Source organism: Carica papaya, chromosome 5 (genome assembly GCF_054855325.1).
Source record: "Carica papaya isolate Zhongbai chromosome 5, ASM5485532v1, whole genome shotgun sequence".
In the NCBI taxonomy this organism is placed as follows: domain Eukaryota; kingdom Viridiplantae; phylum Streptophyta; class Magnoliopsida; order Brassicales; family Caricaceae; genus Carica; species Carica papaya.
In genome coordinates, this window is record NC_142313.1 from 15,281,981 (window position 1) to 15,354,069 (window position 72,089).

General features: G+C 37.3%; 2 protein-coding genes and 1 long non-coding RNA gene across 9 annotated transcripts; 2 read left to right on the forward strand and 1 right to left on the reverse strand.

Annotated features, from left to right (window-relative positions):
* Positions 1-28,596: 28,596 nt before the first annotated feature.
* LOC110811098 (putative ABC transporter C family member 15) lies at positions 28,597-39,844 on the reverse strand. Of its 5 annotated transcripts, XM_088219370.1 has the most exons (11): positions 39,646-39,805; positions 34,219-34,815; positions 34,050-34,136; positions 33,090-33,740; positions 31,774-31,938; positions 31,137-31,431; positions 30,608-30,822; positions 30,026-30,331; positions 29,677-29,740; positions 29,347-29,586; positions 28,597-29,248 (listed from the first exon to the last, which is right to left on the reverse strand). In XM_088219370.1, the coding sequence occupies exons 4-11, from the start codon at positions 33,327-33,329 to the stop codon at positions 29,121-29,123; spliced, it is 1,653 nt and encodes a 550-aa protein (XP_088075496.1). In that variant the 5' UTR covers positions 33,330-33,740; positions 34,050-34,136; positions 34,219-34,815; positions 39,646-39,805; the 3' UTR covers positions 28,597-29,120. The 5 variants fall into 5 exon arrangements, with proteins under 5 accessions (XP_088075496.1, XP_088075493.1, XP_088075492.1 ...); XM_088219367.1 differs by lacking the exon at positions 39,646-39,805 and having other exon boundaries at positions 30,608-30,765; positions 34,219-35,747; XM_088219366.1 differs by lacking the exon at positions 39,646-39,805 and having other exon boundaries at positions 34,219-35,747.
* LOC148253779 (uncharacterized) lies at positions 28,629-37,337 on the forward strand. Of its 3 annotated transcripts, none has more exons than XR_015818957.1 (5): positions 28,629-28,768; positions 31,158-31,418; positions 32,293-32,344; positions 35,743-36,585; positions 36,988-37,337. It is a non-coding gene; the product is annotated as an uncharacterized LOC148253779 (long non-coding RNA). The 3 variants fall into 3 exon arrangements; XR_015818956.1 differs by having other exon boundaries at positions 32,330-32,344; XR_015818955.1 differs by lacking the exon at positions 32,293-32,344.
* A 15,778-nt stretch (positions 39,845-55,622) lies between the features above and the next one.
* On the forward strand, positions 55,623-56,823 carry EID1 (F-box family protein). Its single transcript, XM_022056186.2, has one exon. The coding sequence runs from the start codon at positions 55,755-55,757 to the stop codon at positions 56,700-56,702; it is 948 nt and encodes a 315-aa protein (XP_021911878.1). The 5' UTR covers positions 55,623-55,754; the 3' UTR covers positions 56,703-56,823.
* The last annotated feature ends 15,266 nt before the right edge of the window (positions 56,824-72,089 follow it).

Here is a 72,089-nt window from a genome sequence, read left to right on the forward strand (position 1 = left end):
AACAAGTGAGAGAATAGCAGGGCCTACTGTACAGGGTTTCACACAGTAGGCCTACCGCGCTAGGACTACTGGACACAGGCCTACCACATAGACAGTGCACGCACAGGGTGCGCCACGCACCCATCTTTGTGCGATGGGACGCACGCGCAAATCACACTCGCGCCTATACAAATCGAATATACGCACAATGCGAACATCCTATGTTGGTCGCGCATGCGCACGTATGTGTTGTGCAGAGCCTGCATGGGTAGGATCAATTCCACATGCATTCCTGCAGGATTTCTGCCGTTTTTCCTCTGTTTTTTCCCAGAAATCTTTTCATTTACTTTTAAAAATATAAATTGCATATGAGAAAAATTAAAATAAATAATTTCAATAATGTTTTAATCAAATAAAATATGAAATATAAAATTCATCTTAAAGTTCAAAATATGAATATTAAGAAGTTTAAACGGCCTTAGAGCCCGAATAAATAGGAGTTCTCATTGTATATTAAGCATGAAGTTTTTCGGGGTGTTACATTTCCCTTACCATAGAAAATTTGGTCCCCTCAATTTGTCATAAATAGATCAGGAAACTTCTTTTGTATTTCACTCTCTAACTCCCACGTCTCCTCTTCTAGAGTGTGGTGTTGCCACTGCACTTTCACCATAGGAATCCTCTTGTCGTGCAAGACTAGTCGGTCCAACCAAGGATTTCTATGGGGAGTTCCTCGTACGTCATATCAGCTTGAACTTGCATCTCTTGGTGATGAATGATGTAAGAAGAGTCAGGGTGGTACTTTTTGAGTATGGAGACATGGAAAACATTATGTACACCCACAAACTCTGGGGGTAGAGTAAAGTGGTACGCCACGGGTCTAACACGTTCCACAATTTGAAAAGATCCCACATAACGGGGGCTCAGCTTATCTTTCTTAACGAGCCACATTTTTTCCTTGTAAGAAAAGATCTTAAAGAAGACTTGATCACCAACAACAAATTTTATAGGCCTTCTATGATTGTCGACATAGCTTTTCTGGAGAATTTGGGCGATGGCTAAGTTCCTTTGAATGATAGCAACTTTTTCGATAATCTTCTAGATGTAATCAGGTCCTAAACAACGTTGGTTCCCGAATTCATTCCAACAAGTAAGAGAATAGCAAGGCCTACTGTACAAGACTTCATATGGAGCCAAGCTGATACGGGAATGATAACTGTTATTATAAACAAATTCACACTGAAAAATATACTCATATCAGTTATCGCTAAAGTTGAGGACACAAGCATGCAATATGTCTTTTAATGTCTGGATAATATATTCAGATTGGCCATCGGTCTGGGGATGAAAGGAAGTGCTAAAGTACAATCTCGAACCAAGTGCTTCTTAAAAGTTATCCTAAAAATAGAAGGTGAACCGGGGATCTTGGTCTGACACAATAGATAAAGGGATGCCATAGAGTCGAATGATCTCTTCGACATATAGACGGGCTAGTTTGCTGGTAGAATATATGGTTCTGATTGGCAGAAAATGGGCAATTTTGATTAATCAATCAATGATGACCCATATTGCATTACGATTGAAACAGGTCTTAGGCAGACTAGTGACAAAGTCCATGGTCATATGCTCCCACTTTTATTCTAGAATAAAAAGGGTCTTGAAACAAACTGCTAAGTTTCTGGTATTTTACCTTAACTCGTTGGCAAGTAAGACATCAGAATACATATTCAACAATATATTTCTTCATTTTAGGCCACCAATATTGATGCCTTATGTCCCTGTATATCTTGGTAATTCCTGGGTGGATAAACAGTTTGGAGGCATGGGCAGCCTTGAGAACATCCATCCTGATAGCGGTAGAGACCCAAATACGATATTAAAATATACACAATCCATCATCTGTGAGCTTAAAATTAAGAAATTCATCAAAACTAAACTTAAATTTTTGGTAATTTCTGGGTCGGTGGATTGAGCTTCCTAAATCTTCACGAAAAGATCAAATAAAGCTTAGATCTAGGCGAGTTAAGTGCCATTACCATAGTGGTTAAGGCAGAATGCCTGTATAACATCAACTATTTTTCAACTAGAGGCCATAGTTTCAGTCAACAAAGTGGAATCTTTCTAGCTCAGAGCTTCTACATATCTCTACCAAGGTGATAGATGATCTTGCAGTCGTAGTCCTTCACGAGGTCCATCCAACACCTTTGTTTCATGTTCAATTCTCTCTGCGAAAATATATATTTCAAACTTTTGTGGTTAATATAGATTTTAAATATTTAACCGTATAAATAATGGCATCATATCTTCAGGAAAAATACTATGGCCGCCAACTCCAAGTCGTGAGTAAGGTAGTTGCGCTCATGGGCTTTAATTGTCTAGATCCGCAAATAATTACCCAATTATACTATATCAAAATACAACCTAAACTTACATGAGATGCATCATAGTAAACCTAAAATCTTCTAATATTGTTGGGAAGGATCAGCACCAGAACAGAAGGGAGACAATACTTCAACTTAGTAAAACTTTCATCACATTCGTAATCGCACATGAAAGGTATAACATTCTTGGTGAGACAAGATAATGGAGTTGCAATCTTGGAGAACCCATAGATGAATTGCCGGTAATAACCTGCCAAACTAAGAAAACTATATACCTCAACGATATTTGTTGGCAGGTTCTAGTTTATCACTATTTTAACTTTGGATGGATCCACATAAACTTCTTCATCCGAAATCACGTGACTAAAGAAAGAGACTCGATCCAACCAAAAAGAGCATTTGCTAAACTTTGCATACAGTTGGTTTCAGTGAATGGTTTTCAGTACCTGAGATAAATGAACTGCGTGTTCCTCCAGGCTCTTAGAATACATTAGGATGTCATCAATGAACATGATGATATATTGATCCAGTGCATGCTAGAAAATCCTGTTAATAAGCTCCATAAAAGCAGCAAGGGCATTAGTTAGTCCAAAAGGCACAAATTTGAACTTGTACTGACTGTATCAGCATCAAAAAGAATTTTTAGAATATCTTCTTCTCTTACCCACAACTGATAGTACCCTGGTCTGAGATCGATCTTTGAGAAGACCGTAGCACCTTGCAACTGATCAAAGAGATAATCAATATGAGGTAAATAATACTTATTTTTTACCGTTACACGATTGAGTTCCCTATAGTCTATACACAGTCGAAGGGAGCCATCCTTCTTCTTCACAAATAACACCGGGGCACCCTAAGAGGAATGAATGGGGCAGATGAATTTTTGACCAAGAAGTTCGGAGAACTGGTTTTCCAATTATGCAAGCTCAGTGTGACTCATACAATACGCAGGTTTTGGGATAGGTTGTGTTCTAGAAAATACATCGATAAAAAACTCTATCTCATGTGGGAGAGACAGACTAGATAGGTCTTCCGGAAAGACTTTTAGAAAGTTACAAATAGTAAGAATGGTGTATACAATGAGATCAACATCTAGATTCCTGTTTATTTAGAGGTTAGATAATAAAAAAACTAATTTATAGATTTTTATTTCATTTTTTGGTGATTGCAAGGTTACAAGTTTACTTTCACAGTTAATGATTGCCCTATACTTCTCTAATCAATCCAATTTATAAGATAACATCAAATCCTGAAAAATCTAAAAGTTTAAGATCTACTAATAGTTCTACTTCTGAAGCCTTTATTTTATAATTTTTATACACACAATGAGTTTATAATAAACTTCTAGAGGGAGTTTTTACTATTACTACTTCATTTAAAGGTTCATGTCTAATATCTAATTTACAAGCAAATGAAAGAGAAATGAAAGAGTGAATGCACCTGTATCAATTAAAGCTCTGACAGAAATATCATCAATAGAAAACATACCCTAGATAAGGACAAAAGTGGTGAGGGTACTGGGTTCATCAAGGTGGTACACACAACTCTGGGCTACTAGTCTAGCCATGTCCTTTGGCCACTGGGGGTAGTTTTTTACAAAGTGTTGAGTGCTTATGCATTTATAGTAGGCATTGTTCAAATGCCGACAAGGTTAATCACCATGCAAATGACCATAATGCTGACACGATTAGGAAGGTCGAGCAACTTATCCAATAGGCAGAGGCAGAGCAAGGGGATAGGCAACTCGGGGTCGTTTATCAAGATGGCTACTAACTAAGTCAGACAGTCTTTTTTTTGGCTGTTGGGATTGGTGTTGTTGTTATTGGGTACAGACTCAGGTTATGCGTTGGTGCCGGGCCGAAATAAGGTTTTTGGCCAACTAGACATGTTCTAACACCTCAGCATATGAGCTGGGTCTCAGCATTACAACTCGGTCATAAATATCAAGACAAAGGCCCTTTAGAAACTTTCTATCTTTACGACTCTTAGGGGTGACCATTAGTGGGGCAAACCTAAACAACTAGAATAATCGGACTGCATGTTGGGCAACCGTCAAGTTTTCCTGACAAAGATCTTGAAATTCCTCATATTTCTTCTCTCAGACATAGATTGGGAAATGTTTTCAAATAATACATCCATGAAAACCTTTCTAGTGGTAGGGATAGGTAGGACTTCCTTTTTAAGTCGCCACCAATGTTATACTTCACCGGTTAATATAAAGGTTGCTAGGTGAAATTTTGTTCCTCGGTTAGGACAAAGACAGAGAAAAACTTCTCTATCTGTAGGATCTAGGTTTTGGCTACTAAGGGGTCGGGGCCTCCTTCAAAGTGAGGTGGTTAAGTTTCTTAAATTCTACTATGTTATAGGAGATAGATCTCTAAGCTAGTTGGTAATTAGGGGCAAGAGGATATTGGCAAAGGTTTACTTGGTTTTGACCTATGGCTGTGATTAAACCTTAGATAGATCGAAAGAGTTCAGTAAACTCAACCCTGATCAGATGATCCTAGACCTCAGGTCTTTTGGTACACTCTGAAAAAGGTCTTCCTCACATCATTCTCATAAAAGAAAAGGAAGACACGAGTTGGTGGTCTAGTTTTTCAAAGATGACATTTCCTAAATATCTTAGAAGAGTTTTCTAACTATAGCCTTAGTGGTAAGGGATTGTTTTGTGTAACTACTCTGATACTATTTATAACATTTCAAATGCAAATTAAGGCATAAGAGTGTCAGATATAGAAACAGATTACGAGTCCATAATAGATAAATATATGCAATAAAACAAATAATTCGAATCCCTTACAAAATAGTAGTAGAGTTTGATACATCACTGAGGCATAAACAAAAATAATTTCAAGTCTATATAAAAGATGGACTCATCAGAGTGCAAGACAATTATGCACTCGTAAAAGATCATAGATCCATAGGATCTTCAAAGGCTTCAAGCGGTAGGTCAACGATCAGTTCCTCACTATCTTCCTCATCTGGGAGAGGGTATGGAAAGAAGTGAGTTTCATATACTCAGTAAGGAAAGTAGTATTTAAGTAACATCATAAGATTTTGAAGGTAATTAAAAATATGATCATGAATTATCATTAAGAATCATGTCACGGTTCTTTATTAATTTTGAAATTGATTTAATTTAATAAAAAAATGTCAAGTCAAGTCATATCATGTCAATCAAATTAATCATGTTGAAAATAGAAAAAATTAAACAAATCATGATATGCATTATTTTTTATTTTATTATTCATGCGAAGTCATTCCGACTTCTATCTACTGAGGGCAATACGGATTTCTGACTACCCATATGAAATGACCATTCTATTTGATATTATATCAGTAATTTGTGGCTTGCCAAACCATGACACGAGCTGTGACCACAGTCGTGCCAACAACAGTGATCCTGCATCTTAACTATAGCCATGACCGTACTTCGCCAAAAGTGACCACTACAATTATATCACGTCACCACTCTTATTAGAGGGCATGTCGTCATCCACAGGGAGCGGTCTTCTCACGTCTTTTCAGAAAAGATAGGGGGAGAAATAGAAACTCCTCATAAATAAAAAGTATAATGAAACACTTTATGAATCATGCATATTAATACTGATACATATTTCTCATGTCTATTCATCACTTCATGTTTAATTACTTTACCATGGTATAATGTATCATATATCAACATTTATCTCAAGCATTTAATTATTTAAATTAAACACGTAAGAAATTAATTTATATATTTTTATAAAACATGCAATTAACAACGTAAATCATTTTATTTAAGCATATAAAATAATCATGAAAACATTTAATTTTTGTCTATAAATATGTCTTATGATGTTTAAAAGTAAATACTAAGTTCCTTACTGAAATCTTAATGTTTCCTATGCCTTTTTCTTCTTCTCCTCCTCTCATCTCTCTAGATCACTCCCTCACTCTTTAAAAATCTTTGGTGGATGGAAGAATGAAGTAGAAGTGATGAGAAAATAGTGAAGTGAGGGTCCCAATTTATAAAAAAATAGGGACTGTTAGATTTATGCTAAGTGGTGAAATCTGGTAAAGAGGGAGAAAATCAATGTGAAAAGATGAGATGTGTTGACCGGTGGATATGACTGACGAATAGACAACGCGACGTGACGGTGATGCAAAAACCATAGGCACGCCACGCAAATAACAGTGACATGATGCCCAAATGATGGCAGCATGCTGCCCAAGTCGGTGGCAACTCGCTGTCCGAAGGCGGTGCACGGTGCCCAAGGGGGCAGTGTGCACTGCCTGAGGTAGCGTATGCTACCCCAGCCTACAACGCGCCATAGGCCTAACTTGCCGCGCGCACAAGCCTACCACATGCTGCAAGCCTAACCTGCTGCACGCGTAGGCCTACCGTGCACAGGCCGACTGTACGGTGGGATGCGTGCATAGAGCGCGCCTCATGCCCCACATAGATGGGACGTGTGCATAGTGCACATGTCATATGCTAGCTACGCGCGCACACAAATGCGATACATGGAGCCCGTACTGGCGGGATCTCTTCCGCAGGCATTCCTACAGGATTTTTGCCATTTTTCCTCCTTTTTTTTCTTGAAATCTTTTTATTTACTTTTAAAAATATAAATTGCCTATGAGAAAAATTAAAATAAATAATTTTAATAATTATTTAAGCAAATAAAATACGAAATATGAAATTTATTTGAAAATTCAAGATATGAATATTAAGAAGTTTAAACAGCCTTAGGGGCCGAATAAATATGGGTTCTCATTATAAATTAAGTATGAAGGTTTTTTGAGGTGTTACAAGATCCTTCTAGATGAATGTGTTTCAGACTCTTATGGTCTGTATAGATTTCAAACATCTCTCCATACAAGTAAAAGCATCATGTCTTCAGGGCATGGATAATTATGGCAAGCTCCAAGTCATGAGTGGGATAACTCCATTCATGAGTTTTTAGTTGTTTAGACCTGTTGGCTATGACTCTCTCATGTTGCATTAGAATACAACCCAAACCCTGGTAGGAGGCGTCATTGTATACTATATATCCCCCTATTCCATTCAGTAGAGCCAACACAGGTGTAGTAATCAGTCATTTCTTGAGTACTATAAAGCTTTTTTCACATTTCTCATTCCACTCAAACTTAATATCTTTTTTCATAAGTCGTGTTAGGAGAGCTGTTATATTTTAGAATCCTTCTACAAATCAGTGGTAATACCCTACTATACCCAAGAAACTTTTAACTTCCTTGACTGTAATCAACTGCTTCTAACTCATCGCGGCCTCAATCTTGCTGGGATTTACTGGCACTCATTCTTTTAATATTTTATAGCCCAAAAAAGAAGTTTACTTGAGCCAAAAATTACATTTACTCAGCTTAGTATATATTTTATTTTCTTTGAGAATCTGCAAGACTTGGGTAAGATGCTGGGCATACTCTTCCATATTCTTGCAGTAAACCAAGATGTCGTCGATGAAAATTATGACAAATTGATCCAAAAATGGTCTAAAAATTCTATTCATTAAATCTATAAAGATTGCAGATGCATTAGTCAATCCGAACGGCATGACAAAGAATCCATAATGTCCATACCTAGTTCTGAAGGCTGTCTTAGGAATGTCTTCCGCTTTGATCTTTACCTGATAATATCTTGAACACAGGTCAATTTTAGAAAAAATCTGGGCACCCTGTAAGTGATCAAAAAGGTCGTCAATCCTGGACAATGGGTACTTGTTCTTAATTGTGACTTTATTTAATACCTTGTAGTCTATGCACAACCTCAATTTTCCCATCGCTCTTCCTTTTGAATGTGACTCCAGCACCCCAAGGAGATATACTATGTTGGATGAAACCATTATCCTAGAGCTTTTTGATTTGTTTTCTTAGTTTTTCTATTTCGGCATAACTAATCCGGTATGAGGCAACTGAGATAGGTTGGTTGCTAGGTTGGAGATCAATGACAAATTCTACCTCTTGATCTACTGGACACCTTGGTAGTTCATCAAGGAATACATCAAGGAAGTTTCAAATTATAAAAATGTCTTAAATATAAATCTCTTCCTTAGGTTTGCCTATCGCAGAAAAGAAATAATTAAGTCAATGGTATACAATTAAATTCAATAAATTACCTCAATACAACAACAATATTTGAGATTTTATTAATCAGTAAAAGACTTTTCATTAAAAATGTTGAATACAAGTCTCTTCTGATAATAGTCAATGGTAGCATGATAGACTACTAACTAATTCATCCCTATAATTACACCAAAATTCTCTCGTTCTAGTGTTATCAAATCTATGCTCAATTCTCTATCTGCTATTTCTATAATACAAGATTTGTGTACAACATTTTCCACTAATGTTCTATTCGCAAGTATAGACACTAGTAAAAGAAAATAAGATAAATGATAAACAAAACAGAATAAAATAAAATATGAATACTAAGAATAAATAAAAGAAAATTAACACAAAATATGAATAATAGAATAAAAGAAAATAAAGTAAAATATGAAAATCAACATAAAGTAAAAGAAAATAACACAGAATATGAATAACAAAATAAAATAAAAAAATAAAAAAAATATGAATAACAAAATAAAATGAAAGAAAATAATAAGAAAAATCATGAATAAAAATGAAATAAAATAAAACCAAAATGTACAAATTAATTATAAGCAAAAACCAGAATTAATTCACTCCATTGGTAACTTGGAAATTATTAACAAACACAATACAGTTTAGATTATTATTATATATTATTATCATTATTATTTTTTATTTGATTAGGGGGCTTTGATTAAACCCTCACAGGGGGAGAATTTGAGGTGTTCTTACTTAGAATCGAGGTCAAAAACACCACCTCTTGTCAGCAATCGCGGCCGAATGTGGTGCTCTCGGGTTTCATATTTCGAGTCGGTTTGGGGTTCCAGCACAGCAGCGCTGCTGAGCTCAGTTGTCTGGTTCATCTTCTCCGGCGACCCTCTTGGCTCTTCGATATGCTCCTTGTCGACTAGGGTTTTTGAGCTGACAAGGAAGAGGTTTAAATACCTTTCCTCTCTTAATTTTGGTCGTCCGATTGGGCTTATGTGGCAACGGGAGAACCATCTTATCAGGGTCCATTAATATAGGTTTAAATGCACAAATCTCAACCGTTCTTCGCTCAGTCGTTGGATCGTCATAGGGTTGATCAGGGCCGTTTGTTCAAATTTGGGTGAGATTACGATATGGCTTTTCATGCGAGTGGGAACAAGCCCAAGTCATTCGATCCCTCAGGCACACAGATCGCCAGCGTGGCTTCCCGCGTGGATGTGCCTATTGACACTGTTGTCACACTGCGTATTTTAATTCATCGTGCTGCTGATGTGGCTTTCCCACGTGGTTCGTTTCCTTTAATTTATGTAGTGGCCCCAATTTTTCAAACATTTAAATTATATACTGACCCTGATATTTGAATTTTTTTCAAAAAGGTCCAAAATGAAGTTTTTATTATTTTTACATTTTCTTAATAAATAAAATTTTTATTTATGAAATATGAAATGAAAAATAAAAAAATTTATTATTTGTCTGAATTTGAATATTCGAAGCTTGGGATATAACAAGTGACTACTCCATCGATTGTTTAACAGTTTTTTTATAACACTTTAGTTGCTATTATGGTTGCAGTCCTAGTATTCTTATTGAGCATGTAATACCCGGCCCCAAAAAACGACTCAAAGATAAATTTTTTATTCTTTAATTATTAATTTAAAATAATTGATTAATTTATTTTATTTTTATTTAAGTGAAATTTAAAAAAAAAATGAGCAAGGGATGAGATTAAAAATAATTTAGGAAAAAAAGGTGAAAATTTAGGTTCTGCTGGTGTTTTTGAAAGAAAAATTAGAAACAGGGGGTTAAAGTACAAATAGAGAAAGTTCATCCACATAAGACTACCTAGTCAACAGTCTCGACGAATCGAAGAGCGCCGCATGGCGAGGTGCGCTGATGTCGATGCCACGCGCGAGGCCACGATGGCGATTCGCGTGCCCCGAGATCGGACGGCCTGGGATTGATCTCACTCCCGCGGATGGCCTGGATCCGTTTCTCCTTAAACGCGATCGGATGGTTGAGATTAATTACAATGAACGTTCTATATTCGTTTTTTCCTTAAGCGCTATCAGATGATGAGATTGATCATGATAGATGGCCCAGATCAATATAGCATGGTTATAAATACTCTGCATCATGCGAGAACCCAAACCCTAGCCGTCAGCCCTTGTCGGAGAAAAAGAACCAGACGCCGGAGAAGGAGGTTGACTGCCGACCGCCACCACCGATAGCAAAAAACAGAGTAAAATTTTCCTCTACCTGCACGGAATTCAATTTTGAGTACCCCTGTGGTCAAAACGGAGCAATAGAGATGACGGGTGAGCCAAAAACTACGGGTAAAACCCCACGGAGTCGCCACGGCTAAAATCTCAAAATCTTTCCGATGAGCTCCTTCCCGATTTTCGTTTCACATGATTTTTCGATCATTGTGTTCATCATCCTTGTTTGTCCAGGGTAGCCGAAGAAAGAACCTCAGCTACAAAGGAGGACCGAGGAAGCTGCCGCACTCAGAGGTTCCTCTACCGATAGGTTCGATTTTTTTTGTGATTTTCCAGCCAATTGAGGCCCCTAACGTATTTTTCTGTAGGGATACAGCCAAAACTGGCCAAAACCAGCCAAGCCGAGGCAAACCACCATCGTGGGCGGCGGAGCTGGCATCGAATAACGGCGGTGCCGTCATGCCGGAACCCCAAAATTGGCCAAAACAAGATTTGGACACCGATTTTAGACTTTTTGAGTATTTTTAGGTATGTGACGAATGTTTTGGATTTTCACAAAAAAATTTCAGGAAACTTGATACCCGTTGGGAGGCGTAATAGATAGCGCTACGTCTCGAAACACTGATCCGAGTAAGGATCTCTCACCCTACTCTCTGTTACGGTAAATTGAGACTTAACGATGTATAATTTTGTATTTTTGTGAAAAATTAAAAAACTCTAAAAAAATTATAAATTATTAATGGAGCCGGAACCGGTTAGTTCATAATTGTCTTGATTTTCTGTTTATTTTCCTGTACTGTCCTATTTGCTTGGTTTTGGTGTGGTGCATGTTCTTAATTTATAGTTTCAATGGTCTTACCAACTTATATGCTTATTTTGTTTATATACCATCAGCATGAATTTAGTAATTGATATGTGAATATGATATGAGATAATGGTATGAGTTTCTTGATTTTTTGTTAATAAAAATTTGTATATGAAAGACTTGTTAGTTACCCAAGAAAAGGGCAGACGGGCCCAGTACATACGAAATCCTACCGTTAACGTTACCTGAGTCAGACAGGGTTAAGAAGTCACTTACCGAAAAGGTTTGGGAGATATAGTTCACCCTCATACCGGACGGAGTATCGAGGTGATGGAATATTTGGTGTTCATTACTAAATGGGGTATGGGAACGGTCGGTTAATTGAAAATTTTGATACTGGGTTCACGAGTAAAGGGGACACCCCTATGAACCCCCAGGGGTACCAGAAAGCAAGTAAGAAAGAAAAGTTATTATTTCTCGTTCCCTTATGTGTGGAAATGGAAAGTGATATGGATATGGGTCTTCATACATTGTCTTTGGAAAAAATATTTATGGTAAGTATTAAACAGATGTCTTCAAGTTTTAAATGTATTTAAATAAAGTAAGGGCTCCATTAGTTATTTTTCTGTTTTTTTTTTACCAATCTTTAGTTTTTTGTATATGTAATTAGTGTTTACTGCGCTAGTGTAACTCACCCTTTCATTAACTATTTCATATCAAGAGGACCAAGATCCAGATCCCGATCAGTAAGAAGGTTGTGAGTAACTCACTATCTAGACTCCCTTCAAGTGCTAGTGAAGGTTGTCGTAGGATGTTTAGTTATTCGCTTTTTGCTTTATTTTTTTAATTTTCGTTTGTCTTTTAGAATAGATATTCTCATAACCCTATTGGGCATTCAAAATTATTGTGTAAAAAATATAAACTCTAACTCTATTAATCGTTTTCGTATTTAATTTATGAATTTATTTCTATTTAAGTTTCAGGCCTATACAGTTGGTATCATAGCCTGGTTCTTCGGAACCATTCCTTGCACAAATACTTAAAAACACCAAATACAAACTATCACTTAACCTTTCTTGTGAAATACAAGTATAAAAAAAATGAGGAGAGGAAGACCCCCATTAAATTGAGTAGCTTGGGATAGCTCACTTTTAGAGAATGTTGACCGGCTCTTTGAGATGTTAGAGAGACTCATCTCTGCCCAACAGGCCCGAGAAGAAAGGAAGGAGCTGTATGACCCTCCCCCGCTACCATAATTTGAGCCACCCTTGCAGCGGAAAGATTTGGAGCCACCCTGGTATAACCTTGCTCCTCTATCGTACCATTCGGCGCTACCACATTATAATTTGGTGCCTCCACTGCATCATTCGGTACAGCTATAGTACAACCCGGTGCCTCCACCGTATCATTCGGTATCACCACAGGATCATCCGGTCCCTCTCTAACATAATCCAATTCCTCTTCCACGGGACACAATTCCACCCATGATGGACTCAGGCTACATTAAAAGGTACAAAAAACTAAACTAATCTATCTTTACAGGTATATCTTCTTTCGAAAAGGCTGAGTATTGATTGGCTGAGACAGAGAATGCTTCTGCGACGCTTAGGGTGGTGTCCAAACAGAAGGTTGTACTTGCCACCTACATGCTTGTAGGAGAGGTAGACCACTGGTGGTAGCTCAAGTAGGCCACCTTACTGAGTCCAGTCACTTGAGAACAGTTCCTAATGGCCTTCAATGCAGAGTACCTCCCATAGCACCTTTAATATTTGAAGTGAGATGGAGTTTGCACACCTAGTACAAGGTGAGATGATTGTGTCAAAGTATGACTGAAGGTTCCTAGAGTTGCGCCGATATTCTCCTGAAAGCATGATGGATGAGGGCAGGAAGGCAAGGAAGTTCGAGTAGGGCCTCTGCCCTGAGATCAAACAGCAGCTGTACGTATTTGAGCTTAGTACATACTCAACCATTCTGGCCAAGGTACAGCCAGTAGAGAGGAACCTTCACATTTTTCTCCAGCAATGGGAAATTCCAGACCCCTGGTTTCACACCAAAGACCAGCACCTACTGTACCGGTTCAGCAGAACAAGAGGCCTAAGCTAGTGACTCAAGCTCCTCCTCAGGCTCCAGTAACAAGACGTGGTAGGACTTGCCAGCACTGTGGCAAAGATCATAGAAACCGATCCTACTATCATCTCAATAATATTTGTCGCATATGTGGGAGTACCCAACATTACGCAAGAGATTGCCCCCAAAATCAGAACCAGACTAGACCTCCTATTTATGGCAGAACTTACAACCTAACTCAACAGGATATTAAAGCCAACCCAAATGTGATACAGGGTACGTACACTATCTATAATCACCTTGCACATATTTTGATTGATACTGGTATTTCACATTCGTTTGTCTCACATACTTTTACATAAAACTTAAATATATCACTATAAAGACTTGATTTTATGTTGTTTATATCTACTGCTAGAAGTAGGACACTACTAGAGAAGGTTATATACAAAGCTTGTATACATAACAGGTAGAAAATTGAGTGTGGACCTGATAGAGATTGACATGGGGGGACTTTAAAGTAATCTTGGGAATGAACTGGTTAGCGGCGTACTACGTCATCGTAGATTATTTTCACAAGAAACTTGTATTCAACCCTCCTAACGAAGAGCCATTTATAAGTTAATAAAAATTTTAAATGGTAATTTCCTCATTATATAGTACTTTAACTTTGTTGTCTTCTCTATATTGGCCAAACTTAAAAAAGAAATTTGCATTCGAGAGATTCTAGTAGTCTAAGACTTCCCAGATGTGTTTCCTGATGAACTACCCGGACTACCAGTGGACAGAGAAGTTAAATTCACCACATATCTTCAAACAAGCACCCAGCCTATCTCGGTTGCCCCTTACCGCATGAGTCATGTTGAGATGAAAGAGTTGAGAAAATATATCAATGAACTACAGGATAGTGGGTTTATCTGACATAGTATGTTCCTTTGGGGTGCTGGAGTCACATTTGCAAGGAAGAGGGATGAGATGTTAAGGTTATGTATTGACTACAAGGGACTGAACATGGTCAAGATCAAGAACAAGTACCTCATTTTCAGCATCGATGACCTTTTTGATTAGTTGTAGGGTGCGTAGGGCTTCTCTAAAATAGACTTGCATTCAGGTTATCATCAGGTAAAGATCAAGGCAAAAGACATTCCCAAAACAGCTTTCCGAACTAGGTACAAACACTATGACTTCCTGATCATACCATTTGGACTAATCAATGCACCAGCCATCTTTATGAATTTTATGAACAGGATTTTTATACAATTCTTGGATCAGTTCGTCATTGTATTTATCGATGATATCTTGATCTATTCAAAAAGTAGAGAGAAACACGTTCACCATCTGAGTCAGGTTTTACATGTTCTTAGAGAAAAAAAGTTGTATGCAAAGTTGAGTAAGTGTGGGTTCTGGCTCAAGTAGACTACCTTCCTAGGGCATATTATATCAAGGGATGAAGTGTCAATGAACTCTAAAAACATTGATGCAGTGTTTGGTTAGGAGAAATTGACCTCGATCAAGGAGATTCGTAGCTTTCTGGAAAAGACAGGTTATTATCGCAAGTTTATAGAATGATTTTCTAGCCTAGCTATTCCTTTGACCCAACTTACAAAGAAGAACATCAAGTTTGAGTGGAACAAAGACTGTGAAATGAGCTTTTCAGAACTAAAGAAGCAGTTGACTACTATATCTGTGTTGCTCTTGTGGAGTAGGACAGATGGATACACAGTTTATAGTGATGTCTCCTACTTGGGGTTGGGTTATGTTCTGATGCAGCATGGCAATGTCATAGCCTATGGGTCTAGGCAGTTGAAGAGTTATGAAAAAAACTAACCCACCCACGACTTAGAACTTGCCGCAATTATCCACGTCTTGAAGACTTAGCACCATTACTTGTATTGGGAGACTTTTCATATCTATACCGACCATAAAAGCTTGAAACACATATTCACTTAAAAGGATTTCAACATGCGTCAGAAACGATGGATATAACTCCTCAAGGACTACAATTACAATATTTTGTATCACCCGGGTAAGAGCAATGTGGTAGGTGATGCACAGCAGAAAAAGTGCAGGTATGTTAACTCACCTAATGATTTCAGAATGCAGGATAATAGGGGCCGCACAACAAATACAACTTTAGAACCTGAAGAGAGTTACATGCTTGGCCCACCTAACTATTCAACCTGAGTTGATCCAGAGAATAAAGAAAGTCCAATTCGCTGATTCCACCCTAGCAGCTCTTAGGAAAGAAGCAAAATAGGGAGTAAATTCATAATTTTGAGTCTCTACCGACGGGTTGCTTAGATGTCAGGAAAGAGTGTGTTCCATGTGACAGTAAGCTGAAAAGGGACATCATGACTGAGGTTCATAACTCAAAGTTTATCATACATCCTGGAAGCACTAAAATGCATCAAAGTATGCGATCCCGGTTTTGGTGGAACAGGATGAAAAGAGATGTAGCTGACTTTGTTTCAAGTGTCTAGTGTGTCAGCGGGTCAAGGCAAAGCATCAGCGTCCAGGCGGCCTACTTCAGCCATCACCGATTCCAGAGTGAAAGTGGAAACACATTACAATGGATTTCGTAACAGGATTGTTTAGGGTACGCTCGGAACATGATGTCATTTGGGTAATTGTTGGCCGACTCACTAAGTCTTTTCACTTCTTGGCCATTAAGATGACCGACCCCTTGCACAAGCAAGCAAGAATGTATATCCGAAAGATAGTTAGGTTATATAGAATGCTGGTGACAATAGTATCCAATAGGGACCCTAGATTCACTTTTCGGTTCTGGTCTAGTTTTCACCAAGTCATGGAAATGAAACTGTCCTTAGTACCGCATTCCACCCTCAAACTGATGAACAATTAAAAAGAACGATCCGCACACTGGAGAATATGCTTTGAGCTTTTGTTCTTGACTTCGGGGCCATTAGGATGATCATTTACTCTTTATAGAGTTTTGCTATAATAATAGTTACCAAGCAAGTATCGGTATGGCTCCGTACGAGACATTATATAGCTGCCCATATAGATCACCGATCTATTGGGAAGAGATGGGTGATAAGAAATTATTCGCCCAGATCTTATGGAGGAGACTACAGCTAAAATAGTTAAGATTAAGAAGAATATCCAGACAACTCAGAGTAGGTAGAAGAGTTATGCGGACACCCGGATAAGAGATTTGGAATTTGAGAAAGGTGATTGTAACGATCTCGAAAATATCCAAAGGAAATAAATAATAACTTAAATGCAGAAGCAAAATAAATCTTCAAGATTTATATTCCCTACACGACAACTTAAAGAACCAAACGAAGCTGCAAAATTCAGTCTAAAAAAAACAATACGAGAAATAGGGGAATAAATGAAAAATAAAGAAAATTAGCATCTATTCACAATCCTCTTGCAGTTTGGGCTCTAGAACTTGGTCTTCTTGATTTGAAATGGTTAAATAAGGAATGAGCTACACTAGCCCAGTAAGGACATCACACTATATCACTGACACAGAAATAAAGATTGGTAGAAAATCAAAAATACCAATGGAGCACTAAGTTTAGTAAATTCAGTTATCAATCATAAAACTTATTTACTGTTCACTTACCGTAGTGGGATTCATAAAAACAATCTATACAGACAATAATATTATACAAATCATGGTTCCATGTAAAATCAACAATCATAGCACATATTATAAATCTATATCCATCCTGAATGAATCAAACAATAACTGTCACTCTTTTTACCAGCTTGCTGGTATTCATGGAGGTTCATAAGGATGTCCCCGCTACATATGAACCCTTTCATTTAAAATTCTCAATTACAGGCCATCCCCATACTCCGTCCGGTATGAATAATATATGCATTCAAAGCCATAAAATCAATTACCAAGGTACTATCATGCATTTAAATTGTAAAAGAATCAACAAAGCAACAATAGAGAATTTTTAGTTCTGACTCCATTAGCAATCCGTAATTAATAATGCACATTTTTTAAATTCACACAAATATTGTATTATTATTCATTTAGACTTCAATTCTATAATAGAGGATATGGTGATGGATCCTTAATCGATTTGATACCCGAAAGATAAGCTGTTCGATTGCGCCTACAGGCGATTCCTGAATTTTTAAAATTTTTCTTCGGGAATTAAAATGCGCTAATAGTACCTTCAAATGTCCCAAACAAACTCAAAATCAATCCCGAGGCCCACTTGACCATTTCAAAATTCCAGCACTGCGTCTCCACCGTGCTCGGGCGACGATACAGTCGCCCATGGTGGCAGTCTACCTCAGGTCGGTTATTTTCAGCCGATTCTGCATCGATTCCTACGAGAAAATATGTTAAGGGGACTCTGTTGGTCGAAAAAATACAAAAAACCAAAACTCACCGGTGGCTCCTCTAGCTCACATTGTGGTTGGGTATTTTGCTCTAGTAAACCTGTAGAGAAGGACACGGTGATCACAAGGATGGAAAAATTATACAGAACGGGAATTGGGAAGGGCCTCATCGGAGGTGTTTTGTGAAATTCTCCGCGGCGGTGCTGCTGGGCTTCGCCTGTATTTTCTGGCCAAGTGGCCGGTCTTTTTGCTCTGATTTGGTCATGGGTGTGTTTAAAATTGAATTCCGAAGAAAATGAAAACTTTTTACCTTTTTTCGTGGTTGAAAAGAGCTCTGATGCGGCGGCAGGTGGCGGCGGTCTCCTTCCCAACGGTCGAGTCTTCTTCTCTAGCGAAGGGGTCTGGCTGCTAGTGTAACACCCAATAATTTTAGCATTTTTATTATTATTTTTTATTAATTTTAATTTTTATTTATTTTATTTATTTAGTTTAATTTATAATTTAAAAAATAATAATAATAAAAATAATAATAATTGTAAAATTGGGTAAAAATATTATTTGGATTTAATTAAAATTGATTTTAGAAAAAAGGGGTGAAAATTAGGATTCTGGGGGTATTTTTGAAAAGAAAATCGGAAACCGGGGGTCAAAACGCAATTTAGAAAAATTGCGCCCCGTCAGCGCCACGTTAGCAGCTACGTCAGCAGCCCTGGCCAACCAAGACTTGCCACGTGGCGAGACCACGTCGACCCGGGAACGGGCCACGTGGACGATCCGCGTGCGCGCGATCGGACGACCCAGATGCGTCCCCGCGCGCACGGACGGCCCAAATCAAGCGTGCGCACGGACGGCCCAGATCAAGCGTGCGCACGGACGGCCCAGATGCAATCACACGGACGGCCCAGATGCACGCGCACGGACGGCCCAGATTCAATCAAGAACGGACGGTCCAAATTTAATCAAAATGGACGATTGTGATCAAAAGACAAAAGGGTATAAATAAAACCCCCACACCTGACCACAAAAACCCTAGCCGCCTGCCCTCGCCGGAGAAGACGAACCAGATGCCGGAGGAGCCGGCCGCCGCCACCCGCCGCCGCACCAGGGAGTTTTCCGACCGTCGATGGAGGTAAATTTCATACCCCTGGCTCGTTTTTCCACGCTGAATTCCCCTATGGCCAAATCGAAGCCAAAATCCCGGCCAAACAGCCAGAAAACACAGCCGAAACCCAGCGGCGCCGCTGCGTCCCTCCTCAGTTTTTGCCTCCGATGAGGCCCTTCCCGGCCTCTGTTTGATACAATTCTTATATCACCGTGATCACCATTCTTTTCTCTACAGGTTGATCGGAGCCAAATCACCAAAACACGAACCTCACCGGAGAGCTGCCGCACCCGAGAGCACCGCCGCCGGTAAGCTTCGGTTTTTTGTAATTGTTTTTGCCCCCCGAGGGCCCTAGGGTTGTTTTATCGCAGGGACCGATGCAAGTGTGGCCGAATTCGGCCGAAAACGGCCAACCCGAGGCGAATCGCCGCCGCAAGCGGCGGCGCCGTCGCTGGAGCACGGCGGAGCCGCCATGCCGGAATTGCGATATTGGCCAAAAGGGGCCCTGGGTCTAATCTGGGATTTTTTGGGACACGTGCAGGTACCAGTAGTGCATTTTAGTTCCCTGGAAAAAATTCAGGGAAAATTAGGGACAGCCTGTAGGCACACTGTAGAGCCGTATTCGGACCCCGAAACAAGTAAGGATTACTCACTCTATTTGCTATCACGGTATTAAAGTGCAGTAAATGATAAAATGGTATTTCATTAATCAATAGCTGTGTGAAATTGTTTAAGTTTGCTAATGGAGCCCGAGTCTAGTGTATTTGTCGGTCAGTTGTTGTTTGTTCTATTTTACAGTTTTAAATGCAGTATGAAGTCTGATGTTTTTATTTCATAGTTTCGTGTGCATGTATCACTGTTTCACTGATTATGGACTGAATAACTGAGAACCCGATGTTGTGTGTTGTCTTGTTGGCATGAACTACTGGTTTGCTTGTTTGTGTGTGATTTGATGATGCTGACTGAGGAAAAGGGGAATGAAAGGTTATGTAAATTGATAATTGTATAATGTGGTCAGCTTGACTAGATATCTTGGGAGATGGTGGATGGACCGGGTCCGTAGGGAACCCTACCGGGATTGTGGTCTCTCGTACCGGACGGGGTATGGAGACCTTATGTGTTTTGGCGCCCAGACCGGACGGGGTATGGGGACGGCCCGTTTCACCCTCATATCGAACGGGGTATTGAGGTTTATAGTTTTGGCGCCCATACCGGACGGGGTATGGGGACGGCCCTGGAATCTGATTACAAGTGTTAAAGGTCCACGGGTAGCAGGACCCCTATGGATCCTCATGGATACTAGTAGACTGGTAAATAAGGAAAAATATGTTGTGTAATGACTGAGATGCGAAAGGCCTGATAAGTATTATGTTATACAGTTCCTATGATTTCGTGATGATGATAATGTTATTATTTTCGTATATTGTTTTATGAATTTCACCGAGGTAAGTGGATAGTAAAAGATTTTATTATTGATAAAAGAATTTGTTGTAAACTATGCTCCATTGGTCTTTTTGTGTTTTCTACCCACCTTTACCTCCGTGACGGTGAGATAGTGTGATGTCTTTACTGGGCTGGTGTAGCTCATTCCTTATTTAATCATTTCAGATCAGGAAGACATTGTTCCCGAGCCCGTTCCGCAGGAAGACAACGAAGGGGATGCCTGAAGACTCCGTAGTCATATTTATAGCTTTTATTTTCAAGTTTCTCTTTTAGTTAATTTGTTCTTTTATACTTTGAGCACGTTTTATGTTTTAGTGTAAGGGATGTTTAATCAAAATTTTTATTACGCTTCCGCATTTGACCTTTTTAATACACATATTTCATTTTAAAATTCCGGGGCCGTTACAGCTAGGGTTAAAGTTTGGTATGGATGGGGATTATTTATATCTGTCCGCTTTGATCTGGACCGTCCATCGCGTTGGATTTGGACCGTCCGATCGCGATTAAATAGGAAGTGAATCTGGGCTATTCATCACGATTCAATATGGGTCGTCCATCGCGATCTAATCTGGACCGTTCAATCACGTTCAAATCTGACCGTCCAATCGCGTTTGTGGAGATAACACATTTGGGCCTTCCATGCGTGCGGGAATGGATATGGGCCGTTTGATCGCGGGCATGCGGATTGCCTGTGTGGCCTCCCGCATGGCACCGTGTAAGTGTCCGCTGTCACGCGACATGTCATGATTCATCGAGCCTGCTAACCGGGCGTCTGACGTGACGAAACTTCTCTAAATTGTATTTTGACTCCTAGTTTTTTATTTTTCTTTCAAAAATATCTCCAGAACCCAAATTTTCACCCCTTTTCCCCAATTATTTTTCAATTTAATCATCCATCAATTTTACTTCATTTTTACTCTAAATTAAAATTAAAAATTTGAAAAATTAATAAATTATATTTATAATTAATCTTAAATTACAAAAAATTAATTTAGGATGTTACAGTGATCGAGTGTTCCTCAAGGTCTCCTATTTCAAGGGAATCAGCAAGTTTAGCAAGAGAAAAAAACTAAATCCCTGATTTATTGGGTCATTTGATATTTTAGAAAGAATTGATACCGCCAACTGCAGACTGGCACTACCTCCAAAACTATGCAGAGTGTATAATGTGTTTTATGTATCCATACTATGCAAGTACAACTCGGACCTTTCGCACATCTTGACCCACGAGCCCCTTTTACTCTAAGTGGATCTTTCCTATGAAGAGGTACCGGTGGATATTGTAGAAAAAATCATAGTACTCCAAAACTAGAAAATTTTCTTTGTTAAGATCCTATGGTAGAATCACACACAGAGAGAGGCCACATGGGAGCTAGAATCAGATTTTAGAGCCCAAATCCCCAACTGCTTGATTAAATGGGAGTAACAAATTTGAGAGACTAAATTTTTTTTAAAGGATGAGAGTTGTAATACCCGGGCCCGAAAAATTAGCCCGAGATAAATTTTTTTAATTTAGAGATGTACAAAAAAATATAAATTAATTTAATGAAATTTTTGTTATATTTGGGAAAAAAATAAATTAGGGATGAGATTAAAAATAATTTTGAAAAAAAAGGGTGAAAATTTGGGTTCGAAAGGTGTTTTTGAAAGCAAAATCAGAAACTGGGGGTTAGAATGCAAATAAGAAAATTTTGGCCACGTAGGATCGCCAAGTCAGCAGTCTCGACTAATCGAAGCACGCCGCGTGGTAAGGCACGTTGACTCGATGTCACGCGGGAGGCCACGCTAGCAATTTACGTGCCCCGCGATCAAACGACCTAGAAGTGATCCTGCACATGTGGACAGTCCGGATCCATTTCCCCCTTAGGCTCGATCGGATGGTCAAGATCAAATGCAATGAACGGTCCAGAGTCGTTTTCTTCTTAGGTGCGAATGAACGATCGAGATTAAATAAGATGAACGGTTTAGATTAACGCAAGATAGGTATTAATATTTCGCATCACATTGAATCCGAATCCTAGCCACCGAGCTCCCACTGGAGAAGAAGAACCAGTCGCTAGAGAAGGGAGCCGACTGTCGATCGCCGACCGCTGCCGCACCGGAGCCACCTCTGACTACCAAAAAAGATAAAAAAAATTCTACCCACTCAGAATTCGATTCCAAACACCCCTGTGGCCATATCGGAATAAAACGAACAACGGATGAGCCAAAAACCGCGTGCAAAGCCCAGCAGAGCCGCCGCAAGCAAAACCCACAACCTCTTCCGATGAACCCCTTCTTATTTCATGTTTCGTGCAATTTTTCTACTGTTGTGTTCATCGTTCTATTTTTTACAGGTTGACCTAAGAAAAAATCTCAACCGCGAAGGTGAGCCGACGAAGTCACTGTATCCCACCACTAGTAGGTTTTCGTTTTTTGATTTTTTTCGGCCAACCAAGGCCCCCAAAAGTATTTTTTCGTAAGGATATGTATAAAGGCGGTTGAAACCAGCCAAAAATGGCCAGGCCGAGGCAAACCGCCACTGCAAATAGTGGTACCATCACCGGAGCACGGCGGTGCCACCGTGCCAGATCTCTGAAATTGGCTGGAAAGAATTTTTAACACTGATTTTGGATTTTTGGGGTATTTTTAGGTACGTGAAACATGTTTTAATCTCTGTAGAAAAATTCAGAAAACCCGGGGACCGCTAGTAGGCGTAGTAGAAAGTTCGGTGTTTCAAACACCAATTTGAGTAAGAATCCCTCACCCTATTCCCTGTTATGAAATTGAAGCTTAATAATCAATAATATTGTATTTTATAAAATTTATAAAAACTTTGAGAATAATTACAAGTCACTAATGGAGGCAGAACTGGTTAGTTATTTATTTATCCTATTTAACTGATTATTTGAATTTACAGCTTCAAATACATGATAATATATTAGAATGGTTAAATGATTCAGTTGTGCTTCCTTGATGTATATATCGTTTGTCTTGCGTAATTTACTGTTGATTTGTAAAATTTGAAATTAATATGCAAATAGGAAATTGTTTGATTATGTGAATTAATGAATGGTTGTCTTACTGGATATCCTGAGAGATGGTGGATGGACTGGGTACATAGAGAACCCTACCGTGAACATTACCTCATAGCGAACGGAATACCATATCGGATGGGGTATGAGAATGATCCGATTCACCCTCATACCGAACAGGGTATTGAGGGATGGTATTTTTGGCACTCATATCGGACGGGGTATGGTGACGGTTAGTTAGTTGACAAATTTAGATATTAAGTTCACGCGTAGTGGGACATCCCTATGGACCCCTAAGGATACTAGTAAGCAAAATAAAAAGGAAAAGTTGTTGTTCTTGTTCACTTGAATATGATATCATAATATTATTTGAGTTATTGTTTTTATAGGTTTTGGAAATCTCGCAATAGTAAGTATGCAATAAATAACTTTCCTTATGATAAATAAATTTACTTAAATTAAAAGCTCTGTTGATTGTTTTTATAATTTTTACCAACCTTCAATTTTTGTATCGGTGAGTAGTGTGATATTCTTATTAGGATAGTGTAAGCACATCCCCTCCCCTATTAACTATTTTAGATTAAGAAGACCAATATCCAGATCCTGATCAGCAAGAGGGCTTGGAGCAGGTGTCCCCCCAGATCCTATCAAGAACTAGTGAAGGTTAACCTCCCTACAATATTTATTTACTATTTTCATATGTTATTACATTTTTTGTTTTATGAACCGCTGTGAAAGGGATATTTCTGTAGCCCTATTGGGCATGCTAATTTATGTGTAAGGAATATAAACCCTAACATTATTATACGCTTCTGCATTTAATTTATGACCTTATCTCCATTTAAGTTACGAGTCTTCACAAGCTCCATCAGTTGCTTTTCTGATTTTTTTTCCTCAATCTTAAGTTTTACTTATCTGTGATTAATGTGATATTCTTACTGGGCTAGTATAGCTCACAATTTCATTAACTATTTTAAATCAAGAGGACCAAGATCTAAATCTTGATCAACAAGAGGGTTGTGAGTAACTCACTATCCGGACTCCCTTCAAGTACTAGTGAAGGTTGTTTTAGGATGTTTAGTTATTCACTTTTCACTTTATTTCTTTAATTTTCGTTTATCTTTTAGAATGAACATTCCTGTATCCTTATTGGGTATTCAAAATTTTTGTATAAGGAATGTAAACTCTAACTCTATTAATCGATTTCGCATTTAATTTATGAATTTATTTTCCTTTAAGTTCTGGACATCTACAAAGCTAGTGTAACTCACTATATTTTTATTAACCATCTCATATTAAGACAATCAAAACTCGAATTTCGAACAGTGAAAGATTAGTTAGGATATTGTTTTGCTCCATTCTGTCAAACAATAATTAAGGTTGATTGTTTATTTTATAGTGATAGTTGTTTTAGACCATAAAATGTTCCCATAAGTATTTCGAATATTTTAAGCCGATGCGCAAGAGAGTGTACTGCTTAAACTCCAAATTTTGTTGCGCTATATAATTTCAGTAGTTATTTTGTTATTACATAGTGTTGAACACTCAGAATTCTGAATAGAGAGTTCGAGTTGTTACAATATTATACATAATTTATAATTTTAGAAGAATATTTGTAATAATATCAAAAATAGTTTGATATTATTTTATGAGAAAAAATTATATAAAAATAAAAATATAATAAAAATGTAAAAGAATTATTTATTTTTTAACAATTAGAGCTCCTTTTTTAAAGTGGATTCATGTCAATACCTGAAATGTTGAACACATTAATTAATTCTTTAATTTTTAGGTTAATTTTGTCAATAAAATCAAAATTAAAATTTTATCAGTTATGATAAACTAATATATTTATTGGAAGAGAATAGTAATAAACATAAATTGAGAAAACTATTAACTTAAAATTATAAATAATATCTACATAATAAGTCATATGTTATTTTTTTGTTCTCAAACTTTAATTTTTGGTAGAATATTGATATAATGAATGAGATGTAAATGGAAAAATAAGTGATTAAAAGTTTTGATTGAATTTGTAGACAACTAAAAATCACTCATAACAAGATATGATGTATAACTTTTAGTTCACTAAATCTTAAATTTATTTTTATTTTAAAATTTAAATAAATAATTATTATATATTATTTTTGTAACACCCATACAAAAAATAATAAAAAATAAATAAAAATTTGTGTGTAATTAAATAATTAATAAATATAATTTTTTATTAATTTATTTTATTTTGTTGTATTTTATTTTATTTTATTTGGGGTAAAAATGAAGTAAAAATTAAATGAGGATGAAATTGGAAACAATTTTGGGGAAAAAATAGTAAAAATTTTGGTTCTGGATGTATTTTTGAAAGAAAAATCAGAAACCAGGGATCAAAGTACAATTTGGAGAAGTTCTACCATGTAGGACACCCGATCAGTAGCTCCGACAAATCAAGATGCCCCACATGGCAACGGGCGCTGATGCGGCAGTGCCACACGGGAAGCCACACGGGCAATTCACGTGCCTACAATCGAACGGCCCAGGTCCATTCCCGCGCTCACAGACGGCCTGGATGCGCTCCCTCCAAAACACGATCGAATAACCAGATTCAAACGCGATCGGACGGTGCAGATTAGACCGCGATGGACAGTCCAGATTGGATCGCGATGAACGGTACAAATTCACTCCCTATTTACACGCGATCGGACGGTCCAAATCAAACGCGATGGACGACCCATATCAAAAGCAGGCGGATATAAATAACGCCCATCCACACCAAACTCTAACCCTACCTGTCAAACCACCTCATCAGAGAAGACGACCCAGCCGTCGGGGAGCAGACCGCCGCCACCTGCCGCTGCACTAGAACCCTTACCTACCACCAAAAAAGGTAAAAACTTCTCATTTTGCACGAAATTCAATTTTAAACGCACCCATGACCAAATTGGAGCAAAAGGACCGACCAATTGGCCGAAAAATGCAGCGCAGCCTGGGTGTGCCGCTACGGAAAATTTCACAAAATGCCTCTGATGAGGCCCTTTCCGATTCCCATTTTGCGTAATTTTTCTACCATTGTGATTACCGTTTTCTTCTCTACAAGTTGACCGAAGCAAAATACCCAACCACAATGTGAGCCGGAGAAACCGCCGCACCGAAGAGCCCCGCCGCCGGTGAGTTTTGATTTTTTGTATTTTTTCGGCCAACCGAGGCCCTTTAACGTATTTTCTCGTAGGAATCGATGCAAAATCGGCTGAAAATAGCCGACCCGAGGTGGACTGCCGCTGTGCCAGAATTTTAAAATTGGCCGAGTGGGCCCTGGGACTGATTTTGGGTTTGTTTGGAACATTTGTAGGTACTTTTAGCATATTTTGATTCTCGGAAAAAAATTCAGGAAACTTAGAGATGGGCCGTAGACGCAGTAAACAGTTTAGCTTTCCGGATGTCAAATTGAGTAAGGATCCCTCACCATATCTATAATAAAATTGAAATATAAATAAATAATAATATGATATTTGTGCAAATTAAATAAATGTGCATAATTAATTACGGATTGCTAATGGAGTCCGAACCGAAAATTAATTTCTATTGATTTATTTTACAGTCTAAAAGCATGGTAGTATCTGCTTTATCAATTTTATGGTTTGAATGCATGAATTGCTGCTTTACGTGACTACTGTTTGATTGAGAAATTGAGATATGATTGCATTCCCTGATGCATGTTTGTTTGCTTATGTGATCATAGATGATTTAAAAAACGAAAAAGTTGTGTGATTAAATAAACAGATGAAATGACAGCCTTACTGGATATCCTGGGAGATAGTGGACAGACCGAGGTCACGTGTAGCGAAGACATCCCTATGAACCCCCATAGATACTAGTAGGCAGGTGAAAAGGTGGCAGTTATTGTTTAGTTATTTGACAATGTGTATAGATTTATTATATGTGTTATGTTGCTGATCTTACATGAAATTATGATCCGTATGATATTTTTGTCTGCATAGGTTGTTTTCATAAATTTCACTGTGGTAAGTGAACGGTAAATGATTTTATGATAAATAGATTTGCTAAATTTAGTGCTCTATTAGTTGTTTTTATTTTTATACCCACTTTTATTTCTGTGTCGGTGATATAGTGTAATATCCTTATTGGGGTAGTGTAGCTTATTCCTTATTTAACCATTTCAAATTAAGAGAACTAGGTTCCAGAACCCGATCCGCAAGAAAATTGCGAGTAGATGCTAGATATTTTCTCTTTTCCGTTTATTTCCTTATTTCTTGTGTTTCTTTTAAAATTGTGAATTTTGTAATACTGTTTAGTACATTTAAGTTATTGTGCAAGAAATATAAATCTTAATTTTTTTATTTTGCTTCTGCACTTAAGTTATAATTTATTTTCTTTGAATTTCTGATGTCGTTATAATTTTATTAATTTATTTTAAATTAAAAATTATTTAATACATAATTTGTAGTCAATTAAAAATTAATTTTATTTTTATATTTAAAATTTTTTAGATAAATTACTATCATATATTATCACATTAAATAAAAATTATTTCAAAAATTAGTTTTACATTTATTTAATCAGTAATTTATAGTCAATTAAAAATTAAATTTTATTTTATGTTTAAAATTTTAAATATATAAATATAATATATGTTATCAATTTAAATATATTATCATATATTTATTTCTATATTTAAAAATTATTTAGTATTTAGTTTTTACTTAACTAAAAAATTATATTACATTTTTCGTATTTAGAAAATTTAAATAGATAATTACTGTATATTATCATATTAAATAAATATCCGTAATTATATATTTTATTGAAATAACTTTGTTTTTATATTTGTAAATTATTGAAATTTTAATTTATAAAAAAAACAAATTTTATTTTTATACATAAAAAATTTAAATAAATTATTTATTTAACATTCAAATAAATAATTCTCATATAATATAACATTTTTTATATTTATAAATTATTTAATACATAATCTAAAGTTAATTAAAATATATTTTATTTTATATTTAAAAAATTCAAATAAATGATTATTATAAATAATATTATATTAAATAAAAAATATCTAAAAAAAAGATCCAAAGTTTTTTATTTTGCCTATATATAATTTTAATCAATTTTACTTTTACTTATTTATGTATAATAATAAATTAAATTAAAAATCTTTGGATGCAGCACTGTTCTTCTCTCTGTATAAAGCTTAAATTCAACTGAAATTAGAATCCAGATAGTAAAATTAGAATGCAGATAGTCTTCTCTCTTCTCCACCCTGGATGAAGGATCGCTAACCAACAGACGAAGTCAGAGGAAGACTGCAGTGACTAATGGTTTTATATGTAAGTTGTAAATGAACAATATGCTTTTCTGTCTCTATTCCCCATTTTGTGGTTGGTAGGATTTTGTTTCATTCTTACATGACAGAAATGATTCATTCTTCTCAAATTCTTAAAAGAGTACTCCAGCAGATCACAAAGCTTCAACAATTTAGCATATTTGCATAATTGAAGAGATTTATTCAAGGGTTCAAGTAACATCCCAGTAACATCTAGGTCAAGGATTTAAATTTTCTTATCATGTCTGGGAAAATGCTATTATGTTACTGGGATGTGGATCTAGTGATGATAATTCTGCTTTATGACTGCTGATGCTTACCCAAATTGGCTCCTTTGAACCCTTGAATAAATCTCTTCAATTATGCAAATTTGCTAAATTGTTGAAACTCTGTGATCTTGAGGAGTACTCTTTTATTAGTTTTGAGAAGAATGAATCATTTCTCTCAAGTAGCTTTGACGGGCTGTCAAACTCTGCAATTCTTCCTGTTCATAAAACAAGATCATTCAAAACCACTTCTTATGGTGTTTCTTATCTGAGTGTGTGTGTGTGTTTGTGGTCTTACTTTTGTGGTCTTACTCACCATCACTAAGGACCAAAACAAGATCACTGTCTACTACTGTGTGGATTCTGTGAGCTATTGTGATTACTGTCCGATCCTTAAACTCTTTACTGATTATTTTCTGTATAACAGCGTCAGTTGCAGAGTCTACTGATGCTGTTGCTTCGTCCAATACCAGAATGCGGCTTTTCTTTAGCAAAGTTCTTCCAAGACACAATAACTGCCTCTGCCCCACACTCCAATTGTCTCCATTTTCAATCACTGTTCAATTAATTGCAAATAAGTACTATTTTTTTTACCACCAAAACCTGCAGTAAACTATTTGGTGCTGTCCAAAATAAGAAACCTGACCTGTGGAATCCAACTTCTCTTGCTTCTCATGGACCAAGTCACCAAGTTGACATTTATCAAGTGCCTGAAAGATTAAGGCTGTTATTTGTCTATTATCATAACATATAATATCTGTTGACAGAAGCTAATGGAAAATTCTGTAATTTACCTCCTCCGAAGAATAGGCTTATGTTTTAAGCAGACAGACTACTCTTCTGCTTCTCTCTAGGGAGAGCATTCAGATAAAGCTAATTTATTCTTTTTCAAGTGATTAGCTATTATTTTTTAGAAGCCTACTATGTTTTTCTTTGAAAGACTGGAAACTGGTGCTTCCCACTTCCACTGTTTACATTATGATCAATATACTTACCTCCCATAATTCTGCATCAGTATGTTGCATTAGTGGGTCAAGGTTTCCTCTAACTGTTCCCTCAAACATTGTTGGGTCCTGGGGAATGATGCTAAGTCTTGATCGTAAGTCATGAAGACTTATCTTTGAAATGTCCACATCATCAATTATGATTTTTCCTTCTCTTGGTTCAACAATTCTGAAAATGGCCTGTACAAGGGTTGATTTTCCACTCCCTGTTCTTCCAACTACACCAACTTTTTTCCTTCCTGGAAACGTACAGCTAATGTTTTTCAAGACAGCTGGAAGATACTCCGCATAACGGATCTGCACGATAAAAAATGTATGGGGATCATCATTAAGACGTATTTTTTATTATTTCTCTGTGTGTTGGTTGACCATGTAAGAGAGTCCTTTTACTTGCTAGTTTCTAAAGTTATGTTCCAGCACCTTTTGTGTGTGTGCGCACGTGTACGCAAGTGTATGGGCGGGGGGGTGTGTGTGTGTGTGTGTTACCTGCACTTGCTAGTTTTCCCAATATTTGGCCACTCTTTTCTGCTTGTGCATGTGTGTCTGTGTATTAGACATGCTACAAAGTCTTACCTGCAAGTTTCTAAAGCTAACTGTTCCAACATCTGGCCAGTTGTTTGGCAGTATGCACTCTTCAATTACAAGGGGTGCCTCACTTGGTATGCTTGAGTACTGAAGAATTCTTTCTACTGAGATCATTTTATTCTCCGCATTGCACATATTCCATATAACTGAAGCTTGCAAAACATTCAAGTTTATACCATAAGTTACGCCCAATCCTGCGATGCCTGTTACATTAACATGCCAAAAATAAAACCAAAATCCATAGTTCTGCAAACATAGGTTGGTTTCAGTTTCCACTGGATGAGGGCAACAAGAAAGAGGTTGGACCTTTCTGATGTTGGGTTGGGAGAAAACATTTTTATTTAAAGTGATTAATCTGTTGTACTATTGATGTTTGAGTACCATATGGTTTGTCTATGGCTGCATAAGTTACGTTTGTTTTTGTTTTAGGAACTGATGAGATGTATGTATGCATGGTGTTGTCTACTTGAATAGTTTGTTTGACATAATCTCATGGCTTAATTAATTTGATACTTACTTGGATTGATAATTCCTTCAGGAAGAGTCACCAGTAAAACCAACGAGAAAGCAAATACGAAATTTGACAACAAATTTAGTCTGAAAGAAAGCCATTCCATAGCCGATGCATTATGAAACCATGGCCTAGAGTGGTTGTCAATTAGATTGAGGTTTGCATTTGTGAAACGTTCTTGTTGATCAAAAGCACGAATTGTTGCTGCTCCTGAAAGAGATTCTGCAAAATGGTGAAGGATTGGAGCCATTTGTATCCCTGCTAAGCGAGCTAATTCCCTTGCTGTGGGTATGTAATATTGCTGAACAGGTCAACAAATGCAGACAGATGAAATTAATAGATTTGTTCTTTTAGCACATGAAATGACTGTATTGGCTTTTTTAGAAAATAAAAATAGCTACATCACGTTTATTTTGTTATCTTTTAAATTAGTGAAAAAAATTGTTTAGAAATTCTGTAATTGACATATACTTAGTTTCTATAGTCATATAATTATGTTAATATTCAGTCACTTGCATCTTTTGTCTCATTATCAGGTGATTGTGGTTATATATTTCTGATACCCTTTTGTAAAAAAGGTTATTTCCTTTTTTTTTTCTCTGCTAATCAATAAATATAAGAGGAAGTTGAATTTCTTTCCTACCTGGTACCAAATGCAGATACCGGTTACTGGAATAAAGATGACAAACACCTCCCATGCTACCTGAGACATCACTGCTATAGTTCCAAGAATCTGTATGATAGAAAAAGCACACCAACCTATTTTGTTTGCCATTTCCAAGTCTAGCACACTTTGATCTATAGATGCCTGCAAATAGCAAATCAATTTAACTTCAATTCCATTGAGCATGATTGATGGGATTTTAAGTTTATAAGATATAAATGGTCAGACATGCTAAAGAATAGAGGAACACAAAGCTTTCACCTTAAACCTCTAGCAAGTGATGAGAAATTGATGTGTTCCTACAATTCAATGTGTTGCATGCTTCATACTCAGAAGATGATTGTCGTTAGAGATTTATATGGCCTTGCTTATGAAGATGCTATTGATATTAAGAACTCTAAATTGGTTTTCTTCATGGAACTTCTGTTTCATGCATATTTTCAACATAAATTTTTGTATTTTTTCTCTGAATCCTTATTTTCGTCATGTTACTGGAAGTGATCATTTTCTGTTTACTGGCTGGGTATACAAGCAGGACAGCATGTGCCAGGTATAGCCCAATCAATTTCATCCTATATTACTTTATGTTCAGATTTTTTCAAAATTCTTAAGTTATCCACTCTTTATTTTTCATCTAAATAAGCATAAATGAGAGAATTTTAGGTTATCTAAATAAGTTTACTAATAAGTCCATGAAAGAACATGCAAATCAGATCCTAGAGTTCAGAAAGGCAGTAGCAATGCCTTATATATATAAAACACATATATTCTCTCTTTGTCAATAATAAAATTTGAACAATTTCACAGATAAGAGTAACTAAGTCTAGAGATCAGAGGTTTAGTTTACTGAGCTATTAGCATAGTTCATCATAGGCAATCTATCAAGAATCCAACCAGCTTGATTCAAGATTTCAGTGTCAACATACCCGTGACAGATCCTTGACTCGGGATCATATCACTCCATATTTTCTTTGACAGAGGAATATGCTTTATAATGAATACTTGGTCTACAATTAGGTTATTAGCTGGCTCTTAGAAATTCTTCAGTTCTATCTTTTTCTTATACAGCGAAACAATTGCCATTTTATCTTATTTACTACTTTGCAAAGCAGATTTTTCTATGGGGCCTATCGTTTTTCTCTTGTCTTCCTACTTCAATGTTTTACTTTTCACACAATTTCTCAATGCATACACATTGGATAAAGTGAACCATTATTTCTAAGTAAACAAGAAGCAACCAATTTTTTTTCAAGTCAAAATTGGATTATAAAATCAGTTAAGTTAAATCTACTCACCCGGTTTAAGATTCTTCCAGTTGGGGTTGAATCAAAAAATGCCATTGGAGCATGGATTACGCTATGCAGCATGTTTGTAAAGATCTTTTGTGCTGTTGAAAGCCCTGCTATTGCTACTAAACTAGCTCGCACTAAAACGCATAATGAACTTCCAGTAGCAAGAAGTGAGTAAACAAGTAATATAAAATGCATCTCTAATGTTGTTTCACCCTTGCCTGTGGTAGGAGAAACCCAGGCCATCCAGTAATTACTAGCTACCTGTAGTACTTGGAAGGATGACTGTGCGAGGAGTATGCCTGGAACTAGGGCTCCACCTTTTACTGCAGTTAAATAAGATCAGTAAACTTCTTTTCCGATGCTGCCTTTTTCTCTTTCTTCATCTTGTACCAGCTTTCTTTCCTTCTCATTTATCTCTACAGAGATATTATGGTCTGATTCGTGCTGTGTACATAAAAGTTCTGCATTTGATGCAGAGTCTGTGTAGGATTCAACTTCGGATAATGGATCTTGAGATGATCTGCTTGAATTTTCAACTTTCAGGATTGAGTCTAGAGCTTGGCTGTGAGCGCCTACTAAAACTTCAAAGCCTATGTTTTGCTTTAGAAGTTCTTCAAATCTACCAGCTTGTGAAATTCTTCCATTATGCAACACCTATTGAAATTTGTGTCAATCATAATTTGTTTCAGACCATGTAGATCCTGGAAACTTCAATAGGCATGCGCCACCACCTAAAGATATGATTTACAAATTCCTTGCCTGTAGGCTTTATGGAAATCTTTTAAGGACTATATACTTATTATTTTCCTCTAATTATTTTATTTTCCCACTGCTAAACTATCTTGGTGGGTAGAAAGAGTATATCTTCTTGTTAGAAGTCCTTTACTCTGTGGTTTTATGTGGCCATGAGCTTTTAAAGTGACCGAAGAAATTGAAAGATTCATTGTCAAGCATCTTACTTACCAGAATGAGATCTGCTGCTGGCAGAAACTCTACTTGATGGGTAACATAAAAGATTGTCTTGTCTTTCAGGATTCCCAGTAAACAGTCCTATAAATAGTAAAAAATTATTTTAGAAGTTTCAAAGTGTATTTTATATGGGTCTACAACATAGATAGTAAACAACAATTACCTCAAAGAGTTGTGTGCCTGTATGAGCATCCACTGCACTGAAAGGATCATCTAGTAGGTATATGTCAGCTTCTTGGTAAACTGCCCGTGCAATCTGTATCCGTTGTTTCTGTCCCCCACTCATATTAATCCCTCTCTCTCCAATCTCAGTTAGATCACCACAGGAGAATAGCTGAAAATCCTTTGTCAAAGCACATGCTTCAACTGTCCTTTTGTACTTGCTACTATTGTATGGATTTCCAAATAGAATATTTTCTCTGATATTTCCAGTCAGTATCCATGGGGACTGAGGAACATAAGCCTTTGTACCACTAATCTTAACAATCCCTGAGAGCTTCGTTATTTCTCCCAGAATGCATGAAAGCAGACTAGATTTACCGGAGCCTACAGTGCCACATATTGCCACTTTCATCCCCCTCTTCACTTTCAATTGTATTCCATCAAGCGTTGGGTTGCTTGACTCGGGGTCCCAGTTAAATTTCCCATTTTCAATCTCAACTTCAAACTCTGTTTGACCATTGGGAATGTACTCAACTGCGTCCTGCTGAATTTCACCTTCCTGGAGGAAGGAAGAAACTCTGTCAGCAGAAACTTTTCCCTGTGCAATACAAGACAATAAATCAGGCAGACCAAATATGGGACCTTGTAACATTTGGAACGTGGCTAATGCAGACAAGACTCTGCCAGCTGTTAGTTCAATTCCCATAAGCATACAAACCAAAAAAGTTATCACAGATATAAATGCAGGTGACCCCCAGAAGATGAAAGCTGAGAATGCAGACAATCTTAATGACTTCCATAGCCACTTATACTCTATGTTCCTCAAGCACTCTAGCTTGTGGAGGAATTGAGTGTCCCATGCTTGAAGTTTTAAGGTCTTCATGTTTCGAAGAACTTCTGAAGTGGCTTTCATTCTGTTATCCTTGGCATCCATGATATTTGATTGATATCTTTTCTGGAGTTTTGTGAGGGGTATGTTGCAGGCCATCACTGTCAAAGTTGCAGCTAATGCAGCCAGTGAGCCCCAACCTAAATGTATATGTAGGATGTAGATTGCTAAAGAAATTTGTATAGGCAACATCCATATGGTATTCAGGTACCAGATGAAATCTGTAATTCTTTGTATATCTACACTCATATAGTTGATAATCTCTCCACTTGTGTGGCTTTGTCGAGATTGACTTGACAAAATTAGACCCTTCCTATATATGTGAGATGTCAGAGCAGCTCTAAGGTGGAGGCCTAACTGACGGGCCCCAAATATCCATTGTCTTTGTGCTGTTGTCTCAACTATCTTGGCGCTTAGAAAACCTAGTGCTAGCAGGTATCCACTCTTTAAACTCCAACTTTTCTTATCTGTGAGAAACTTTACAAAGTCATCTATAAGGTAGGGCCCAACATATGATGCTACAGCATTAATTACTGCAAAACATGCATTAATTGCAGCTTTCTTCCATATAAACAAAATAATTGCTTTATAGATAGATGGTTGTGTGGTTTTATATCTATCCTTAATGTGCTTTAGGTTTTGGTCAAAGGAATCTGAGAGATATTCAGCAGAGTCTTTGATGTCAACATCTGGAATTTCATCCTGTTCAAGTGGTTTCTTGATCCCAACAGCGAACAGTGGATTGAGCCAGGAAAACGTTACGAGCTGGAGAAATGTAGCTTTTCCATATAGGGATTTCCTTTTGTCTCTCATATCTTTATCATTTTTTCCATTGAGCAGCGGCTCATTGATTTCTTTGGGGATAACAACATGTAATCCTGTCTTTCCCCAGATTGACAAAGCCAATAAATATGTTGATGCAAGAAGACCAACAAAGTCTGCATAATCTCGTACAGCGAATTGTCTATGGTTTGAAATTTTGAAATGGATGTCAATTGCTATGCAGGTAGTAGACAGTAGGAAGCCACAAAGCCACCATGCCCTTATCACCCACGGGAACTTGGCACGCTTGGTATGAGGGATCCTGGATATGATGATCAATGTAATTGCCCATGACACCACATGCATAATCTCTGATGAAAAAGCTTGAATTGTGGAAGTACAGTGTGTTTCACTACCATTTAACAACATCAGTAACACAGAAGAATGAACGCACAGTAGCAATATGGAAGAAACTATACTGGCTTTGTAGGGGATGCTCAATGTGATGGGAGAGTGATCATTCTCTGAGATCTGATCTGTGAGTTTTGTTTTGTCTTTCCAAAGTAGGCAAATATATTTTTGTATTAGTTGGAGTACTACAATTCCGAGGAAACCAACTTGCACTGCTCCAGTGACATTTTCCCACAAACATCGTGAGTTTAGCTGCGGCCATGCTGTGTAGGGAAGCTCAAGTTCTGTCAATGTGTTCAAAATCAGGTCAGTGACATTTTATACATAACAGCATAATGCCAGATCACTTGTGTCCTGCTATCTTGCCTTTTGCCTAGAAAATCACTCAGCATCTCTTATCTTGTTTTTGTTTTTGTGGCAAATATGATATTTTAGAAGGTTGTAATTGAAACTTTTTAAATAGCATATGTATTAGAATATTTAGGCAATTGATGGAATAAGTTGATAATTGTATTTTCATGAATTTCTATGCAACATACACTCTTCTCAAGTATAAATGGTTGAATCCTGTAAAAATGCTTTTTGCTTGTTTTAAACTAGAGTTTAAACTTTCACTTGCATAATTTAGGATCTTTAATTCTGAAAGATCTCAAATTAGAAACTATCGATTGTTTTACTTACATATTCAGCGTTGTTTCTGCTTTTCAGGTATATCCTACCAAGGATTTCATTATCAGTTCTTTTGTTTGGTTCTTGGCGTTGTGGATATTGTTCCATTCCTAATTCACAGTTTCTATTCTGCATTTCTTGTCAGTTTATTTATGTTTGCTTGGCTTATTGATCAGGCTCTACATGTATCTCTTAAAGAGGTTGTAAACTAGATAAAGGTATTTGTGGTATGAAATTAGCACCTGGGCCCTAGTTTCGACAATTCTCTGTTTCTCTTCACCTTGATGGTTCACCTCAAGCAACAGTTACAACTCTATACTCATATTCGGACAAAAATGAACAGATATGCCTGATTCTATTTATTATTAATGACTCCTTCTTCACTGCTTCATCTAATGATTTATTGTAGCATTTTCTGCTAACTTTGAAACAAGAAATTTCCCGTCATTCATCTTGCTGCTTTGATTAGTGCAAGTATGCCTTCGATTTACTTGATTAGGCTTAGTGGTGCAAAACAATGCAGGTCAGTCTTTAAGCCAGTTTTGGCTCATGGACAACTGGGTATTATTCAAAGATATAACTCTTTATTTTGAAGCATTGTTGACGCCTTGCAGTATCTCATTTCTCAGATATCCGATTTGTGCTTTTGATATCAACCAGGCTTGTCGATGTGTTTTATGTGATGATCACTTTCAAGCTGTGAAAGTGAATTAACCCATATATCTACTTTTAAGTTATTCTAATGCAGTTCTCCTGGTTGTCCGGATACCATAACAATCTACTCGCTCCTATCTACTTTTAGGCATAATATTTTCCAGGAGCTAATTTGATTTCCTGGACTTGCTAAGAAACATACCGTTGTGTCAAGGTTCAGTGCAGAAGCTTCGTTTAGTAAGGAGCACCCTTCCCCACTTGGCTACAATATATAGTTTTATAATATTTTCCCTTTTTATAAATAAGAATATATTCACGCCCCTCCCTCTTCTATAGTAGTCATACATATATGTACACAAAAACATGTAATATGCATGCATGTGGTATAGGTAACGAAATACAAAATCTTGAACTTTAAGAAGAGTTGCATTTTTAATTTTTTTTTTACTTCAGATAATGAAATGTTTGTCCATAAATTTGTGTCGACCTTTGTGTGTATATATATATATATATATGTAATATATATTCTACATATCTACTAATTAAACAAAAATTAAAAATAACATAATTGTAGGAGAAAAGGAACTAGACTTGTTACAGAAATAAAAAAGGAAATTTAAAATTTTTGTTTTTTGCACTCAACCTAAAGTATCTCATACACATCCAAAATGTTTTCTCTCATACATACAAATAATATAATGCTGATGTAAGGATTAATTAGAAAATATATTATATTTATATACATGATATTATATTTATATTAATTAAAGAAGGTTCAAGCTCGTACTCCCTATATTTTTTAATAAATCAATGTGCTGCATGTTTTAATAAATCAAAGTTAAGAGTAGCCAAGGGACATTATTTTCACTATAAGACTAAATTTTTTTTATTTTTTATTTTTACTTATTTTTTGTACAACCTATACTATTATATGCACAATAACCTGCATAGCTTAGTGCAGGATAATACAAAAATTATATCAGTATTTACCATTCATTCTTTACTTATATTAAATATTATCCTATTGTATCTTAGTGTGTATTTTAATTCCTTGCAAATTATAAATCTTGATTTGGCTAGATATAAACTCCAGGTACAGTTCATTAGTGATAACATTCACGTGAGATAAATATTCATAAACTGTTTAAAGAATCTGTGCTTAAAGAGTTAGATGTCAATTGTTTAGTCGTATCCAAAAAATTGTTTGAATTTATTATCTAAATTATTCATAGATTTATAAAGTATAAATAGTTAATATTTATCATTCTTGTTAAACAGAAACAAAATCATGATATTAAAGAGAAAATAAATCAAGATATCAAAGAGAAAAAAAATTATAGTATTAAAGAAAATGTAAATCGTGTGCTAAAGAAGAAAGAAATAATAGTATTAAAGAAAAAAAAAAATCAAAAAGCAAATCAGCGTATTACTGTTCCATAAAGAATGTGATAATAATTTTTTAGATAATTAATATTTTTACCCTTTAGTTCCAACAATCTCTCAAAGAGATTGAGTTCCTATCTCTATACTTTGAATTTTATTTAAAAAAAAAAAAAAAACAGTAATATGCATGTGGAGTAAAGCGAACATAACTTTCCACTTGCAGAATGTACATTACCAATTTTAATAACATACTATATTTATGTTGGAATTGGAGAAAATCTAACCAGACAGAAAAAAAAACAAAAGAATGGATATGAACAAGGACGTTTTAAATTTTAATGGAACGAATCCTTTAAGGAATATCCGTTGGTACTTGTAATCTCAACTCATATGCGCTGATTACAAGGTTTGTGATTTTCAGTTAAACAACATTGATGGATTTACAAGGTGCTATTTGGTTTCGATGATAAGCTATAGCTATATATGTGTATATATTCGTCTCTGTGTGTGTTAAACTGTCTGTATATTATGAATATATCTTTTTAGAGACTCTATACATATGGGTTGTCATGCAAACGCAGGTATATATATGTATATATATATATATGTGTGTGTATATATATATCTTAGGAAGCTGATAATAATTAAGAGCTCGCTCACCTGTCATACTATCTGAGTTGAACTTCTTGTCCACAAACATTCTTCCTTTCAGCTTCAAGCTTCAGTTCTGTATCCCCCTAAGTAGCTGAGGCAGATATATATATATATATATATATATATATATATATGTATGTATGACTCAGTCTGTTTTGTGGAGTAGCAAGTGATAATGGAGGTGTACAGTAAGAAGAGTGATCAAATTTTTCAATATATGTTAAAGTTATTCTGTGATTGATGTGAGCCTGACAAAGAATTTGGAAAGAAGCAGACACATTGATAAAAATATCAAAAGACAATTTCGATGTAAGTAGCATTTGTCATAGTGTGAGATGAGTAGGATCAGTCACGTGCGTGCAAACAACACCTATTATATATATATATATATATATATATACACACACCCACCCACACATATGTATATGGTATGATTCACCGTCATAAAGCTTTTACCACTAAAGTTGATGTATTATTAATGTGTTCTATGCTATGTCCAAACAACACCTAAGAACCCACTAGTTTGTGTTGGATCATTTTCCACCATTAACAATTATTGTAACTCTCAATTTTTTGTCTTTTTTTAAAACCCATTTCGATTCGTTGATTTCTCCAATAAATGATTAAAAAAGACTATTCATATATACTAAACTAAATTAAAAGATTCTATAAAAATTATTATTTATAGGTTCAAATATACGAGTCCTACGTAGATGATAACTAGGGGATCATATTTATTATGGTGCACACCCATTGCTCTCATTTTCTAATCATAATCCCCGTTTCTATCAAATTAGTGAGCTTTATTAATTTAATTAATGGTAAATGAAAATTTTGGAGTTTTGGAAATTGTGATGTGATTTTATTTCATTTGTGTAAATAATTCATTCATTTCAATTTCTATTTTTATTTCTTTTACCCAATTATGAATGTCTTCTTGCTCTACTGAATTCATCACATATATAAATAAATGTGTATGTATATATATATATATATATACTAATACTATGCTACTATACTCCAATAAATTTGAAGGGATCGGAACAAAGAAAATTTCTACCTTCTCTATGTTGAAATCAACATTACAAATTTGTAATCTTTGAAACTTTTCAAACTAGTGTGTGGGCCTTCATTCAAACATATGGTTATGTTCAGGAAAAAAAAAAAAAAAAAAAAAAATTGTAGAGTTCATATATAAATACAAATTTAGCTCAACTTAAAGAGGATGGAATTCTATTAGAGCAATTATGAAATGAGGAAAATTCTGTTACAACATGAAAAATATTAACATCATATGCTTTTTTATGTGAAATTTTTGGAAAATGCATTTTAACTAATTCCATCAATAGAATTTAGAATATGTTATTCTAATTTCCATGGAATTCCATGTGAAGTTAACTTTTATCATCTTAGAAACAATTTTTATCATTGTCGAGTTGATCTAAGTGTAAATTTTAGTCTATATTTTCATATTATCGTCCGCTAATTTCTTTAAAAATTTCTAGTCTAGAAATTCTTATTAACTCCGAAGTTTGAACACTCATCTCCTCCTTGATTCATAGTCCTTATTTGCTCAACTCCTTAACCCTTTCCCTTAAAGCCCGACTCCCCTTGGTGATATTTTCATTTTTCAAATTACATCTCTTATTCTCCACCATCTACTCCTAAATTCGAAAATATTTAAGAACAAAATGGATGAGAAGGAGTAGTAGTTTAAAATAAAGATAGATTAACAGTAAATGAACACAATCAAGAGGAGAGAATTGACTTTGATTAAAACATTTGCTCCCATAGTTTGAAGCTACTAGAATATTACTAGCTTTTGCCTCTAGAAAAGATTTTAGATTATTTTAAATAAATATAAAAAGTATTTTTTAAAATGTTTTATTGAAAAAGGGATTTATGTAGAATAACTAGATGGTTTTGTAAACCCACACTTCCATAATTATGCCTACAAACTCACTATGGCCTTGTATGGTTTAAAACAAGCTCTAAGAGTTTGGTATAAATGTTTTAGTAAATTCCTTCTAGAAAAAGGATTCAAAAGAGAAAAATTGATTATACATTTTTTTACAAAGACTAATAGAGAAGATATCTTAATTGTTTGAGTTTACATAGATGATACTGTTAGGGATATAATTATTATATCCAATATCTAATTATTCGTGTAACATACTGAATACATTTTTATTTAATAATTTATTCTAATATATAAAAATAATATTTTTATTATCATATTTATTATATTATTATTTAATTGATATGATAAAATTCTTGATTAAATTTAGAGACTTTACATCAAGATGAAAATCTTAATAATAAGAGTAAAAAAAATTTTGATTTAATTTAAAATATTTTTTATCATTGGAACATCAAAATAAGACATTAATGATACGATAAGACTAATATATATGTGATGATCTCTATAAGATAAAGATTAGTTGATCTCATTAACTAAATTATATATATAAATGATGCATATGGAAATATAATTATTGAACCGACGTAATTGAGAATTGCTAATTGTTAATATTATCTTAAATTGTTAATAAAATATTCTCTTAAAATGATGATATATAAGAATTTTTTTTTTACCTAAGATCATCATAATAATTAACAAGTCATTTATCATATTTTGATTCTGAACACTTTTAGTCATAAAACTATAATTGAAAGGATATTGAGTGTGATTAATTACTTGTAGAATTAGTGATTAATCACGACGGAATCTGTCAATTTTGATAACAAATTTAAGTTTTATGTTGTCATTTATTATAACGACTATATTAATATATTGGACATGACAATTGAATGAAGAAAGAAAAGAGTTTCTTATATTATTTATTAGTCAGTTATAATTGACATAAAGCATAATTGGTTACCTATTGAGATTTGATAGTTAAACCATATCCTATGATTAACCCGAAGCAATAATGATGGAAAGAAATATAATATCATTCTTTAGCAAGTTCTTAAGAGTAATTGTATACTTTATATCATCCGATCATTAAGAAGTATTGTTCAACGTTAACTTTAATTAGTAAATTAGTTTAACCAATTTGCTACCGATTTAGTATTGAACCTATGAGGTCGTACACCAATGAGTGTTCTGATTTTTGCTAAATATTAATTATTTTAATTATTTGATAATTAAATTACATAATTTAATTTAATCAAATAAATAAAATTTTTTATTTAAATGAAATATTATTATATTATTTGTTAGTATAGATTATATAATTAATATTGGAGAAAAATTAAATTTTCTATTTTAGAAATAAGAAATTAATATTTATATTTCTTGGTTATTATATTATTAGTATAGTAATATAATATGTGTGGCTATTATAATAATGTAGATTATTGTAAAATCTTGTAAAGACCCAGAACTTAAATGGAAACAAAGTCATACATTAAATATGAAAACGTATAATAACGTTAGGGTTTATATACCTTACACATAAATTAGCATACCCAATAGAACTACAGAAATATCTCTTTCATAGCGGTTCATAAAAAAAAATGTAATAATATATGAAAATAGTAAATAAATATTGTAGGGAGGTTAACCTCCACTAGCTCTTGATAGGATCCGGGGATAGATCTACTCACAACCCTCCTACTGATCAGGATTTGGATCTTAATTTTCTTGGTATGAAATTATAAATAAGAAAGGGGGTGAGCTACACTAACCTAATAAGAATATCATACTACTCACCGATACAGAAACCGAAAGTTGGTAAAAATTATAAAAATAACCAATTGAGCTCTTAATTTAAGTAAATTCATTTATTATAAGGAAAACCATTTATTGCATACTTACTATTGTAAAATTTCTAAAACTAACCTATAGAGATAATAACTCAAATAACATTATGATTTTATATTCAAGTGAGTAAGAATAACAACTTTCCCTTTTAATTTTATTTACTGGTATCCCTGAAGGTACATAGGGGTGTCCCACTAGGCACGAACCTAAACTTGTCAATTAACCGATTGTCTCCATACCCTGTTCGGTATGAACGCCAAAAATACCATCCATCGATACTTTATTCGGTATGATGGTGAATCGGGCCGTCTCCATACTCCGTCCGGTATAGCACCAAAAATATCATCCCTCGATACCCCGTCTGATATGAGGTAACATTCACATTAGGGTTCCCTATGTACCCAGTCCATCCACCATCTCCCAAGATATGCAGTAAAACAACTATTCATTAATTCACATAACCAAGCAATTTCTCATTTGCATATTAATTTCAAATTTCACAAATCAATCGTAAATCACGCAAGACAAACGATATATGCATCAATGAAGCATAACTGAATCATTTAACCATTCTAATATATTATCCTGTATTTAAAGCTGTAAATTCAAATAATCAGTTAAATATGATAAATAAATAACTAACCAATTCCGATTCCATTAATGATCGTAATTATTCTTAAAGTTTTTCTAAATTTCACAAAATACTATATTATTGATTATTAAGCTTCAATTCCATAACAGGGAATAAGGTGAGATATTTTTACCTGAATCGATGTCTAAAACACCGAACTTTATACTAGACTATTGGCGGTCCCTAGGTTTTCTGAATTTTTCTGCGGAGATTAAAATACACTTTAAGTATCTAAAAATACCCCAAAAATTCAAAATCAATGTTAAAAATCCTTTTCGGCCAATTTTAAGGTTCCGACACGACAGCACTGCGATGCTCCGACGACGGCACCATCGCCAGCGATGGTGAATTGCCTCGACCTAGTTGTTTTTGGTCGGTTTTGGCCGATTTCAGCTGCCTTTATACATATCCCTGGGAAAAACACGTTAACGGGTCTCGGTTGGCCGAAAAAATCAGCAAATAGAAACCTACCGGTGATGGGGTTTTCTAGGTGCGACGGTTTCGTTGGTTCACCTTTGCGGTTGAAATTTTTTCTTCGGTCAATCTGTAAAAAACAGAACGGTAGAAAAATTACATGAAATAGGAAACAGAAAGGGGTTTATCGGAGGAGGTTGCGGGTTTTATCCGTGGCGACTCTGTCGGGCTTTGTCCTCAGTTTTTTGCTCACCCGCCATTCGTTTTGCTTCGATATGGTCATCGGGGTACTCAAAATTGAATTCTGAGCGGGTAGGAGAATATTTACTTTTTTTGGCAGTCAGAGGTGGCTTCGATGCAACGGCGGTTGGCGGTCAGCTCCCTTCTCTGGCGATTGGTTCTTCTTTTCTGGAGGGAGGCTGACGGCTAGGGTTCGGGTTCAGTGTTATACAAAATATTTATACCTATCTTGCGTTAATATGGACCATTCATTGTGTTTGATCTCGACTTTTCGATCGCGCCTAAAGAAAAAACAGATCTGGACCGTCCACGCACGCAAGATCGCTTCTGAGTCGTCCGATCGCGGAGCACGCGAATCACCAGTGTGGCTTCCCGCTTGGCACTAAGTCAGCGCGCCTTGCCACGCGGTGTGCTCCGATTCGTCGAGGCTGCTGACTGGGTGGTCCTACGTGGCTAAATTTTTTTTATTTGTATTCTGACCCCTCAGTTTCTGATTTTTCTTTCAAAAACATCTTTTGAACCCAAAATTTCACCCATTTTCTCCAAAATTATTTTCAATCTCATCCTTAATTTATTTTTTCCCAAATATAACAAAAATTTCATTAAATTAATTTATAAAATATATTTTTATACATCTCTAAATTAACAAAATTTATCCCGAACTAATTTTTTGGGTTCGGTTATTACAACTCCCCCTCCTTAAAAGAAATTTGGTCTCTCAAATTTGTCACTCTCACTTAATCAAACAGTTGGGGATACTGGGCTCTGAAGTCTGATTCTAGCTCTCATGTGGCATCTCTTTGTGTATAATTGTGTTATAGGACCTTAATGAAGGGAATTTTTTGGTTGCAAAGTACTATGTTCTTTCAGTCTATAATGCCCACCAGTACCTCATCATAGGACAGATCCTCTTGGAGTGAAAGAGGCTCGTGGGCCAAGATATGTGAGAGATCCGAGTTGTACTTGCATAGCATTGACACATGAACACATTATGGACTCTGGATAGTTCTGGAGCTAGTGTCAGTCTGTAGGCAGCAGTACCAATTCTGTCTAAGATCTCAAATTTCTCAATAAACTGGAGATTTAGGTTTTTCCTCTTGCCAAACCTGCTGATTCCCTTAAAAGGGGTGATCTTGAGGAACACTCGATCACCTTTTTCAAATTCCAAATCCTTTCTCCCGGTGTCCGCATAACTCTTTTGCAATCTCTGAGCCGTCTGGATGTTCTTCCTGATCTTAACTATTTTGGTTTTAGTCTCCTCCACAAGATCTAAATCGAATAATTTTCTATCACCCACCTCTTCTCAATAGATCGGCGATCTACATAAGCGGTCATATAACGCCTCGTACGAAGCTATGCCGATACTTTCTTGATACCTGTTATTGTAAGTAAACTCTATTAAGGGCAAATGATCATCTCAGTGGCCCCCAAAGTTAAAAATACAAGCTTGGAGCATATCCTCTAGTGTGCAGATAGTCCTTTTTATTGTCCATTGTCTGATGGTGGAATGTGGTACTAAGAGACAATTTCGTTCTCATGGCTTACTGAAAACCATATTAGAACCAAGAAATGTGAACCTGGGGTCCTTATTGGATACTACTATCATCGGTACTCCATGTAACTTGACTATCTCCCGGATATATATTTTTGTTAGCTTGTCCAAGGGGTCGGTTATCTTGAAGGCCAAGAAGTGAGAAGACTTGGTGAACTGGTCAACAATTACCCAAATGGCATTATGTCTCAAACATGCCCTAAGCAATCTTGTCACGAAATCTATTGTGATGTGTTCCCACTTCCACTCCAGAATCACTAATGGCTGAAATAGGCTGCATGGGCGCTGATACTCTGTCTTGACCTGCTGACACACTTGACATTTGAAAATAAAGTCAACTACCTCTCTTTTCATCCCGTTCCACTTAAACCAGGATCGCATACTTTAATATATTTTAGTGCTTTTGGGATACGTGACAAACTTTGAGCTATGAGCCTCTGTCATGATGTCTATTTTCAGCTCACTATCACATAGAACACATACATGTCCTGAAATCTAAGCAACCCGTCGATAGAGACTCAAAATTCTAAATTTACTCCATGTTTTACATCTTTCCTGAGAGCTATTAGGGTGGAATCAGCGAATTAGGCTTTCTTTATTCTCTGGATCAACTCAGGTTGAACAGTCAGGTGGGTCAAGCACGTAAGTCTCTTTAGGTCCTGAAGTCATATCTGTTGTGCGGCCTCTATTACGCTGTATTCTGAGATCATTAGGTGAGCTAATATACCTGCACTTTTTCTATCGAGTGCTTCAGCTACCACATTACCCTTGCATGGGTGATATAAAATGTTGTAATCGTAGTCCTTGAGGAGTTTTATCCATCGTTTTTTATGCATGTGAGATCCTTTTGAGTGAATATGCATTTTAAGATCTTACGATCGGTATAGATCTAAAAAGTCTCCCCACACAAATAATGACACCAAGTTTTCAAAGCGTGGATAATCATGGCAAGTTTTAAGGCATGGATAGGGTAGTTTTTCTCATGACTCTTCAACTGTTTGGACCCATATACTATGACATTTCTATGCTGTATCAGAGCACAACCCAACCCCAGGTAGGAGACATCATTATAAACTATGTATCCACCTGTCCCACTCAGCAAGGCCAATATAAGTGCAGTAGTCAACCGCTTCTTCAGTTCTGTAAAGCTCATTTCACAGTTCTCGTTCTACTCAAACTTGACGTTCTTCTTTGTGAACTGGGTTAAATGAGTAGCTGGGTTAGAAAATCATTCTACAAATCTGCGGTAATAACTTGTCATTCCTAGAAAGCGATGAATCTCCTTGACTGAGGTCAACTTCTCCCAACCAAGCACTGCCTCAACTTTTTCTAGATTCATTGACACTCCATCCCTTGATATGATGTGCCATATAAAGTTAGTCTGCTCGAGTCAGAACCCACACTTACTCAACTTTGCATATAACTTCTTTTTTCTAAGAACCTGCAAAACCTGAATTAGATGGTGAGCGTGTTTCTCTCTACTTTTTGAATAGAGCAGGATATCACTGATAAATACAATGACGAACTGATCCAGGAATTATTTGAAAATCCTGTTCATCAAATCCATAAAAATAGCTAGTGTGTTGGTTAGTCCAAATGGCATGATCAGGAACTCAAAGTATCCGTACCTAGCTTGGAAAGCTATTTTGGAAATGTCCTCTGCATTGATTTTTACTTGATGGTAACCTGAACACATATCTGTTTTGGAGAAGATCTAGGCACCTTGTAACTGATCAAAAAGGTCATCGATCTTGGGGAGGGGGTATTTGTTCTTGATCGTGATCCTGTTCAGTCCCCTGTAGTTAATACATAATCTTAATGTCCCATCCTCATTCCTTACAAATGTGACTCCAGCACCCCAAGGGGACACACTATGTCAAACGAACCCACTATCCTGCAATTCATTGATATATTTTATCAACTCTTCTATCTCAACACGGCTTATGGGGTAAGAGAAAATCGAGATAAGCTGGGTGTCTGGCTGAAGATCTATGGTGAATTCAACTTTTCTGTCCATTGGCAATTTGGGTAGCTCATTAGGAAACACATCTGGAAAATTTCGAACTACTGAAATCTCTCGAATGCAAATTTCTTTCTTATATTTGTCTTGTATCATGTCTGGGTTAGTTTTTGCATCTTGCTGAGTGAGGTTGTAAGCTCTACCCTAGATAGGAGGTCCGGCCTGATTCTGATTCCTTGGGCACTCTCTCGCATAGTGCTGGACACTCTCACATATATGGCAAGTATTGTTGAGGTGATAGTAGGGTCAGTCCCATGATCTTTGCCACAGTGCTTGCAAGTCCTACCGCATCCTATTACCAGAATTTGAGGAGGAGCCTGAGTCACTAGCCTAAGTCTCTTGTTCTGCTGAACATGTGCAGTGGGTACTGGTCTGTGGTGTGAAACTGGGGGCTTGAGGTTCCCCACTACTGGAGAAAAAATGATAAGATTCATCTCCACTAGCTGTGCCTTGGCCAGAACGGCTGAGTAAGTACTGAGCTCGAACACATACAGCTGTTATCTAATCTCAGGACGAAGGCCCCATTCGAACTTCATTGCATTTCTGCCTTCATCCATCATGCTCTCAGGGGAATACCGGCCCAACTCTAGGAACTTTCGGGTATACTCTGACATAGTCATATCACCATGTACTAGGTGTACAAACTCCATTTCTTTCACATGGCGGAGATGCTCTGGGAGGTACTCTGCATTGAAGGCTATCAGGAACTATTCCCAAGTGATTGGAACAGGTAAGGTGGCCTACTTGAGCTGCCACCAGCGACCTGCCTCTCCTACCAGCATGTAGGTGGCAAATATAACTCTCTGTTCGAGAACTACTCCAAGAGTTGTGAAAGCTTTCTCTATCTCAGTTAATTAGTATTCAGTATCTTCAAAGAAGGATGGCCTTGCAAAATTAGATGGGTTTAATCTTTTTTACCCCTCAATATAGACTGGGTCCATCATGGGTGGAACTGGGTCCCGTGGAAGAAAGACTGGATTGTGTTAAGGAGGGACTGAATGGCCCTGTGGTGGTACTAGATGATACAATTGAGGCACTAGATTGTACTGTGGTGGTGTCGAATGATGCGGTGGGGGCATCGGGCTATACTATAGTGGTGTCGGATAGTATTACGGAGGAGCAGGGTTGTACCAGGGTGGCTCAGGATCCTCCCGCTGTAGGGTTGGCTCAAATTGTGGCAGCGGGGGAGGGTCAGGTAGCTCCTTCCTTTCCTCTAGGGCCTACTGGGCAGTGATGAGTCTCTTTAGTATTTCAAACAGTCGATCAACATCCTTTGAAAACAAACCCTCCCAGGCTGCTCTGTTTAGTGGGGTTTTCATCTCTTCATCTATCTGTACCTGCATTTCACAAAAAATTATTGAGCAATAATTCATTTTTTTGGTATTTTCTTAGGTCTTTATGTAAGGAATGGTTCTGAGAAACGCGACAGTGCATCGTCGCCCACATCTACAATGATCCAGATGACATCACGGTTGGCAGTAGTCTTGGGTAGTCTAATGATGAAATCCATAGCGATGTGTTCCCACTTTCAGTTAGGAACAGGGAGACTTTGCAAAAGACTATAGGATGTTAGATGTTTGGCCCTGATTCTTTGACAAGTGTGACATTGGAAGACGTATTCAGAGATATCCCTCTTTATGTTGAGCCACTAATATTGGTGTTTTAGATCATGATGCATTTTAGTGGTACTAGGGTAGATAGGTAGCTTAGATGTGTGTACCTCCTTCAAAATATCTGCTTAGAGCAATGGGTTATTGGGTACCCAAATTTGATTGTAAAACCAGTACAATCTTTTGTTAGCCACCGTGAAGTGATTGTACTGCTACTATCTCTCATGGTGAAAACTTGTTCTTGTGTTCCAAAATCTTTAGGTCCATCACTTGAGCTTCCTAAAGTCTGCCATGGATGTTGGGCTGACCCAGAATCTAGGCTAAATAAGTACGGTGGCTGCGATAACTTACTCGAAGCTCCTGAATCGTCTCTAATATTTTCCACTTGAAAATCACCAATTGTCTTAATGAGGCCCGTTCTTCGTTATCAAGGGCACCATCAATTTTTCGTCCTCTACTGGGATGGCGTAGGATTGTACAGTCATGATCTTTCAGAAGATCTGTCCAGTATTCTCGTCTCTTAGTCCATTCTTCCTTGGAGAATATTTATTTTAGGCTTTCATGATTAATGTAAATCTTAGAGGTTTGACCTCACAGATAATGATGCCATATTTTTAAAGAGAATATGACAGCAGTGAGCTCGAGGTTGTGGAAGGTGTAGTTGCACTCATATGGCTTCAGTTGCCTGGAACATTAAATTACTTGTTGGTCTTGCTGCACAAACACACACTCCAAACCCATATGGTATGCGTTAATTGAAAGTAATCAGTGTTGTTGGGAAAAACGAACACCAGAGTGATGGCAAGTCAACACTTAACCTCTAAAATGAGTTGAAGTATAACCCCTTCTTGACAAGGTTCGTTAGAGGAGAAAAAGTGCAAGAAAGGTCTTGAATGAAGCGTTGATAGTATCTAACTTGCCTCAAGAATCTTCGAACATCTTTGGTATCGATAGTTTGGTCTAAGCTGATGATGTTCTCGATCACAGCTAGATAAATGGAAACCCCTTCACTAGAAACCATGTGGCCAAGAAAGTAGGTTTGGTCCATCCAGAAGAAGCATTTCTTGAACTTGGCGTACAAGCAGTGCTGATGAAAAGTTTCCATTACATGAGTGAGGTGGGCAATGTGGTCCTGGGAGTTCTTTGAGTACACCAATATGTCGTTGATGTGGACTAAAACGTATTAGTCTAGGATAAGGCCAAAAAATTAGTTCATGAGGTTCGAGAGTATCGCAAGAGTATTTTTCAGTTCATAGGGCATGACTCAAATTTTGAAATGACCATATCGACAGTGGAACATCGTCACTGGCATATCCTCAGTTCGAACTCGTACCTAGTGATAACTAGATTTAAGATGGATTTTAGAGAACACTGCAGTGCCCGGAAGTCGATTGAACAGGTTGTCGCAATGGGCACTGTTTGTTGGTGGTTACCTGATTGAATTCTCAATAATCAATACAAAGGTAGGGAGTTCCATCTTTCTACTTTGTGAACAAGACCGGGACACCTTATAGAGAGGAGTTAGGTCAAATAAACTTCTTCTTTCGTAGTGCCAAAAGTTGGCGATGCAAGTTCTTAAGCTCGTCTCTATTCATTTAGTCCGAGGGAATGTCGATGGGTTGAGTTCCAGGAATTAGATTGATCAAGCACTCAACTCTTTACCCAGGCAACAATCTTGATAGTTCAATGGGAAAGACGTCTGGAAAGTCACCAATGATAGGGATGGTATGAGGTGATGGTTCAGGATCCATCTTCCTATTTATCGCAGGGGTTAGAAGGAACAATATTTATACAATAAATCTTTATGTTTGTATATATCGGAGAGTTTTAAAATAATTTCCAAGTTTTTTTCTCTTAGACAAAATATATTTCCTAACTTGCCTAATCATGAGGGATTTCTCCTAAAATTGGGCTCAAATACCATTTGTGGCATCCCAAATACCTAAGGGGTAAAAAGGAGCCAGCTATTTAAGTATTTACAAGTGCAAAATAAAAAATTTGTCATTGAAGCGGTATTTAAAAATTCCTTACAACAATCTAAGTTAAATCCCTTACATCGAGGCCATAAGATAGCGATGTTACACGAGATAGGATCCTTATAGGGAACTTCATCAGAGTACAAAGTAACTACTGCACTTGAACTATGTCCTAAAGTATTATCAAGGATCTAGAACTAGGTCTAGCTAGACTTGAAGAGGTGATTCAAAAAGTAAACCCTCGATTTCTTCAACACCTGGGGGGGCATGGATTAGGGATGAGTTCCATAAAAACTCAATAAGGGAAACAGTATTCAAAATCAAACAACTAAGGTTTAAAGAGTTAGCAACCTGAATAAAACATTTAAATCTCTCAGCTTAGAGATTCATTATGGGGTGGAGTCATTTTATCATACGAAAAACTGTTGTCTTTATTAAGAAATATGGTGAAACAATGATTCTACCATGCTAGGATCACTATTATTATTCATGCAAACATATTATATCACATGTATTCAAACTGATAATATGCCCAATAACCATAGAGATCGTCATGTAAACCATTAGAGAGATGTTAGAAACACAAGCAGTACACTTTGCAACAGAAAAATAATCATACAAATCAGGATAATATCCCAAACCACATTTAAGTTTTATTTAGTCTTTTATTGACCTTCACGTGAAGTCATTACAATATATATCAACTGAGGGCAGAAGGGATCCCCGACTATCGTTGTGAATCACCGACCTATCCCCGGGTCCTTATCATTTTCCCATCTAAACAATAACCACAGTTGAACATTTTCTATTGTGGTCCTACATATACCTTACGCATATAATTTTGCTTCAGAAGGAATGTCGATCATCATAGGGAGTGGTTCACCAACACTTATTCAGAGGAGAGAGAAACAAAAATCCCTCATAGATAACGGTTGAACAGATTTCTTCCTTCTTTTCACTTGTTTGATTCATGCTCACAATAACACCATGTTTCTTTTATATGCATGCTACAAGTTTAATGCAATTGTTTCTGAATACGTCAATAATTTCCATATCTTATCGAAGGCTCATATTCAGCCCGAAGGCTCATTCTACCCATACTTGACCTTCGGGTTATCCTTTTGAACCAAGGTCAGCTAGAATAACTCTCTTCACCATTACTCAGATAAGGCGAAGGGTCAAACCCGCATACAGTTCCATTCATCAAGTTTTATGCATTATGCCCCATACGTCCATAATTAAACAATATAAACACTGTAGAGGCATTAAACACCGAATCAACAAGTTTAACCATACGAATTATCAATCTACCAATGTGATATGCCTCTCAATCAAACAGCACATTCTCATGCCTCATGCCTCATGCCTCATGTTTGGAACCCGGTGGGGTCTAACATATTTAGCTAAAGGTTTATTATCTTCATACTTGACCATCGAGATATTACTTGAAGTTGAGGCTCCTTAAAATTCTCCTCTTTACCTCTACCGAGTGTAGGATGAAGTATTAATAACCTTAAAATCTAATTTTTTCATTTGTTCAATACCAAAGTATGTCACCAAACAAATATGAAAAATTTACCACAATTATTTTACATTTTCATTATTTCATTTAGCTAAAAAGAGCACTTAGAAGCATAGATAAAAATACTAAAGAATCCCTTATCGTAATCGGGTTAATTTAACTTTTTGGGAAGCGAAGGAAAAGTGCCTATAAACTTTCCCGAACGAGCTTGTGAAACTCCAAACTTTTCCTTTCTTTCTTGCTCTTTTCTCTCCCTAAAAGTCTCTCCTCTTTCTCTCTCTAAATTTAGAAAATGAAGAAGGAGAAATGGTGTGGAGAAATAGATAGGAGAAAGGGATTTAAATAGGAGATGGAAATGTCGGATTTGCGCTACTTGGCAAAAATTGGTGAAATGGAGTGAGAGGGTGGATTTGGGGCCCACCAAGCATGGCCACAAAGGAGAAAAAGGGCCAAACATGGCCTTTGACCAACGGGACAAGGTTGTCCCATTGGCTGTCAGGGCACAACAGCATTATGCGCGTACGTAGGCGGCCACGCCGTGTACTGTGCATGCGCAGACACTACTGCATTGTACACTGTCCACGCACAGGTCCTACTATGCTAAGAACAGTTGCACATAGGGCGCACGCAGTGTGGGAACGCTGTTCGCGGTTCATGGGCTACAGCTCGCGAGTCACGAGTCCCAAGCCGTGTTTTCCCATGTTCTTTATTTTATTGTCGTCTTTTTTCTTCTGAAATTTATGTTATTTGGAATAAAATTTTTGGGAAACTAATTAAAATAAAAAGGAACTCATATTTTCAATGAAAATTTCATATGGGCGAAGACTTGAAATATCGTAGTTTTGAAATTGGTCAATTGTAAAAAAGTCGGGGTGTTACAAAATGTCTAGGTTTTCTAAAACAAGTGATGTATATATACATGTTCCCTTATGTCAGTCATACACCTGCACAACATGAAAACAACTCCTTTATTAAATGAAACATGGCATTTTTTTTTTATCCTGGGATCTTCCTGATTTTAGGCTCACACCCCACACAATTTGACTTCGGCTGATGAGCCCACTAATGATGGGCTTGATAAAAAATCAAGTTAAGGGAAATACTTTAAAGGTTTAGATGGAGAAAGAACTGTTAGACACATAAGCAAAGTCTAGCTTTAAGTATTAAATGCTCACGAGCTTTATGCGTTAAAAAGTTGCAGTTTTGGTTGTGATGTGATGAAGTGCAAGGACATCTTTCATCACATCCATATAAAAAGATTACTTTCAAAAAATTGATTTATATAGTTGTCTTCCATTTTTCTTATTTTATGATATTTTTCTTAGAGATCTTCATGTTTCTTTCTTCTTTCTTCAAATTTGTTGCAAAAAACTTTTCGAAAACTTAAACAAAAATAGATTAGAAAATTAAGTTTTTGTTATTTAACAAAATCAATTCAAATATCTCAATAAAAGTTTTTTTTTTTTTTACTAATAGTTTAATAAAATATTTGATAAAAGTATCTTTAAAATAAATTATAGAATAATGATTTATCTCATTACTCATAAAACACATTTATTATATTTGTGTAGCGATGAGGGTGACAACTACGAAGAGTGAAACCATCAATGAAGATGGTGATAGCAAAAGTATGGTAGTATTTGTGTTAAAAAAACAATAAAAATTATAGTAGTGATAAATTAGTGTTACAGCAATAGCTTAAAGATGAAAGGTGACAATGGCCGCAATAGAAGATTGGCAACAACAAACAGTGACAAATTAATTATATTTTTATTATACAACATACAAAATAAAATAAAATAACAATTTACATGTTAATTTTAGCCATGTACTCATTTTTTCCTTTCATGACAAGAAAAAAATACTACCTACCCTAGAGTGAGTGAGTGAGTAATATTCTATTCCTATTCATTAAAAAAAAAAAAAAATCTTGCAAATATTCACGAATTTATTACCTTCCACAACTAGTCTATGGAATATATATGCATAAATGTGTATTAAGTAAATACAGAGACATTAGGATAGGTACATATCCCTTCGTAAATTAGGCCCCATTCTTTAATTTCCTCACCCATTTATTGGCCTCACACTAAATAAGAGATAAGCTACCAGATAAGCCAGCTAGAATGTCATCTGTCTGCATCGCTTACTCTTCAAAAGACACGTGGGCTTAAATTTTAGTATTTTTTTTCTTCTTTTTTCATCCTCCTAAAAATAAATTAGTTTTAGTATTTTATATAAATATATAATATGTGTAAATGTTAAGAAGCTTGGTGGAATTATGATCATCATCTTTTAGTTAAACATTTTGTTGATCGGTGGGGAGAACCCACAAATACCCATCAAAATTCCCTTCTGATCATCTTCTTCCCCCGCCAACAATGACACCAAATTTCTTCTCCGGAATCCCAGACGACGTCGTTCTCAACATCTTTTCCAAGCTAGAAGACGACCCCCGAAACTGGGCTCGTCTCGCCTGTGTCTGCACCAAATTCTCCTCTCTCATCCGTAATATCTGCTGGAAGATCAAGTGTTATAACGCCCTCCCCGCTGTCGTCTCCGATTTTCTCTCCATCCCCGGCGACTGGGCCTCCCTCTACAAACTCTTAGTCTGCTGCCCGGGCCTGCTCCATGCCGGTGTCCTCCTTGACAACTCCGATTTTGGGCTCGACCTCGAGCTCGGACCTGACGAGAATGACCAAACTTTACCTCATTCTCAGGGGTTGAATCCCGTTCCAGATCCACCCTGTTCGAGTAATCCAGAGGGATTCCCATCTGGGTCTGATTGTTCTTGGTCTCTTTTCGACGATCTGTATTTCGACACGGTGTATAACCCCTCCGATTGTGTAGATGATGTTGCGGAAACGGAGGAAAAAAGGGCGGTTGAAGGTGTTGGGAAATTCTGGGTTAGTAAGAAGAGGAAGATTTGTAGATCGATGAGATCTCATTTGGCATCAGGGGTTTGGAATCTGAGTAGAGAACAAGGGAATAAACTGCTGGCGAGTAGATTTCGAGGCGATTGCTTGTATATGTGTGAGTGGCCGGGGTGTGTTCATATTGAGGAGAAGAGAAATTACATGGTGTTCAGAGGGGTATTCATGAATTTCAAGAGATCCCGTGTGTGGAGAACGGTAAACGAAGGAAGACGAAGGAAGATTGATGTGAATTGTGCGTTTTGTTCGTGTAAGGAGACATGGGATCTGCACTCAGCCTTCTGTTTGAGGCGGGTGTTCGGGTATCATGACGACGGCGAGCCGGTGGTCCGAGCTTACGTTTGTGAGAATGGACATGTAGCCGGAGCATGGACGGATTGGCCGTTGTACACTTGATGGGTATTTTAGTAATTACATATTATAATGTGGGTTTGATTTTTTTTTCTTTTTTTTCATTTGGGTAAGAGGATTTAGTTGGAGTGGCATGATTATTTTTACTAAAAATTCGATTGTTCAACCTTGATTTCTATTCAAAATCTATATATATATATATATATATATATATATATATCTTATGTTTATTGGAAGATATATCGTAATATACCCCGCAAAAAGATGATATTCGATAATATCCATCTAGGAAACTCTCTGTTAACCCAAGCAAACATTTAAAAAATTTATGTATTTAATTTCTTCTAAAATTCTTGACCTCCTCAAATTTTCATTCAAATTTTATGATTAAAATTAGGTATCCTATTTGCAGGGTCATTAAGCATTTGTATAATGGGATTTGGAAGCTATATAATATACTCCTCCGCTAGTTAGTATATATGCACGCTTGTTTAATCTTTTTTGGTGTCTGGGTTTGTTGTCCTCTTTTCAGTTAATCCTAATTGTAACGGCGTTTAACTCTTTTAAGTATAATCACTTAAATCTATTCGTAATAATGTTTCAATTCACTTATAAACTGTTGCACCGCAAAGATCACAAAGAAAACCAGTAAGGAACCCGAGATATACTAACTAGAGAACATGGGAAACATGGTGGGGAAAATCAACAGATGAAATATGGGGAATAAGGAGAGATTCGAGCAAGTAGCCATTAATAAAAGCTCGGTCTGCTTCACTTGCTACTTTTTCAGTAATAGTTAGTAGGAAGCCATTGTTACTTCTTTCTGTATTTGATCTGCAAGAACAGTAATGAAAAGCATTCAACTTTTTTTATATCTCAATAAAAGCTGTAATTTATTCTCATCCAAAGCAGAATAATAACTTTCTATCAAATCTGGCTTTTGTTTGGGACCTATCATAATGAAGTGGAATTATTTGGATGTAGATGTTATGTCATGGAACTATTTGAACAATAAGTCTGTCAACTTGGAAAAACTTTAATTAGAATTGTAACTCTTGGTCTAAAGAAATAAATATTGTTATAATTATTATAAGGTATAATTTTATGTTAAAAGTTTATTTTATAATAGAAAGAATACATTAAGGTTTAGCCATACTACTACTATATATATATATATATATATTCACATCCATATAATAGAATAGAATTCTAAGAGAGCAGGGGAAAAATAGAAAGAAATGAGATAGGCCTAATATGACTATTCAAACTAATTTAGTAATTTATTGTCATGTTATTTAAATGAGGGGAGGGGAGAGTTAGAAGAGTTTTGACAACATGTTTCTGGCAATTTTTTTATTTTTTAGTCAAATTTCAGCCACCAAATTTATACAATTATAATTAACGTACCGTAAAGAAATTACATGATTTTAATGAGAACTGAAAAAATTATAAATTTCTGAATATTTAAAGTTGCACGAAGAAGGCGAATGATGACAGTAACTTTAGACTCTTTGAAAATATTTTTTTTTTTTATTGATTCTTTCTATTAAATTTATAATTCTATATTTTTAGTTTATGCATGTGGGAAATATGATATGTTCTGGGATAACTAGATTTTTTAAAATTTGTTTTACATTATATAAGTATGAAATTTTAAACCCAGTATGTTGGAAAATAATATTATAATTGAAAAATAATGTTTATTCATATATTACAAATTTAGGATTTTTTTTTTTGTTGGTGTAGAATAATGAATTAGAATTATTTCATATTCAATTTCAAGAAATTTAATTATTTCTGAATTAGAGTTTGATCTGCTGCACACATACTACTACTTTAGATCGCATAGATGATGCCTACGTATTTGCATCATTTATATTTTTAATATTTATTTACTACTTCGAATGGATAGAATTTCAAATGAGTTTTTTTTACATTTTATTGAAAATTTTTGGATTTAACGTAATGAATGAGTAGTTTTACTCCCTTATTCTAGTGCTTTTGGTATTTGAGAATTATTCTTTAAGTTTATTAAATTATCTAATTATTTACTAGTGTTGGAATTTTATATTAACTATACAATTCTTATTATATGTATTTATTACTAACTTATTTATTTTAGAATATAAACTATGGGATTGATAGGTCCCAATCAGAGTTCACACTCTTGGCTTGGTTATTTCTGCTTGAGGTGAGAAGCAAACCTAGAATTTTAGAATAAATTTTGATCTATTTTTTCATTCATGGTGGTTTCTTTAAATAAACAAGAGTTTAACTGAAATTTTCTACTTTCACGTACTGGATAAAAAGGAAATTACATGCAATTGTAAATACTGCTAATGGATATACTAGTGGAGCAGATCGTGGTGGGTAGTTGCAGTGGAACAGATCGTGGTAGCTGAAGCTGGTTCCCGTTGCTTCCCGTAGTTGTAGTTGTTAGAGGAAATCTCGGAGAAGCTGGTCACATTCATGGAGGACCGAGTCTTCTGCTTGGCATGATATCCTTTGTTCACATATCTTAGGTTGGGGATAGGGATCCGTTGAGATCTTCAGGGGATCCTATCGTCACCTCCATCTTTTAAAAGAACCTTGTCCTCAGGGTTCAAGTCAAGAAATCTCTCTTATAAGGTTTGTGAGTTCTCCCATGTGGCATCCTCGGAGATCATGTGTTGCCACTTTACCAAGCTCTCTTCAATGAACCGTGACCCTTTTTTTTCCCAACAGTGATCGAGGATTGCTGCTGGTTGGAGAATAACAGCGCCATCTTCGGCGGTGGTGGGAAGGTCTTGAGTAGGCAAGAGGGAATCGCCAACTTGCTTCTTGATGAGTGAAATGTGGAAAACATGATGAATACGGGAGCCTTCCAGGAGTTTGAGCTTGTAGGCTACTGGGCTGATTTTCTTTTCCGCTTGATAAAGCCCGAAATACTTGCAGGCTAATTTCTGTAAGGCGCATCGAAAGAGTGTGTGCTAGCGATAGAGATGGAGTCGCAGGAAGACCTAATCTCCTTCTTGGAGTTCCATATGGCGACGTCCAGAATTGGCGGTTTGTTGCATGCATTGGTTGGTAGCGTGTAGGTTGGCCTTTAATTATGCTAAGATTTCATTACAAGTTGTGAGCTGCTGATCAACCTCATGGATGGAGGTAGTCTTAGTGGTGTAGTGAGGGATGGCAGGGGGCGGTCGCCCGTATAGAGCCTAGAATGGTGTCATACCGATGGAGGAGTGGTAGGTGGTGTTATACTAGTACTCCGCCTACGAGAGCAGAGAGTGCCACTTGTTGGGCCTTTGGTGGGCTAGACATCGGAGATACTGCTCGACACAACGATTAACTACTTCGGATTGGCCGTCAGTTTGCGGGTGATATAAAGAGCTCATCTTTAGTTATGTACCTGAGAGCTTGAAAAATTCATTCCAAAAGTTACTAATAAAAATAGGATCTCAGTCACTTACAATAGAACGTGGCATGCCATGTATCTTTATGACTCCATCTACGAACTTCTTAGCCACGTTTTGGTTGTATATGGGTGGATGAGCCCCAAGAAATGTGTTGTCTTGCTAAGACGGTCAACTACTACCAGTATAGTGTTTTATCCTTTACATATGGAGAGACCTTCAATAAAGTCCATAGTGATATCATCCCATACCATACAAGGAATAGAGAGAGGCTGAAGGAGTTTTGCTAGAGATAAGGTCTCGAATTTGGCTCGTTGACAGACTTCACAGGTGGCTACGTATGCTTGTACTACTTTCTTCATAGAGGGCCAGTAAAACTGTTGGGCGAGCCGCTTATAAGTGCGGAGAACTCTTGAATGTCCACCCAGCTGGGAGTCATGGTAGGCTCGGAGCAACTGTAGGATTATTCTTGAATTCGGAGGAAGTACCAGTCAGTTTTTGTAAAAGAGTAACCCATTTCTGGAATGATATGGCCCATTCAGTTGGTCCTTGGCTAACTAGTCCAGCTTTTTGATATAAGGATGGTTCGCTTCTTTTCTGATCTATTCCCATATATCTGCTTGACAGATGGAGAAGGCTTCTAGGGCAGGGCTGTTACTTTGTTGGGATAGGGCGTCTGCAGCATTATTCTCTTTGTTTGGCTTATAAGTGATCTCATGGTCATAGCTAAATAATTTGGATACCCATTTTTATTGCTCCGGTGTAGTGATTCTCTAGTCCACTAAATGGGTCAGACTGAGCTGATCAGTGGTAATAAAAAATTTTTGTCCCAGAAGGTAAGGTCGCCAAGTCTGTACAGCCACCACAATAGCCAACATTTCCTTAGCATAAATAGACCAAGACTATTTGGACACCCCCAAGGCTCGGCTCATATAGGCAATCAGCTTCCCTTGTTGAGTCAAAACGGCCCCAATCCCTTCTCCATATGCATTAGCTTCTACGGTGAATGGTTCAAAAAATTTTGGGAGTGCCAAGGTTGGTGTAGATGTCATGACATGTTTTAATCTGGTGAATGCTTCTTCTGCTGCAGAGTCCCATTTGAACATACCTTTTTTTAGAAGTTTACTCAGGGGTTTGGCCACAATTCCATAGTTTTCTACAAACTTGCGGTAATATCCGATAAACCCAATGAACCCACAGAGTTCAGTGATGATTGTGGGTCTTGGCCAATCTATCATGGCCTTGATTTTTCTTTGGTTGACCTTAACTCCTGCCAGTGTAATGATGTGTCCCAAATATTCTCTTGATGCCTGAAGATATTTCTTCTGCTTAACAAAGAACCCATGTTCCTACAAAATCTCGAATACTTGTTTAAAATGCTCAAGATGTGAGTTCCAATTGGGGCTGTAGACCAGTATGTCATCGAAAAATACTAATACAAACTTGCGCATAGATGGTCTAAAAATAGTATTCATAACAACTTGAAATGTAGAAGGAGCATTGCATAGACCAAAGGTGTAACACCGACCTAAAACTTTCTATTATTATTATTTTTTATTAATAAATATAATTTTTTTATTATTTAATTTATTTTATTATATTATATTTTGTTTTATTTTAATTTAATAGAAAAATTGAGTAAATTGATAAAGGATTAAATTGAAAATAATTTTGAAAAAAATGGGTGAAAATTTGGGTTCTGCAGGTATTTTTTAAAAGAAAAATCGAAAATCGAAGGTCAAAATACAATTTAGAAAATTGCGTCACGTTAGACGTCCGGTCAGCAGCTCCGACCAACCAGGACGCACCAAGTGACAGAGGTGCCGATGCGCGAGGCCACACGGGGGGAGCCATGTGGGTGATCCACGTGCGCACGATCGAATGGCTGAGGTTTGTTCCTGCGCGCACAGATGGCCCAGATTGGATCGCGATGAACGACCCAGATTCACTCCCTATTTAATTCCGATCGGACTGTTTATATCAAAAGCAATGGACAGTTTAGATCAATCGCGATCGGACGGTCTATATTAAAAGCGACAGACGGCCCAGATTAAAAATAGATGGGTATAAATAACCCCATCTGCACCCAAACCCTAACCCTAGCCGCCAGAACCCCTCGCAGGATAAGACAACCTAGCCGCCGGGGTGCCGGTCGCCGCCACCCGCCGCTGCACTGGAACCCTTTCCGACCGCCAAAAAAGATAAAAAATTTCTCTTTTACACGAAATTCAATTTTAAACCCACCCATTATTAAATTAGAGTAAAAGAACCGGCCAATTGGTTGAAAAAAACTGACAAAGCCCAACAGCGCCGCAGCGGGGAATTTCACAAACCACCTCTGATGATACCCTTATCGATTCCTGTTTCGTGTAATTTTTTCACCGTTGTGATCACAAGTTTCTTCTCTACAGGTTGACTGAAGCAAAACACCCAACCGTAATGTGAGACGGAGGAGCCGCTGTATTGGAGAGCTCCGCTGCCGGTGCGTTTCAATTTTTCATATTTTTTGGACCCACCGAGGCCCTTTAGTGTGTGTGCTCGTAGGAATCAATGTAAAATTGACCGAATTCGGCTAAAAATAGTCGATTCAAGGTGGATCGCCGCCGCGGGCGGCAGCGCCATCGCCGGAGCACGGCGGAGCTGCCGTGCCGGATTTTCGAAATTGGCCGAGTAGGCTTTGGGACTGATTTTGTGTTTATTTAAGACATTTGTAGGTACTATAAGCACATTTCAGTTCTCGGAGAAAAATTCAGGGAACCTAGGGACTGCTCGTAGGCGCAATAAACCATTTAGCTTTTCAGTGTTAAATCAAGGACCCTTCATCCTATTTCCTATCATAGAATTAAAGTTTGAATAAATAATAATACGGTATTTTGTACAAAGTAAATAGATGTGCATAATTAATTACGAATTGCTAATGGAGCTCGAACCAGACATTGTTCTCTGTTGATTTATGTTGATTTATTTTACAGTCTAAAAGCATGATGGTATCTGTTTTATCTATTTTATGGTTTAAATGCATTTATTACTGCCTTACCTTACCACTGTTTGATTTTGGGATTTGAGACATGATTGAATTACCAAATGCATATTTATTTATTTATGTGATTATGCTTGATTGGTAATGGAGACTAAGGAAAAACAGAAAAGGGGTGTGATCAAATAAACAGATAGAATGACAGTCTCACTACATATCCTGCAAGATGGTGGACGGACCGGGTTCATAGAAAACCCTACCGTGAACGTTGTTTTATACCGGATAAGGTATGGAGACTTGGTAATTTGACACTCATACCAGACGAGGTATGGGAACGGCCCTGTAATTGAGATTGTTAAGGGAAAGGGTTCATGTGTAGCGGGGACACCCCTATGAACCCCCATGGATACTAGTAGACTCGTGAAATGAGAAACAATTATGATTTAGTTTATTGTTAATGGATATGAATTTATTATGTATTCTATGTTGCTGATTATTCATGAAGTTATGATCTGTATGGTATTATTGTCTCTATAGGTTGTTTTCATAAATTCCACAATGGTAAGTGAACGGTAAATGATTTTATGATTGATAAATGAATTTGCTAAATTTAGTGCTCCATTAGTTGTTTTGATTTTATATCAACCTTTGCTTCTGTGCCGATGATATAGAGTGATATCCTTACCGGGCTAGTGTATCTCATCTTTTATTTAACCATTTCAGATCAAGAGGACCTAGTTCCAGAGCCTGATCCGCAAGAAGATTGCGAGTAGATGCTAGATACTTTCTATTTTCTATTATTTTTCTTATTTCTCGTGTTTCTTTCAGAGAATTCATTCTGTAATATTGTTCAGTACTTTTAAATTATTATGTAAGGGATATAAACCTTAATGTTTTGTTTCGCTTCTGCACTTAAATTATTATATATTTCTTTTTGGATTTTCGGGGTCGTTACAGTTGGTATCAGAACCGCGTTCCTCGGACTCGTTCCTTACACAATGATGCTTAGAGAAACACCAAACCAATGAATTATCACTCAACCCTTCCTTGTGAAATGCAGGTACAGAGAGATGAAGAGAGGAAGACCCTCACTAAACCGAGCAGCCCGGGATGGTTCACTTAGGGAAGATGTTGACCGGATATTTTAGATGCTGGAGAGATTCATTGCTACCCAGCAAGGCCGAGAAGAGAGGAGGGAGCTATCTAACCCTCCCCCGCTGCCACAGGTTGAGCCACCACTGCAGCGAGAGGATCCCGAGCCACCCCGATACAACCCTGCTCCTCCATAGTACCACCCGGCATGACCCTGCTCCTCCATAGTACCACCCGACACCACCACAGTATGATCCGGTGCCCCAGCCACAGTACCACCCAGCACCACCATAGTATAATCTGGTGCCCCCACCGTATCAGCAAGTACCACTACAGGGCCCCCCAGTCTATCCTCAACCTGGCCCAGTCTATCCTCAGCCTGGCCCAGTCCCTCTTCCACGAGACCCAGTTCCTCCCACGATTGACCCAGTCTACATAGAGAGGTACAAAAGACTAAACTCATTTACTTTTGCAAAGAGATCCTCTTTTGAAGATGTTGAGTACTAGTTAGTAGAGACAGAAAATGCCTTCAAGACCCTAGGGGTAATTCCTGAGCAGAAGGTTACCCTTGCTACCTACATGCTAGTGGGAGAAGCAGACCGCTGGTGGAAACTCAAACAGACCACCCTGTCTGTTCCAGTTACTTGGGAACAGCTCCTAGCAGCCTTTCATGCAGAGTACCTCCTAGAGCATCTCCGACATCTGAAGAAGATGGAGTTTGTCCAATTGGTCCAGGGGAACATGATTATGTCAGAATATGCTCGTAAGTTTCTGGAGTTGGGTCGATACTCCCCTAAGACGTTGTTGGATGAAGGCAGGAAGACTAAGAGGTTCAAGTGGGGCCTCCACCCAGAGATCAGACAACATTTATTTGTGCTGGAGCTTAGAACTTATTCGTCCGTTCTGGCCAAGGCACAGCTAGTGGAGAGGAGCTTCCGCACCCTCTCTCAGGCAATAAGGAACCTCAGACCCTCAGCTCCACCCCCCAGACCAGCATCTACTGCGCCTGTTCAACAGAACAAGAGTCCTAGGTCGGTGATCCAGGCTCCCCCTCAAGCTCTAATGGCAGGACGTGGTAAGATCTGTCAGTATTGCGGCAGGGATCATGGGGACCGATCCTACTACCACCTCAACAATACCTGTCACATATGTGGTAGTGTCCAACATTATGCACGAGAGTGCCCAAGGAACCAGAATCAGGGCAGACCTCCTATTTAGGGCAGGGCTTACAATCTCACCCAGTAGGATGCTGAAGCCAACCCGGACGTGGTACAGGATATGTACACTATCTGTAACTATCTTGCTCATGGTTTTATTGACACTGGTGCATCACATTCATTTTTTCCACTTGTTTTTGCATCAAAATTTAATGTATTACCTGATAAACTTGATTCTATGTTGTTTGTGTCTATTGCTGGGAGTATGACATTATTCGAAGAATTTGTCTACAAGGCTTGTGTCGTAGAGATAGCAAATAAAAAATTGAGTGTGGACCTAATAGAATTAGACACGGAGAATTTTGACGTAATTTTAAGAATGAATTTATCAGCAGCGTATCACACCACCGTAGATTGTTTTAGCAAGAATGTTGTATTCAATCCTCATAATAAGGAGACATTTACAAATTAATAAAATCATTTGGTACTTATTCTTTTATGGCAAATTTTCTTATTCGTCGAGTACTCTAACCCTACTGTTTTTTCTAACTAGGCAAACCCAAGAAACAGAATTGTATTCAAGAGATTCTGGTAATCCGAGACTTTTCAGATGTATTTTCGGATGAACTACCCAGACTACTAATGGACAGGGAAGTCGAATTCACTATAGACCTACAACTAGGCACCCAGCCTATTTCGGTTGCTCCTTACAGCATGAGCCGCGTTGAGATGGAGGAACTAAGGAAATAAATCACTGAATTACAGGACAGTAGTTTTATCAGACATAATGTGTCCCTTTGGGGTGCCGAAGTCACTTTTGCCAGAAAGGAAGATGGAACGTTGAAGTTATGTATTGATTACAGAGGGTTGAACAGAGTCACAATAAAGAACACGTATCCCTTTTCCAGGACTGATGACCTCTTCGATCAGTTACAGGGTGTGTAGGTCTTCTCCAAAATAGACCTGCATTCAAGTTACCATCAGGTGAAAATCAGGACAGAAGACATCCCCAAGATAGCCTTTTGAACCAGGGACGTACACTATGAGTTCCTTATCATGTCATTTAAGCTAACTAATGCCCCAACCATCTTCACGGATCTGATGAACAGGGTCTTCAGACAATTCTTGAATCAACTTGTTATCGTGTTCATTGATGACATCCTGATTTATTCAAAAAGCATAGAGGAACATGCTCACCATCTAGCTCAGGTTTTATAGGTTCTGAGAGGAAAGAAGCTGTATGCAAAGTTGAGAAAGTGTAAATTTTGGCTTGAGTAGACCACCTTCCTGGGATACATCATATCAAAGGATGGAGTATCAGTAAACCCTGAAAATGTTGAAGCAATACTCGGCTGAGAGAAATTGACATCAGTTAAGGAGATCTGTAATTTTATGGGAATGACGGGCTATTACCACAAGTTTGTAGAAGGGTTTTCTAGTCTAGCTGCTCTCCTGACCCGACTCACAAAGAAGAATGTCAAGTTTGAGTGGAATGAGGACTGTGAAGGAAGTTTTACAGAACTAAAGAAATGACTAACTATTGCACTTGTGCTGGTCTTACCGAGTGAATCGGGGGGATATACAGTTTACAGTGATACCTCCTATCTAGGCCTAAGTTGTGTTTTAATGCAACATGGGAATGTCATAGCCTATGGGTCCAGATAGTTGAAGAGTCATGAGAAAAACTATCCCACGTATGACTTAGAGCTTGCCGCAATCATACACGCCTTAAAGACTTTGCGCCATTATTTATATAGAAAGACCTCTCAGATCTATAACAATCACAAGAGTTTGAAACATATATTCACTCAAAATGATCTCAACATGCATAAGAGAATGTAGATAAAACTTCTTAAGAACTATGATTGTGACATCTTGTATCATTCGAGTTAGGGCAACGTGGTGGCCGATGGACTCAGTAGAAAAAAGGCAGGTACATTAGCTCATTTGATGGTTTTAGAATGCAGGCATATTGGGGCCACACAACAGGTTCGGCTTCAGGACTTGAGGAGAGTCACATGTTTGGGTCATCTGACCGTTCAGCTTGAGTTAATCCAGAGAATAAGGGAATCTCAGTCCGCCGATTCTGCCCTAGTAGCCCTCAAGAAAGATGTAGAACAGGGAGTTAGCTCAGAATTCCGAGTCTCCACCGATGGGTTGCTCAGATTCCAGGACAGGATGTGTGTTTCAGGTGACAGTGAGTTAAAGAAAAATATCATGACGGAGCCCCATAGCTCAAAGTTTGACATGCATCCTGGAAGCACTAAAATATACCAAAGTATGCGACCCTGATTTTAGTGGAACGGGATGAAAAGAGATATAGCTGACTTTGTTTCTAAGTGTTTGGTATGTCAACAGGTCAAGACAGAGTATCAACACTCAGGTGGGCTACTTCAGTCATTATCGATCCCAGAATAGAAATGAAAACATATCACCATGGATTTCGTGAGAGGATTACCTAAGGCACGCTCAGGGTATAATGCCATCTGGGTAATTGTTGACCGACTTACCAAGTCTTCCCACTTCTTGGCCATCAGGATAACCAATCCCTTGGATAAGTTAGTAAGAATGTATATCCGAAAAATAGTCAGATTGCATGGAGTGCCAGTGACAGTGGTGTACGACAGGGACTGCAGGTTCACTTCTCGGTTTTGGAATAGTTTTCAGCAAGCAATGGGAACGAACCTGTCCCTCAGTACTGCATTCCACTCTAAGACCGATGGACAGTCAGAAAGGACAATTCGTACATTTGAAGATATGCTCCGAGCTTGTATCGATGTCTTTGGGGGCCATCGGAATGACCATCTACCCCTGATAGAGTTTGCCTACAACAACAACTACTAAGTGAGTATTGGCATGGCTCCGTATGAGGCGTTATATGGGCGCCCATGCAGATCGCTGATTTGTTAGGAAGAAATGGGCGATAGAAAACTGTTCGGCCCAGATCTGGTAGAGGAGACTACATCCAAAATAGTTAAGATAATGAAGAACATTCAGATGGCTCAGAGCAAGCAAATGAGTTATGTAGACACCTGGAGGAGAGATTTAGAATTTGAAGAAGGCAATCGGGTGTTCCTTAAGGTCACTCCTTTCAAGGAAATCGTAGGTTCGATATGATAGAGAAACTGAACCCCCGATTTATTGGACCATTTGAAGTCTTAGAAATGATTGGTATTGCCGCCTACAGACTAGCACTGCCTCCAAAACTTTCAAAGTCCACAATATGTTTTATGTGTCCATGCTACGCAAGTACAATCCGGACCCCTCTCATGTCTTGGCCCACGAGCCTCTTCCACTCTAGGAGGATCTATCCTACGAGGAAATACCAGTCGGCATCGTGGATCGAAAGAGCAGATTACTCTGCAACCAAAAAATTTCCTTTGTAAAGGTCATACGGTAAAACCACACACCGAGGGAGGCTACATGAGAGTTAGAATTAAACTTTAGAGCCCAGTATCCTCAGTTGTTCGATTGAGAGTGAGAGACAAATTTGAGAGACCAAATTTCTTTTAAAGGGGGGAGAGTTGTAACACCCACCTAAAAGAAAAAATTTTTATTATTTTTTATTAATAAATATAACTTTTTGATTATTTATTTTATTATATTATATTTTGTTTTATTTTAATTTAATAAAAAAATTGAGTAAATTGATAAAGGATTAAATTGAAAATATTTTTGGGAAAAATGAGTGAAAATTTGGGTTCTGTGAGTATTTTTGAAAGAAAAATTAAAAATTGGGAGTCAAAACGCAATTTAAAAAAAAATTGCGCTACGTCAGACGCCCGGTCAGCAGCCCCAACCAACCAGGACGCACCAAGTGGCAGAGGTGCTGACGGAGGACGCCACGCGGGGTGAGCCACGTGGGTGATCCGCGTGCGCGCGATCGAATGACTGAGCTCCGTTCCCGCGCGCACGGACGGCCCAGAGTGAATCACGCACAAACAGCCCAGATTGGATCACAATGAACGGCTCAAATTCACTCCCTATTTAATCGCGATCGGACAGTTCAGATCAAAAGCGATGGAAAGCCCAGATTAAAAGCGATGGAGGGCCCAGATCAAAAGCGGATGGGTATAAATAACCCCATCCGCACCCAAACCCTAACCCTAACCTCTAGAACCCCTCGTCGGAGAAGACAACCTAGTCGCCCGGGAGCTGACTGCCACCCGCCGCCGCACCGGAACCCTTTCCAACCGCCAAAAGAGGTAAAACTTATTCCTTTTGCATGAAATTCAATTTTAAACCCACCCATGGCCAAATCGGAGTGAAAGAATCAGCCAATTGGCAAAAAAACACTGACGAAGCTCGACAGCGCCGCGGCGAAAAATTTCACAAACTGCCTCCGATAAGGCCCTTCTCGATTTTCGTTTTGTGTAATTTTTCCATTGTTGTGATCACCATTTTCTTTTCTACAGGTTGACTGAAGCAAAAAACCCAACCGCAACATGAGCCGGAGAAGCCATCGCACCGGAGAGCCCCACCGCTGGTGAGTTTCGATTTTTCATATTTTTTCCGCCCACTGAGGCCCTTTAACATGTGTGCTCGTAGGAATCGATATAAAATTGACCAAATTCAGTCGAAAACGGCCGACCCGAGGTGGACCGCCGACGCGAGCAGCGGTGCCATCATCAGAGCACGGCGGAGTCGCCGTGGCCAGATTTCAGAAATTGGCCGAGTAGGCCTTAGGACTGATTTTGGGTTTATTTAGGACATTTGTAGATACTATAAGCGCGTTTCAGTTTCCAGAGAAAAATTCAGGGAACCTAGGGACCGCCCGTAGGCGTAGTATATCATTTAGTTTTTCGGTGTCAAATCAAGTAAGAACCCATCACCCTATTTCCTATCATAGAATTGAATTTTGAATAAATAATAAAATGGTATTTTGTACGAATTAAATAAATGTGCATAATTAATTACGGATTACTAATAGAGCCTGAACCGGACATTGTTCTCTGTTGATTTCTGTTGATTTATTTTACAGTCTAAAAATATGATGGTATCTGGTTTATCATTTTATGATTTAAATGCATGTATTACTGACTTACCTGACTATTGTTTTATTTTGGGATTTGAGACATGATTATATTACCGGATGCATGTTTATTTATTTATATGATTATGTTTGATTGGTAATGAAAATTATGGGAAAACAGGAAAATGGTGTGATTAAATAAACAGATAGAATGACAGTCTCACTAGATATCCTGGGAGATTATGGACGGATCGGGTTCATAGGGAACCCTACCATGAATATTGTCTAATACCGGATTGGGTATGGAGACTTGGTAATTTGGCTCTCATACCGGACGGGATATGGGGACAGCTCGCTTCATCCTAATACCAGACGGGATATTGAGGTTTAATGTGTTGGCGCTCATACCGGACGGGGTATGAGAACGACCCTGTAATTGAGATTGTTAAGGAAAATGGTTCACGTGTAGCGGGGACACCCCTATGAACCCCTATGGATACTAGTAAGCTGGTGAAATGAAAAATAATTATGATTTGGTTTATTATTAATGAATATGAATTTATAATATGTTCTATGTTACTGATTGTTCATGAAGTTATGATCTGTATGGTATTATTGTCTCTATAGGTTGTTTTTATAAATTCCACAATGATTAGTGAACGGTAAACGATTTTATGATTGATAAATGAATTTGCTAAATTTAGTGCTCCATTAGTTTGTTTTGATTTTATATCAACCTTTACTTCTGTGCCGGTGATATAGTGTGATATCCTTACTGGGTTACTGTAATTTATCCTTCATTTAACCATTTCAGATCAAGAGAACCTGGTTTTAGAGCCTGATCCGTAAGAAGATTGCGAGTAGATATTAGATACTTTCTATTTTCTATTATATATTTCCTTTTAGATTTCTGGGGATCGTTACAAAAGGGCATTACTAGATATTCATAGTGGCCGTTGTGGGTCCAAAAAGCAGTCTTGTGAATGTCATCTGAGTGTATTCGGATCTGGTGGCAGCCGGCTGTGAGGTCTAGTTTGGTGAAGTAAGCTGCTCCGTATAATTGATCCAAAATGTCTTCCACCGTGGGTATGGGAAACATGTCCTTCACTGTCACTGCATTAAGTGTCCGATAATCGGTACAAAAATGCCATGTACTATCTTTTTTGCTGACTAGGAAAATTGGTGAGGAAAACAGGCTGGTACTTGGATGAATAAGCCCTGAACTTAGCATATCATTCACCTTTTCTCAATTTTAGTTTTTTAAAAATAGGCATACCGGTAGGGTCGGACATTCACGGATTCGGTGTTGTCTTTAAGGGAATTTTGGTGATCAATCTCCCTAGATGGCGATGAGTGGTCAGGTTCTTGGAATATATACTGGAATGCTTTCATTAGTTACTGCATTTTTGGGCATTAGGGTTCTCGATCGGTGCTTGTTTGAGGGACGCAGCAAATCGCATACGGGGAGTGCAGGTTGGCCAGAGAGCGACTGAGATCCTCCTATGAACCAGACTGGATGGTCGGGGTGCTTAGCTCATGAAGCTTCTGTGGTTAATTTTGCCATTGGAATGCCATCATCATGGCCTTCCAATCCCACTCCACCGTGCCCAGTTCTTCCAACCATTGGATGCCTAAGACCAATTCAAGCCTGATCAACAGTAAATAGTAAAATGTGAGAGTAAAAGGGATACCTTGAATCAAGACCGACACATTTTCAAATCTGCCTTGGCACTTCATGGGGTGACCACTTGCTACCTTGACAGAGAAGGGTCGAGTAGGCGTCACCAGGAGCTAGTGCTTGTTGGCCATCCGTTCGTTAATAAAATTGTGGGTCAACCC

What these genes read in the sequence shown, in the direction of transcription:
- LOC110811098 (XM_088219368.1), bottom strand. Translation starts at nt 39,685, where the DNA reads ATGTTTGTGGACAAGAAGTTCAACTCAGATAGTATGACAG. An exon ending in CAACTCAGATAGTATGACAG is followed by an intron (nt 36,564 to 39,645) that starts GTGAGCGAGCTC and finishes ACACATTGACAG; the next exon opens with AACTTGAGCTTCCCTACACA. An exon ending in CAGCAGCAGATCTCATTCTG is followed by an intron (nt 33,741 to 34,049) that starts GTAAGTAAGATG and finishes AAATTTCAATAG; the next exon opens with GTGTTGCATAATGGAAGAAT.
- EID1 (XM_022056186.2), top strand. Translation starts at nt 55,755, where the DNA reads ATGACACCAAATTTCTTCTCCGGAATCCCAGACGACGTCGTTCTCAAC.